The following is a 72089-nucleotide window of genomic DNA, read 5'->3' on the forward strand; positions in this document are numbered from 1 at the left end:
TGGCTCCTCTTCCCAGGCTTCTCTGGCTATATCCAATATGCCCCAGGGGTGGCGCCCCTATAGTAGTTGGAGAGAAACCTGTGAAGGCTTGTGGGACTTCCCAGATGGGAAACATGAGATAAGGCAATAGGGTATCCCAGTCTTTCCCATCCTGGCTCACCACTTTCCTGATCATGGCCTTGAGGGTCCTATTGAACCTCTCCACAAGGCTGTCTGTCTGTGGATGGTATAAAGAGGTCCGTAGGGCTTGTACATGGAGCAATGAACAGAGATCTTTCATCAACTTGGACACGAAAGGTGTCCCTTGATCAGTCAGTATCTCCTTGGGTAGCCCAACCCAGGAAAAGATCTGTAGTAGCTCCTTAGCTATTGTCTTGGAAGCTGTGTAGCATAAGGGAATGGTTTCTGGGTACTGGGTTGCATAGTCTAGTACAACCAGAACATGTTGGTGGCCCCGAGCTGTCTTCTCTAGGGGCCCAATCAGATCCATGGCTATGCGTTAAAATGGTACCTTTATTATTGGAAGAGGTATCAAAGGGGCCCGCAAGTGTGGGCGAGGGCTATGTAGCTGACACTGTGGACAAGAGGTGCAGTATCGCCTGACATCTTCATGTACTCCTGGCCAGAAGAACCTCCGCAGGATCCTGGCCTGGGTTTTCTCTACCCCTAGGTGTCCTCCAAACAGGAGACTATGGTTGAGGCTCAATATGGCTTTTTGATGTTTTTGTGACACCAGAAGTTGATGTATTTCCTGCTCCTGCATTTGCACCACACGGTACAGGAGAGCTTTCTTCACTATAAAGTAGGGTCCTGGACCCCGGACCTTCCCCTCCACTGGTGTCCCATCTATCTCAGCCACCTCTTTCCTGACGTTATCATATCTAGGGTCCTCTGCCTGATCCCTCCCGAGAGTCTCTGTCCCAGGACTAACATGCCTGAGCTCCCAAGGGCCAGCTTCTGTTTCTTCCAACGGCTCATCACCATTATGGCTGGGGCCAGCCTCCGGCTCACTTTCCATGTTGGTAGTTTCTCTGATGGCTGCTCATGTCCATCTGCCTACTAGCGCGGTCTTCCGGCCCTGGGTCAGGATCCGGGTTCCCAAGGCCTTCGCAGCCTTCCTTTCTTTTTTTGTCTTCCGGGCCTTTTGGGGGGCTGAGAATAGCTCCTGAGAAAACTCTGAAAACATTGGTGGTTGATGTTCCCCCAACGACGAGTCGCTGCCAGCTGCAGCGGCACAGGAGGCGGCGAACAGAGTGGCTAACAGGGGAGTTTCAGTGGGAGTGCTGTTGGAGGAGCAGGTTTTTGTGGTTTTTGTAGTTTGTGGTGTTTGTGTGTGAGTGTGTGTGTGTGCAGGCTGCTAGGGGCTGTGTGCTGGGAGCGAGGCTGAGCCCTGAGTTGGGGGCGGGGCTTACCTGATTAGGGGTCCTATATAAGGAGCCAGGCACAGTCAGCTGCAGCGGCACAGGAGGCGGCGAACAGAGCGGCTAACAGGGGAGTTTCAGTGGGAGTTTCCAGGGGGAGGTTACAGGGGAGACCAAGGCAGAGGAACCAGGAGGGCAGACCAGGGAAGAGGCAGGGGTCTGCGAGCAGCCCAACCCTTGTTGGTGGCCTGCAGTGTGGTGTGAGGCGTGGATTGCCAGGCACAGAGTTGGAGCGCTACGATGGAGGCGGAGGTAGCAGGTGCAGACACACTGAGGATGACCGGATGCGGTAGCTGCGGCATGTACATGGTCCTAGAGGGAGCACCTGAAAGGAGTTTCATCTGCATGAAGTGCCGCCTGATAGAGCTGCTGGAGGAAAAGGTCAGAGGACTGGAGATGCAAGTGGACACTCTGGCTGAGTTTAGAAGGCGATTTGAGCAGTTGATGGAACACAGACATGATGAGGCACAGGGGACAAGCTCAGACGAGCGGATAGAAGCAGGACCAAAGGACTCTGAGGAGGGGCTGCTGGGTGAGGAAAGTGGACGGTGGAAGCATGTGACTAGGAGAACCAGGCAGAGGAAAAGACGGGCCAGCGATGGAGTTGGGAAATGAAGATGGTGCACAGCAGGCTGCTGAAGGACAAAGGGCGAGGAAGAAGAGGCGAGCAGCTAGTCCTGCAGAAGGAGGGGAGGAGTCGATGGAGGCGATACCAAGTGTGAGCCCTAGGAGGACTGTAAGGGCGAATACAAATCGAAAGGAATTGCGACCACCTGCTGTGGGGGATAGACCGCAGAATCGCACTGTCGCCAGGAAAAGGCAAGTTTACGTGATTGGAGACTCTTTACTGAGAAGAGTGGATAGGCCTGTAACTAGACCTGATCGGGAGAACAGAAGGGTGTGCTGTCTGCCAGGGGCTAAGATACAGGATGTGGACCTGAGGCTGAATACGATCTTAGCGGGAGCGGGAAAGAATCCGTTGATTATCCTTCATGTGGGAACAAATGATACGGCTAGTTACTCACTGGACTGCATCAAGGAGGACTATGCCAGACTGGGGAAGAGGCTCAAAGACATCGAGGCTCAGGTGATCTTCAGTGGGATTCTGCCGGTTCCTAGAGCGGGGCGACGAAGGAGTGACAAGATTATGGCGATCAACAGATGGCTTAGGGAGTGGTGTTATAAGGAGGGCTTTGGGATGTACGGTCACTGGGAAGCGTTTACGGATAGACGACTGTTCGCTCAGGATGGACTTCATCTAAGCAAGGAGGGAAATAGAATTCTAGGATGGAGGCTCGCCGACCTCATCAAGAGAGCTTTAAACTAGGAAGTTGGGGGAGATGGTTGGGAGATGTTCGGGAGATCTCCACGCCGGACTGTAACCTGGAGAGGAAAGTAAACAAAGTGAGAGGGGATACCCTTGTGGTCCCAAGATTTGATCCAAGGAGGAATAGTGGAGAAACCAGAGTAACGGGTGATGCTGGTGGTAAAAGGTCTCTGCACGACGGGGGAAAGAATGTCACTGATGCCAAACGCCGAAAATTAAAAGGTCTGTACACTAATGCGAGGAGTCTAGGTAACAAGATGGAGGAACTGGAGTTACTAGTGCAGGAAGTGAAACCGGATATTATAGGGATAACTGAAACCTGGTGGAATAGTACTCATGACTGGAGCATGGGTATTGAAGGCTATGTGCTGTTTAGGAAAGACAGAAAGAAAGGCAAAGGTGGTGGAGTAGCCTTGTACATCAATGATGACATTAACTGTAGCGAAATAAGAAGCGATGGAATGGATAAGACAGAGTCTGTCTGGGCGAAAATCACATTGGGTAAAAAACCAACTAGAGCTTCCCCTGAGATAGTGCTTGGCGTGTGCTACAGACCGCCGGGATCTGATTGGGATATGGATAGAGACCTCTTTAATGTCTTTAATGAAGTAAACAGAAAGGGGAAATGTGTGATTATGGGGGACTTCAACTTCCCGGACATAGACTGGAGGACGAGTACTTGCAAGAATAATAGGGGTCAGATTTTTCTGGATGTGATAGCGGATGGATTTCTTCATCAAGTAGTTGAAGTACCTATGAGAGGAGATGCCATTTTAGATTTGGTGTTGGTGAGCAGTGAGGACCTCGTGGAAGAAATGGTGGTAGGGGACAACCTTGGTTCGAGTGATCATGAGCTGATTCAGTTCAAACTAGATGGAAGGATAAACAAATGTAGATCTGGGATTAGGGTTTTTGACTTCTCGAGGGCTAATTTTAAAGAGTTAAGGAAATTAGTTAGGGAAGTGGATTGGACGGAGGAATTAGTGGATTTGAATGCAGAGGAGGCCTGGAATTACTTTAAGTCGCAGCTGCGGAGACTGTCGGAAGCCTGCATCCCGAGAAAGGGGAAAAAAACCATGGGCAGGAGTCGTAGGCCAAACTGGATGAGCAAACAACTCAGAGAGGGGATTAGACAAAAGCAGACGGCTTACAGGGAGTGGAAGAAAGGCAGGATCAGTAAGGAAAGCTACCTTGGTGAGGTCAGAACATGTAGGGATAAAGTAAGAAAGGCTAAAAGCCATGTAGAGTTGGACCTTGCAAAGGGAATTAAAACCAATAGTAAAAGGTTCTACAGCCACATAAATAAGAAGAAAACAAAGAAAGAAGAAGTGGGGCCGCTATACACTGAGGATGGAATGGAAATTAAGGATAACCTAGGCATGGCCCAACATCTAAACAAGTACTTTGCTTCAGTTTTTAATAAGACTAGTGAACCTTGCGATGATGGAGGGATGATAAACGGGAATGTGGATATGGAAGTGGATATTACCGCAACTGAGGTAGAGGCCGTACTTGAACAGCTCGATGGGACGAAGTCGGAGGGCCCGGACAATCTCCATCCGAGGATATTAAAGGAACTGGCGCGTGAAATTGCGAGCCCGTTAGCGAAAATTTTTAAGCAATCGGTAAACTCGGGGGTTGTGCCGTATGATTGGAGGATTGCTAATGTAGTTCCTATTTTTAAGAAAGGGAATAAAAGTGATCCGGGTAATTATAGGCCTGTTAGCTTGACATCTGTAGTATGCAAGGTCTTGGAAAAAATTTTAAGGGAGAAAGTAGTCAAGGACATAGAGGTCAATGGTAATTGGGACGAATTGCAACACGGATTTAGTAAAGGTAGATCGTGCCAAACCAATCTGATCTCCTTCTTTGAGAAGGTGACGGATTACTTAGGTAAAGGAAATGCGGTAGATATAATTTACCTAGATTTCAGTAAGGCGTTCGACACGGTTCCGCACGGGGAACTGTTAGTCAAATTGGAAAAGATGGGAATGAATATGAAAGTTGTAAGTTGGATAAGGAACTGGTTAAAGGGGAGACTCCAGAGGGTCGTATTGAAAGGTGAATTGTCAGGCTGGAAGGAGGTCACTAGTGGAGTCCCTCAAGGATCGGTTTTGGGACCGATCTTATTTAACCTTTTTATTACTGACCTTGGCACAAAGAGCGGGAATGTGCTAATAAAGTTTGCGGATGACACGAAGCTGGGGGGTATTGCTAACACGGAGAAGGACAGGGATACTATTCAGGAAGATCTGAACCACCTTGTAAACTGGAGTAATAGAAATAGGATGAAATACAATAGTGAAAAGTGCAAGGTTATGCATTTAGGAATTAATAATAAGAATTTTGGATATACGTTGGGGGCGCATCAGTTGGAAGCGACGGAGGAGGAGAAGGACCTTGGGGTGCTGGTTGATAGCAGGATGACTATGAGTCGCCAATGTGATACGGCTGTTAAAAAAGCAAATGCGATTTTGGGATGCATCAGGCGGGGTATTTCCTGCAAGGATAAGGAGGTGTTAGTACCGTTATACAAGGCGTTGGTGAGACCCCATCTGGAATACTGTGTGCAGTTCTGGTGTCCCATGTTCAAGAAGGATGAATTCAAACTGGAACAGGTTCAGAGACGGGCTACAAGGATGATCCGAGGAATGGAAAAACTGCCTTATGAAAGGAGACTCAAAGAGCTTGGCTTGTTTAGCCTGGCCAAAAGAAGGCTGCGGGGGGATATGCTTGCTCTATATAAATATATCAGGGGGGTTAACGTTAGGGAGGGAGAGGAATTATTTAAGTTTAGTACTAATGTAGGCACGAGGACGAATGGGTATAAACTGGATATTAGGAAGTTTAGACTTGAAATTAGACGAAGGTTTCTAACCATTAGGGGAGTGAAGTTCTGGAACAGCCTTCCGAGGGAAGTAGTGGGGGCAAAAGACTTTCCTGGCTTTAAGACAAAGCTTGATAAGTATATGGAGGGGATGTTATGATAGGATTGTTAATTTGGGCAATTGATCTTGGATTACCACCAGATAGGTCTGCTCAATGATCTGCGGGGAGATGTTGGATGGCATGGGAACTGAGTTACTGCAGAGAATTCCTTCTTGGGTGCTGGCTGGTGACTCTTGCCCACATGCTCAGGGTTTAGCTGATCACCATATTTGGGGTCGGGAAGGAATTTTCCTCCAGGGCGGATTGGCAGGGGCCCTGGAGGTTTTTCGCCTTCCCCTGCAGCGTGGGGCACGGGTCGCTTGCTGGTGGTTTCTCTGCAGCTTGAGGTCTTCAAACCAATTTTGAAGATTTCAATAACTCCATCCTGGGATAGGGGTTGTTATAAAATTGGATGGGTGGGGTTCTGTGGCCTGCCTTGTGCAGGAGGTCAGACTAGATGATCAGATTGGTCCCTTCTGACCTATGAGTCTATGAGTCTATGAGGGTCCCCATCTCCCTCCAGCCTCTCTGGGGGGAATAAATTATCAAACCCTGGATAGTCCCTCCCAATGACTACAGGATATGGGAGTTTAGGAACTACACCCACTGTCACCTCAATGGGGTTCCCCTGAACCTCTGTTTCCACTGGGATGGTGGGGTAATGGCTCACAGCCCCATGCACGCATGCCACTGCTACTCGTTTGGCTTGTAGCAGCTGGCTACTTTTTACCAGTTTACCCAATATAAGGGTGATAGCACTCCCCGAGTCCACAAGCACTGTAGTCTCTACTCCATTTATCTTCACCGGCCTGGTGTAGTTATGCGGGGCTAATGCAACGCCCGCAAGGTGGATAAGGGAGCATGGGACTTCCCAGTCCCCCAAGTTGCATTGCATAGGCTCCTCGGTGCTGGGAAACTATGCTACCATGTGTCCCCACTCCTCACATGCATAACACCTATAATTGTTTCTAATCATTCCCCTATCATGTCGGTTAGGGGGTTTAGTCTCAGGGTTTCCCCCACTCAAACCAAACCCTTCCTTCTGGGGTCTCCGCTGGTTTTTGGCCCCCCTCTTCCTCCACCTAGGACTCCCCAGGGGTTTGGCTGCCTCACCTTCCAGGGTTGGGGTTGGGTGTTTGCTACGAAAGGGGCTTTCCTTGGGTAGTCAGGTCAATTCCCTGGCTGTCATATGTCTTTCTACCAGTGTGATCATCTCCTTGTAGGTGGACGGATCGTTCTGGCCTACCCATTTGCGAAGATCTGGTGACAGTGCCCTCATTTATCGATCAATGACCAGAACCTCTAGTATCTCTTCCGGATTCCAGGACTCTGTTTGCAACCACTTTCGTGCAAGATGGATGAGCTCATACAATTGGGACCGTGGGGTTTTGTCTTCCTGGTACCTCCACTCATGGTACCGCTGGGCCCGCACTGCAGTCGTAACCCCAGATCTGGCCAGGATCTCTGCTTTCAGCTGGGGGTAGTCTGCTGAAGCCTCTTCAGACAGATCATAGTAGGCCTTCTGGGCCTCCTCACACAGGAATGGGGCAAGGATGCCAGACCACTGATCTCTAGGCCAGGCCCCCTTAGGGCTGTTCTCTCAAAGGCCAGAAGGTGTGCCTCTATATCATCCTCCCGCGTCATTTTCTGCAGCCAATGGCTGGCCCATATGAGCAGCATCCCATCATGGCCACGGTTCAGCTCTGTAAGGATCTTTACCTGGTTTACCAGTTCCCGCAACATAGCTCGGTCTTGAGAAGCCTGGTTCATCAGCAGGCGATTAGTCTCTTGCTGCAGCCGCACTGCCTCCTGTTGGGCAGCTGCCTGGACACGGGTAGCCTCCTGCTGCGACGCTGTGGCTTGTATCAGTGCCCGCACTACGTCATCCATTGTGGTGAAAAAAAAATAAACCCTCTCCTTTTTTTTTTTTTTAAATCACCCTCCTTTTTTCTGCCGTGCTGTGCACACCAAATATCCCACCTCTAACACCAGTTGTGACAAAGTTCCTCCTCAACCTTGGTGAGTCCTGCGCTTATTGGTGGATTTGTTCACCTCAGTGATCTTCCCCTCTTGTGGAACCCACAGACTGGGTCAGCTCCTCCTGTGTCTGATCAGGAGTTGGGAGGTCTGGGGGGGAACTCGGGCCTGCCCTCTACTCTGGGTTCCAGCGCAGGGCCCTGTGGATCACAGCTGTCTATAGTGCCTCCTGTAACAGCTGCATGACAGCTACAACTCCCTGGGCTACTTCCCGATGGCCTCCTCCAAACACCTTCTTTATCCTCACCACAGGTCCTTCCTCCTGGTGTCTGATAATGCTTGTACTCCTCAGTCCTCCAGCAGTACACACTCTCACTCACACTCTCACTCTCACTCTCACTCTCACTCTCACTCTCAGCTCCTTGCCCTCTTGCTCCCAGCTCCTCACACACACTCCTTCTCCTCTGGCTCCTCCCTGCCTGACTGGAGTGAGCTCCTTTTTAAACCTAGGTGCCCTGATTAGCCTGCCTTGATTGGCTGCAGGTGTTATAATTAAAGTAGCTATCTCTACTGCCTTCTAGAAAGATCTTAATTGGCCTCAGGTGCCTTGATTAACCTGGAGCAACTGCCATTTGGTTAGCAGGGTCCTAGGGATTTGTTTAGCCTGGGGCTAACAAATCTGTTTCTCAGTACTTTACTGTAGCCATCTGGCCTTGCCCCATCACAGTACTAAATAGGAATTTATATATTTTGGTTCCAAAGGTCTTGCTTTTGTCTGATGTGGAATGAAAACAATTTTAAAAAGCTCAAAATTTTATTGAAAATAATTTATTGTTTTCCAGCCTGTGATGGGTGTTGATTACTGATTACTCTCGCCCCTTGCTCCACCAATATGGCCACCAGGTGCCCGTTATCTACCGGGTAATGAGCGTTGGGGTAGGGCGGAGGTTCGATCACTGGATGCCCTGGGGGGGGTGTCAAGTGCCCACGGGTAGCGACGGAGAGCACGCAAGCAATCACTCTTAGTGTTTAAGAGAATAAGGGTTTATTAAATGAATCACAGATAATGACAAGGGAGAACACGATCAGTTACATCTGGGGCTTACAACACACTACCAAAGCAAATAATACAAATACTGCAATTACAAATAAAAGCTGGCCCTGGTATTTTTCTAAATCCCAATAGTTATCTAAATCATTCCAGGGGTTAGTAGAAGTAATATTGGTGCTATTAGTAATCATAAGTGCAGCAACTAATTTCCCTAAATAAATTGTGAGGCTTAACTGATCCCCCTTGCTTTCAAGAGTTCCTGGTCAACGGGTTTCCCCTAGCAGGAATCTTGGGGCGGCTGGAATCAGTCTTTGCCTCTTATCTACCAGTACAGAATACTTAACAGCTAATTATACTTACACATACAAACCACAAAAGTTTCATTACGGCCGGCAACCGGTTAGGCTTCAGGAAACGCGTGAGCCGGGAGAGCCTGCAGGGTGATCAGGCCTGGATACGGTTTCGACAGGAATTCGGGGGCTCTCCGCCCGTCCCCGGGAGGGGACCGGCAATATATAGTAAATTTGTCGTCATAGTTTGTGATAAGCCAATTGGGGGGTCGCGAGTGGCATATGCCCATACAAGGGAGGCAGACGGGCCCCAACATCTCTACCCAGGAAGCAACCGTCGCGAGGGGAACTGTGTCTCTTCAGGCTGGCTGACCACAAGGCTGCTTTTCCTGTTGCAAGTTCTGCTTTCAGAGCAGCTACGTGACCAGTGGCAGTTCTGAGGGCTGGGGGAAAAATCCGTTGGGGGGTGGAGGCCGGAGCACCCGTAGTCTGGCCCTGGGGCCCCACTTGGGGGTCTAACAATGGGTTCCCCTCCCCTTTGGGGTGCTGCCTGGAACTGGGGTACCACTAAACCCCACCCCCCAGTCCACCAGCCTGGGCTCCCACTCACCCTGTAATGCTGTAGCAAGCTGCAGACACACTTCTGGTCTTAAAATTTCACCAGCACACAGATAGGGACATACCCAGCTGTAATAACATGCAGACAGGCTTTCTGACTAGCTCCTGCATGGGAAGGCTGTACTGCTAGGGCACTAACCAGCTTCACAGGTGCACACCCTCTCTGGAGGGTAGACCCAAAATTATACCATCTTGCACTGCACAGAGAACTATACAGTGAAAGTTCATGAAATTTGCCCCCTCCATCAATGTGGAGGAAGATATGCAACAGCTTTCTGTCCCCAGTTTTGGTTTCCAGACATTGGTTTTAGATAAAACAAAACCAAGTTTTTTAACTACCAAAGGAAGATTTTAAGTGATTATAAGGGATAGCAAATAGATCAAAATAGATTACCTATCAAATAAAACAGAAATGTAATCTACGCTTAATCTACTAAAGAAATCACATATAAGTACAGTAGCAAATTCTCACCCTATTTGTTGGTTAGTTTGTTAATTGGCAGTTTGCAGAGATTCTTGAGGGCTAGCTGCAGTTGCTTGCAGCTTAAAGCCCCAAGTATACCTTTCACAGGCTAGAAATCCCTCTAGCCTGGATTCAACCCTTCTCCCTCAGTTCAGTCCTTGTTACTTAGGTGTTTCCAAATGTCTCCTTTGCATGGAGTGTCAGTGAAGAAGAACAACAATGATGTCATTCCCCTGCCTTAAATAGCTTTTGCATATGAAGGGAACCCTTTGTCTCCACAGTTAGTTCTCATGCCTTTCAGCGGAAAAACACTAGTATTCTATGATAGCAGCAAAGAATCCTGTGGCACCTTATAGACTAACAGACGTTTTGGAGCATGAGCTTTCGTGGATGAATACCCACTTCTTCAGATGCATGTGGTGGAAATTTCCAGGGGCAGGTATATATATGCTAGCAAGCAAGCTAGAGATAACGAGGTCAGTTCAATCAGGGAGGATGAGGCCCTGTTCTAGCAGTTGAGGTGTGAAAACCAAGAGAGGAGAAACTGGTTCTGTAGTTGGCAAGCCATTCACAGGTGGTTCCTCAGTTTTTTTGATAGAGTATAGCATAATCTCTCACTGTGGTCCGTGTAGTATGTAGATAGCAGTGGATTTTTTACCTTTAGTCCATTTGGTATGATGTCCATTCATTTGCATTTGGAAAGGAAGATGATATCTGTCTGTATTTGTGCAAGTTTCTTAATGAGATTGATGGATTTCCACTCTATACGGCTAAATGCAGTGCCTTGCATGGTGTCAAGTATCAGAGGGGTAGCCGTGTTACTCTGGATCTTACCGCCTCTTCATCTTCACTTCCTGCCGGTCTAGCCGCTGTGTGCACTCCACCTGATCAGCATCCTATACAGCAAACAGGAAATCATCAAAAAAGAGCTCTCCAACCTGGAGACTCTCATTAATAACCAAACTTCTATACAAACGGATTTCACTAGAATAAGACAGGAGATCTATATTACTCACTTCACCTCTCTACAAAGGAAAAAGGACTGTAAGCTGTCTAAACTCCTACCTGCCACATGGGGCCACAACCGTGGTACCCCTAACCCACCCAGCAATATCGTCAATCTTTCCAACTACACACTCAGCCCAGAAGAAAAGTCTGTCCTATCTCGGGGACTCTCTTTCTGCCCTGCCACCCCCACCAACATGATACAGTTCTGTGGCGATCTGGAAGCCTACTTTCGCCGTCTCCGACTCAAAGACTACTTCCAGGACAACACTGAACAGTGCACTGATACACAGGTGCCCTCCCACCAACAGCACAAGAAGAAGAACTCCACATGGACTCCTCCTGAGGGTCGAAATGACAGTCTGGACCTATACATTGAATGCTTCCGCTGGCGTGCACAGGCAGAAATCGTGGAACAACAACATCGCTTGCCTCACAACCTAAGTCGTGCAGAACGTAATGCCATCCACAGCCTCAGAAACCACCCTGACATTATCATCAAAGAGGCTGATAAAGGAGGTGCCGTTGTCATCATGAACAGGTCTGACTACCAAAAGGAGGCCGCCAGACAACTCTCCAATACCAAATTCTACAGGCCACTTCCCTCAGATCCCACTGAGGAATACACTAAGAAACTACAGCATCTACTCAGGACACTCCCTACACTAACACCAGAAGAAATCAACATACCCCTAGAGCCCCAACCAGGGTTATTCTATCTACTATCCAAGATCCACAAACCCGGAAATCCTGGACGCCCCATCATCTCGGGCATTGGCACTCTCACTGAAGGACTGTCTGGATATATGGACTCTCTACTCAGACCCTATGCCACCAGCACTCCCAGCTATCTCCGTGACACCACTGATTTCCTGAGGAAACTACAATGCATTGGTCACCTCCCAGAAAACACCATCCTAGCCACCATGGATGTAGAGGCTCTCTACACAAACATCCCACACACAGATGGAATACAAGCTGTCAGGAACACTATCCCTGACGATGCCACAGCACAACTGGCTGCTGAGCTCTGTGCCCCACTCAGATCACTGCCCCCTGCTCCCAATTTTAGCTCAAGCTTATATTACAGCTCCACACTGGAAATAAAGGAAAGGTACATCTCTGCCATCAAGATTCTGGAAGGCATTTATGCCTAAATCAAACACAAGTTTCCTGGAGATCTGGGCAACTACATCATAATGCCAAAAGATGTAGCATATAACCCTATGTGGGCGGATCTATGAGGTAGTGTGGGGGGCAAGGTATGGCCCTATATCATCACTGGTACCTTTGTGGAGCTTAGCACAGCAGTACAAGGAGTGATTTTTTTTTTCTCTAGACCCCGCACAGGATGTGCGTGGAGGGATGGAGGTATCTTTTGCATTTCTGTTGTCTTGCATGTTCCCTAGTCTGTGTGGGTTCTTCATATGAGCCAATGGTCATCAGAAAGACCCTGAATCTGTCTGGGGCCAAGACTAGGAGAGAAGTGATGCAACATTGGGTAATGAGTTGGCTTTTGGAAATGGCTGAGCACAACAAACTAATGTGAGAGGTGGTTTCTGAAAATCAGAATGGTGGCTGAGCATGTAGCTTGAGGCGGCATCCACAGATATAGTGGAGGGTAAATTTTCTAAATTCCCATGAGGCCTACTCTTACTTTTGAAAATTCCTGCAGCTCCCAATGCATCCAAGGCTAAGTGCTCACATTTCCTGTTACATGCTCAAACTGTCTCCTTTCAATATGTGCCTGTATCCACCTAGAGACGCTGAACTGCCGGTCTCTCAGAAATCTGCACCTTGAAAACAGCCCAGCAGCAGACTAGAGGAATTGAGACAATGACCTCACTAAGGCCTGTCCCCTGTCATCAGACCAGTGAGCTCTCAAGACTTTTTCCTAATTGTCAGCTGATCATGCAAGACACACTGAGCCAGTAAATTTACAAAAGTCTTCAGAGAAACCTACCAAGTTCATAATGGCCTTTCCATTGACATAAAGTCTAGATGCTAGCTGGTACTGAACAAGGAGTCCTCCAAAGGCCAAGACCTGACATCATTCTAGGAAGCTAGAGGTGCTGTTTCATTTACCTCTCAAGACCTACAATTTCATATAAACAAAGAACACTAGAGTAGCTGAGACAAAGATATCGCAGCTGAAGCCAGTTTTGCTGAGGCTGTGAACTACTCACGAAGGCGTGAGCCTTTACCTCACCCTAGCAAACTCAGATGCTGCTGCTGAGAAGAGAACACCAATGCTGGGACCATGAGTGAGGAGGAACTTCTGTTTGAGGAATCAAAAGGGTATTTGGGGATAGGGTAGCAAGGGAGAACTAATGGACTGTGCAAGAAGGGAGAGAATCAATACACTTTAGTGGAAAATAATGACATGAAAGTAGTGGAGCAGTAATGGATTTGGATGAACTAACAATTTCAAGGGGGAGCTTGGGCTGGATAGCATGTGGAGTTTTATTTCTCTGAAATACAAGTCTTCTCCTTCAAGCTCATTTTTCCCCTCCAGCTTGATTTGGATGTAAACCATCATGTCTTTATGTCAAAAAGCCTAGTGTATAAAATTGAATAGGGATGAATCCAAATAGAGTTCTGTACAAATCAAATAGGATTCTTAAGAAATTAGTCTCAAACCCAATAGAACATATAGAGAAAGATTTTTTTAATCACATTTTTAAACCAGCTTAGATAAAATATTAAAATGTATATCTTGTTTGAAATATATGTTGGTAAGCCCTTTGACTGAAAAGGTGGATTTAAATTTGTACAGTGCTTAGTACTGTAGGATCCAAGTCTATGATTGGTTCTGTATGTGCTACTGCAATTCAAATAATAAATATATGTGGAAACTCTATCTTCCATACATTGTAAATAAACCCTCCTACTCTGGCAGGGAAAAACAAGTATGAACCTTTGGGTGGTGGCTGTCACATGAGTCAGGTTTTATTCATTCACTACTCAAAAGGTCCCTATAACAAGTCCACTGTTCTGATATGCTAAACAAAATCTGGATAATTCTAGGACTATCTCTGTGTTTCTAAGACATATAGTAATGGGGTAATTTTGCTACTTCCTAAGTCTTCTGAAAAGACTTAGCACTGCAGTTTTTGTAAAGTTATCATCAGAGGCCCTAAAACTCAGGGCTCATTAATCAATTTGAAGTGTAAGAATATAAACTGTGGGTATCATCAACAGACCAATGGATCAGAAAAGGAAGATGTAGATGTGACTTTACTTTAAAATAAAATCTGTATTTTCAATTGGAAATTAATATTTGCATTGCTTTATTAAAGTCAGTCTCATCAGTCTTAAAATGGCACAGGAATTAGCTTCTGACGTGATCACAGCTTTCAAAGACCTTTTCTCATATTTTAATACTTGAAGTTGAAAGGGATTTTTTTCATCAGAAGTTCTGATCAAATTTCCCCTTAAACAATGTGTTATGGGAATAGTTAGGAAACTAAAAAATTTCCTTCTGAAAAGCTGATGTTCTTAAATGATGTCTTAATGAGCCAGTTTGTGACAATTTTCCATCCTCCATGCCATGGAGTGACTTTTGTTGTTGCATCTCCAGTCAATTATGGATGTTTACCAAAGCCAACAGTAAACATACTCTGGAGACCAAGGATTTTAAAAGCTCCATTAGTGGATTGATTTAAAAGCAGAATGTTTCCTTTACCATCTCATTGAGGTTAAAATCTGTATTACTATTCCTTCAGCTCAATGCTAACTCTCTTCAATGAGTAGTTGGAACAGAATAGCTGTAAGTGAAATTGTATAAATGAAGGAATTTATTCATAGGCAGGGGGAGTCAGACTGAAGACAGGGTAACCCTGCTATCTGGAATTCACATTACTCATAGTTAAAACACCGGTGTCTATAATTTGTTGTAAACCCTGAAACATACAGTATAACATAGTATGGGTATTATGCCTGAATTCAATACAAAAATTTGCCTCACACTTTTATAATTAATAATTCAATTCAGTGATTTTTTTCAGGGAGAAAAAGATTTTGCATTGATTTTGCAAAGCTGGTTCAATGCAATCTTTAATTTTTGGAATTCTCAGAAAGTGATCATTACATAAAATGCCAAATGTAAGCGGCCATGACTTAACACTTGTTTCAAGACCGTTGGCATGTAGTATCATAATTTTCAAAAATTACCTCTAACACTGTGATGTTAGTGGCAGAGGGTAATAATCCTGTTTGTATAAATTCACTTACATGCACAGGGGCCTCTTATTTTGTAATCACAGTCAATTGTACATGTGTATTTGTTGTACAACTACCTCATTTTGGGAAGCACACCAATAAAGCAGGTAGCTTGATGTTAGGTGCCTTCCATTTGTGCCCACAATAGATAGTTCCTGGAAAATTACTTGCGCAAGAATACATGTCAAGTTTAAGCCCTTCTGAAAGCATGTCCCTTAGTACAAATGGAATACCTCCTTCAAAAATGGAACAGAAGACTATTAATTGTCATCATTCACAATTATTTTTCTTCTGTTTATTGATACACAGTGGCAGACTTCTTTCCAGACAGTTTTCTTACACTGTAGTCTATTCTCCTATCAACTGTATTAACAACTTTACCCTAAACTCAAATTACACAGGGCATATGAAAGCTATGGTTGTTCATATGTACATGTGTTGCAGAACGCAAGTAGCACTTCAAGATGTGTTCTATATATTGCACAGTCCATTTAGTACTTGATTCATGTATTTTCATTTCTATCTCTGAAGTGTAATAACTCTTTTAGGGAGGAATGAAATCCAGCCCTGGACAGATCCAGACATGAGCTAGCAGGAAATAAGCTAACGTCAGCAGAAATAAATGGTTGTTTTGTGTTATGGATTTGACTTGTCATTGATTGGTAAATCTCCTCTTCTGAATCCTATCCTCGGCTCTCAGATGCATCATGGATGGATATGACAGTTTCTTGTCAGAGTACTACTTGTCATCTAATGCCAATTTGTTGCTGGGAGAATGTCATCTCTTTTGACATTTAATGAGGAAGTTTATATTTTTTCTGACCAAAAAGGTGAACCTAGAAGGTGCGGTTGAGCCCAAAGAGGGGTGCCTCATGTGCATAACTGTAATGTAAGCATCTTGCCACTATTTGGAGAGGTTGAAATCCTGATTTTAAGTTGGCACATCCCGTTTCTTTTTGGAAAATGCAGTGAGTCCCAGTGCTGCTTGGTTCAAGACTGTGTATAGCGTCTTTTATTAGATAGTGTATATAGAAAATGTAGGCAGCATGTAACCGTGGCACAATGTACTGTATGTTGAACACTTGAATAAAAGGAGGGCTATTGTTCATTGAAGACACAAAAACACAGGCTCTTTATAACGCACATGACCAGCACTTGACCTATGAAACATCAATAAATGCAGATTGGACAATCCCATTTTCTTTTCGTGCCTTTCATCTGACGATCAGCACCAACCCAGTCGGGTTTACAGTAGCTATTTCATGGAGGCACAGAAAGGATAAGTGCTTTACTATGGTCTCTCAGTGACTCACTGTTGGAAATAGAATTTAGAAGCCCAGACTCCTGGATCCTCTACTTTAAAGCCCAATCCAAAGCCAACTGAAATCAATGACAGGGTTTCAACTGACTTCAACAGGCTTTGGACCAGGCCTCTTATCAGCAACCACATGCTTTCTATTCCTTCCTCAATCCCCAAATCAAATGTAATACAGATATAGCTAAGCTATAATTAAACTTCATATTACAGTTGGTTAATGTTGAAAATCCTTTCTATAGTTATTTTGAGCAGAAGTTTGGTCAAAGTTCCTTTTTCATATTTCACACTAAAAAAAAATCAGTTTAAAATCTACGTTAAAGATACAAGTCATGTGTAGAACTCTAAAGAAATAGGGACCTGTCTGTGACAGTCTTGGAGTTGCTCTGTAATTTATAAAAACAAGAAGAAGTTTGGTGCCACCTTAAAGACTAAATGGACACAAATCAGACATCCAGAATGGTAACATACAAAAGCCAGTAGGAGAACATTTCAATCTCCCTGGACACTCAATAACAGATTTAAAAGTAGCCATTCTTCAACAAAAAAACTCCTTCAAAAACAGACTTCAAAGAGAAATTGCAGAACTACAATTAATTTGCAAACTTAACACCATCAATTTGGGTTTGAATAAGGACTGGAGTGGCTGGCTCACTACAAAAGCAATTTTCCCTCTCTTGTTATTGACACCTCCTCATCAGTTATTGGGAGTGGACCACATCCACTCTGACTAAATTGGCCTTCAGCACGGGTTCTGGAGATATATATTGTCATCAAATTTGAAATAGTTGTGTGTAAGTATAAAGGCACAGAGCTCAGCAGCCAGTTGTGCTGTGGCATCATCAGGGATGGTGTTCTTGACAGCTTGTATTCCATCTGTGTGTGGGATGTTTGTGTAGAGAGCCTCTACATCCATGGTGGCTAGGAACACCATGGATGTAGAACATCCCACACACAGATGGAATACAAGCTGTCAAGAACACCATCCCTGATGATGCCACAGCACAACTGGCTGCTGAGCTCTGTGCCTTTATACTTACACACAACTATTTCAAATTTGATGACAATATATATCTCCAGATCAGTGGCACTGCTATGGGCACCCGCATGGCCCCACAATATGCCAATATCTTCATGGCCGACCTGGAACAACGCTTCCTCAGCTCTCGTCCACTCACACCCCTTCTCTATCTACGCTACATTGATGACATCTTCATCATCTGGACCCATGGGAAGGAGACTCTGGAAAAATTCCACCATGATTTCAACAGCTTCCACCCCACCATCAACCTCAGCCTGGACCAATCTACACGGGAGATCCACTTTCTTGACACCACGGTGCAAATAAGTGATGGTCACATTAACACCACCCTATATCGAAAACCCACCGACCGCTATGCCTACCTTCATGCCTCCAGCTTCCATCCCGGGCACATCACACGATCCATTGTCTACAGCCAAGCACTGAGGTACAACCGCATCTGCTCTAACCCCTCAGACAGAGACCAACACCTACAAAATCTCCACCAAGCATTCTCAAAACTACAATACCCGCATGAGGAAATAAGGAAACAGATCAACAGAGCCAGACGTGTACCCAGAAGCCTCCTACTGCAAGACAAACCCAAGAGAGAAACCAACAGGACTCCACTGGCCATCACATACAGCCCCCAGCTAAAACCCCTCCAACGCATCATCAAGGATCTACAACCCATCCTGGACAATGATCCCACACTTTCACAGGCCTTGGGTGGCAGGCCAATCCTTGCCCACAGACAACCTGCCAACCTGAAACATATTCTCACCAGTAACTGCACACCACACCATAATAACTCTAGCTCAGGAACCAATCCATGCAACAAACCTCGATGCCAACTCTGCCCACATATCTACACCAGCGACACCATCACAGGACCTAACCAGATCAGCCACACCATCACTGGTTCATTCACCTGCACATCCACCAATGTAATATACGCCATCATATGCCAGCAATGCCCCTCTGCTATGTACATCGGCCAAACTGGACAGTCTCTACGGAAAAGGATAAATGGACACAAATCAGACATTAGGAATGGCAATATACAAAAACCTGTAGGAGAGCACTTCAACCTCCCTGGCCACACTATAGCAGACCTTAAGGTGGCCATCCTGCAGCAAAAAAACTTCAGGACCAGACTTCAAAGAGAAACTGCTGAGCTTCAGTTCATCTGCAAATTTGACACCATCAGCTCAGGATTGAACAAAGACTGTGAATGGCTTGCCAATTACAGAACCAGTTTCTCCTCTCTTGGTTTTCACACCTCAACTGCTAGAACAGGGCCTCATCCTCCCTGATTGAACTGACCTCGTTATCTCTAGCTTGCTTGCTAGCACACATATATATACCTGCCCCTGGATATTTCCATTACATGCATCTGAGGAAGTGGGTATTCACCCACGAAAGCTCATGCTCCAAAACGTCTGTTAGTCTATAAGGTGCCACAGGATTCTTTGCTGCTTTTACAGATCCAGACTAACACGGCTACCCTCTGATACTTGAAAGGAACAATAGTACTCTGGCTGAATAAAAATGTTCTCTCTCTTTCCAGGGGAGGTAGTTGCTGGGGAGATGTTTGGGAAAACCAGGCTGACACAGGCTGTGGTGTGTGAAGAAGCCTGGCCTGATCTGGCCACCATCACAGGATGGTAGAGCTTTAACTAGGAGAAACATACTAGTATAGATTGTTTGTTGTTTTAAAATACTTCTCTCTAAATGCTTTGTTCCTACACATAAAACAAACAATACTTTGTATACAGTTGTATACACCACTGGTAACAGACTCCTGAAGGGAAGAAATGGAAGTACTGAAACCTGCTAGGTAAGCACGATTGATATAAAAGATATTGTAGCCCAGGGCCTGATGTAAGAGCAGGAATACTGTGAAATTCCACCACAGGGAAGGTAAAGGCATTAGACCTGGCACCTGAGCGGGAGCCCTCAGAGACCCCAGAAGGGAGCAGAGGTGCAGATAGTCTTGTAACTGTAACACTGCTTAGATGTGTAATTTCACTAGGAATTACTATAAGAATCCTAGATATTGGTAACCCTTTACATAATACAGTTACAATAATTGCTAAATAATAATCCTTCCCTGAGTCATGTTCACTAAATAACCTAAGAATGCCTGGGAAAACTCAGAATTTAAAACAAGATTCCCATTTTAATTCAGATCAGGTCAACAGAAAAAATCAATTGTTTTCTGTAAAGAAAGAAAGAAAAATAAAAAGAACTTTTCTATCTCATTAAATGTGAAACACAAGGGTGTACACTGAACAAATGTTTTGGATAATGTGGCCTCTCTAATACATTTTATAATTCCTGCAAGCCATTGCCATAATTAGATTTCACTAGCTTTTATAAAATACAGTTAACCAATTCCATTGAATGACTTGTTTTGACTTCAGGAGCCTTGTCCTTTTGTTCTGCAGATGGGGAAACTGTTTAAGTTAAGTGCTTGTCCAAGACCACAGGGAGATTCTATGTTTGAACTGGGATCAGAACTCTGGAATTTCTGGCTCTCAGATCTGCCATCAGACCATTAGATTGCAGCTTTCTCTCAACTAAAAATATAGTGCCATGAGATTTTCTTTTTTAAACTCTATACACATACAGTAGTAGTCACTTTCCACATCAATTGTCAAAACTGGAAGATTGTCTTTGCAGCCAAAATGAGCACATAAAAGCGAAAAAGTACTTGCTATAGTATAAAAAATGGAGGCATACATACTGGGCAAGATAAATTATTTAAAAAGATAGTGGTAGGACAGGAAGGCATTTTAGTCCTGAGTGATTAAAAACGTGGATAATGCCAAGATGTGCAGGAGGACAGGCCATGTTGTTCCTATTAAGAGTTGTAATTCCATTATCTTTTCTTTTAGTTCCATCATTTTAGAAAGTGACAGGTATTATCACTAGCATTAGTCAGATGACTATCTACATGTTTCACACAATTCCTTAGACAGTAATGCATTAGAAATAATCATGTTCATTTTCCCATGGTTATAAATGGAGAGCAGAAAATGAAGAGGAATGAAAGCGTGCTTCAGTGCCATTGCAAGTTATATACATCATATGATACAAATGGCACACATGTATTGTCTCTTTGCTGTTTATGGTTAAAAAGTAGAACTAGTTTCCAAAAAGGAATATGTAAATCATCAAATATGACTCTGGCAAAGAATATAATCACTAGTTTGAATTCTTTCTTTGCATATAATGGATTCAGGGTATTATTAAAGGGTTACAGCTGCAGCATGTGCTCAGAGCACTGCTTGATGATAGCAAGCTGTTATAATCCAGTCAGTTAAGTGTCATTCGAAAATGTATCAAAAACAGGATAGACTGATTTTTATTTGTCTCTCTATGCATCATAGTGCAGTACTCACTGGGGCTGGCCAGAAAACAAGAATTCTGTTTCTCTCTCTCTCTCTCTCTCACTCTCTCTCTCTCTCTCACACACACAGATTTCCAAATTTACTTTTGTTCCACATTGGAATGAAAGCAAGTCCTTTAGAAAATTTTCATTAAAAAAGCATGAATGAGACCAAGCCACTTGAGAACAGCAATTGCCTGTTGGTCAGGGCACTCATCTGGGATGCAAGAGATGCAGCTTCCCTGCTCTGCCTCATTCAGATCAGAGACACATCACATGGGCTGTGTCTTCTACATCCCAAGCGAGTATCCTGACCCACTCATGGACTGGACTTTTGAAGGGATAGGAAGCAGGTGAGAGGTGTTCCCCCTCCTCCTTCTTCCCAAATTCCATTCTGGACGTTAGGGTTGGTATACACTGAAAAGTTAGGTTGACCTAGAAATGTTGCTCAGGGGTGTGAAAAATCCACACTCCCAAGTGATGTAGTCAAGTCACCCTAAATCTTCGTGTAGACAGTGCTAGGTTCATAGAAAATTCTTCCCTCTACCTAGTTGCCACCTCTCGGGAACATGGATTATCTACAGTGATGGGAGAACCTTTCCCATTGCTGTAGCGTCTACACTGAAACACTACAATGATGCAGCTGCAGCTGTACTGCTTTAGCATTTTAAATGTAAACATAGCCCTAGAACTCTTCCCAATGACATATTGTTGAAACATTCTTTTCGGTAAAAAGTTACAGTTTTGACAAATTGGCATTTTCTGACAAAAGTGTAGTCAAAATTTTCCCAGTGAGCTCTAGTGCTCACTGTAGATGAAGGACTCCACTCTTTTAATTATACATCTCTGGTTTCATATAGCCAGAATATCTTGAAATGTTTACCGACAGCAAAATAGATTTCAAGGTTCAAACTTCAACAATGGGGGACATAGGCCTATTAAAATAGCATATATGTCAGAGTAGACCAAACTGCATGAATATGTATTACACACACCACATTAATGTGTATGGGCATTAATATTATATACATTATATCACCTATAGATGTTGAGTAGTTGTGTTAAGTGACTTGCATTATGCTTTCCACAGAATGCTGTTCTGATCCTGCTGAAGTATATATCCCACAATGCTTTGCAAAGCTGAATTCAGCTCTTGTCACAAGCAAATACAAGCCTAACAGAGAGAAGATACATTAATCCAGTGTCCTGGTACAGGTAAAGAGTGTTTGCCAGCCCATTGTGTCTGGAATGTGGTATCAGAAAACAAAACAAAACAAAAAGATAGGAAACAAATGTGTTGATATAGAAAAATAAGACAAAAGGCTGATTGGTGGGTTAAGTCCCAGCTGATGTTTAGAATGTTCTCTCACTTGTAAACAACCATTATATATATATGAATACATATTTTCAGAGCAAAATTGAATACTGTGAGACTGTGATCTCCAGATCAGATCAGTAAAATATTTACTTTCTGTAATTGTACTGCTTTGTCTTTGACTAATAAATTTGAATAAGCTGATCTTTTGAATAATTTCAATTTTGAATCAAAAGTGTAGTCAATCAATTGGCTATAACTATTAGTTAAAAGGCTTCAGTTAATGACTTGGCTTGATTAAAAAGAATGAAACTGGCTTTAATTCACACATATCTGAACTATCTGCAAATTGCACACAGAGCATGCACATTAGAACATTTCCTGCCATGTAAAGATGGGCAGGTGAACAAGGGCCTGTTGTGGTAACTAGGCCGACATTTGCTCTAATTTTGAGCTCAACAGTTACAAGTATGTGAAAGTTATAGTAACAAATAACTTATAGCAACAAATATGGATGGAAAAAGATAGGAAAAAGAAGCAGATTAAATTAGTCTAAACAAAAAGGCCTACTGGTATAACTCTGGACTGTGTTAAGTTCATGCCTGGTAAACAGGAAAATGTGGGTCTGAAAATTAATGTGCCAAAATAAGTGTGTTGGATATTAGGCCTAATTGGTGAAAAAAATAATGGAGGAATAGCCTATTCTGCCTATCACTCCCATTGTGGGTACTTAAGGAAAGAGACCTTGGGGGAAAAATAAGAAAAGATTGAAGCTGCTGAAGCAAACATCATGGTTGCTACCCCTTCCATCTCCTGGGACCCTGAAATGTCTTTGTCCTAACTTTGAGAGATGCCCTGACCAAAACAGGCTAGAGAGAGGAATCCAGATGACTGTGACAGTCTATATTGTTATGGTCACCACTTTTATGAAATTATGATAAATGTTGTACAAAGTATGCCGTGTGAGGTATCATTGGAAAAGTCAGTCTGCTGAGTATTACTATCTATTAACATGTCCATTATCATTGTATATGGAGTTATGAGATTTTGCTTAATGTTTATTACTGAAACATGTTGTGAATCAGGGGAATGCTCACAGACTAACTCTTTAGAAATAACAAAGAACTATAAATAAAAGATTGGCATGTCATCCCCAGAGACACCTCAAGCTACATGTATACAGAAAGTGCAAACAAGAATTTGCAATTCATATGAAGGACTGAGTGCAGACCACATAGGCAAGGGGGCTGCTTGACCCTATGACACATCAAGGACTTTTCCAGTAAAAAGGATCAAGATATTAAAAGGGAGAACAAAGCCCCCTGGCCATCTCTTCTCTCCCACCTATACTGAAGGCAAGAAGATCATCTGGAACACAGAAATATCATTGAACTGAAGGGAGTAATCCTAACTGGAAAACTTTCCAGTTAGCAGAGACTGCTGTGGGCTTTTGGGTAAGCAAAACCTTATTGCTTCAAATTTGACTTAGATTGTGTAAGGTTAACTTTTATTTCTGTTTGCAACCAATTCTGACCTTCTATGCTTATAGCACTTATAATCACTTAAAACTACTTATACCACTTATAATCACTTAAAATCTTTCTGTAGTTAATAGACTTATTTTAATATTTTATCTAAACCAGTGTGTTTTTTACTTAAGTGGTTGGGATATCTCAAGTTAACAACAGCTGGTGCATATTCATTTTCTTTGATAAAATAATGGACTTTATAAGCCTGTATTGCTTAGTAAATAACTGAGCAGTACAAGATAGTACATTTCTGGGGTGCGAAGCTGGGACTAGGGATATATGGGTGTCGCCCTATATGTAATTCAAGAGTTGCTGGACATAGCACTCTGGAAGTTGTCTGGGGGTGACTTGCTTGCTGGGGGCTGGGGTGAGCGGGCAGAGTGGCAGCTCACACAGCAAAGCAGGGCATAGTGCACACCAGACTGAAAAGTTAAGAGGGCACAAAGATCCAGCAATACAAATTGTACCCTGGGGCATGTAAGGATGACATTGCCATCCTAGCAGCTCCAGCTGAATCCCAAACATCACCTAAGATGAAATGGGGCTTTAATAACAGCAGTATCAATAACTCCAGCTCATCTCAACTAATTGCTTCTCTTTCCCCATTCCCACCCCAAAGACAGCTATTACCATCTTTGATGTCATCTAGAGACTGTCAAACAAGGGGGGGTTCCTTCTAAAAACTCTCTCCAGCTAAAGGGAAAGGGAACAAAAAATATTGTAAAAATTAAAGACTCGTTTAATACCTTTACATTTCAAATGCTTTAACTGTTTTTCCTTCTTTTCTGAATATTTATTATAATATTAAAAGGCTTTTTAAGGGTGTATTTGCCATGGTACTAAGCACTCCGAGGTTTCTGTATACCAACCCCAGACCTTGTTTAATACTGTTTAATGTTGGACAGTGACTAGGTTATGTTAACACCTTTGGCCCATATATTCCATCTAAATTAATACAACTGGTCCCATATTGCAAAGAGAAGTACATGGAAGGACTGAATGTATACATGGAACCCCATTGACTTCAGCTTCATTTTGCAACTAATTAGTTAAATAACCCGTCAGGAACATACATTTTGGGTTACATGATTATATAAGTTCTGATGATAATCAATGTGAAGATATAGGCCATATAGGGGCAGAGAGATAAATTTACATGCTCCATGAGTTTAGCAAGTCTGTTATATCCAGGCTCTTGCTCCCATCATGTTTTTCCTCTTTCTCTTTTAAACAAGTCCCCAAGAGAATTAAATTTAAAAAATGATACTGCAACATTAAAGTTCAAGTCAAGCATTCAATTGCTAGAAAATTCCAGCAAATTAAGGTTGCTCCTGCAATGCTTTAAATTGTTCTTTCCCTTGTTAAGTTAAAAAAACCCAAACCACCATATATTCCTCTTTGTTGTTAATGCATACAGTACTATAAATGCACTGTGGTTGAGATAACATTGCCTCTGTAGTCTTCATTGGCTACTTTCTTATTGACTTTCGAGGGCTTGACTTTCAAGATCTTAACCATTAATACAATTTTATTTGTGTATTTAATAGTGCTTATTTTTTAAGACTGCGCATTTAGCACCAGATATTTGAACAATGAAGCTGTGAACTGCATGCACAAAAACACCTATTTGCATGCACTATTACTGCAAATGCATGTGCATTTGAAGTGCTTGGAGCATAGTTATTCACGGCTGCCCATCCCAAATTTCTTTCTCTTACTGCTGTTGTTTGGTACTCTGGAAGCTGGTAAACCACTCTTAAGGGATTACCAGATTCTATCTTGTCTTATTCATAGATTCTATGACTGGAAGGGACCTCGAGAGGTCATCGAGTCCAGTCCCCTGCTGTCACGGTAGGACCAAATACTGTCTAGACCATCCCGGATAGACATTTATCTAATCTACTCTTAAATATCTCCAGAGATGGAGATTCCACAACCTCCCTTGGCAATTTATTCCAGTGTTTAACCATCTTGACAGTTAGGAACTTTTTCCTAATGTCCAACCTAAACCTCTCTTGCTGCAGTTTAAGCCCATTGCTTCTTGTTCTATCCTTACAGGCTAAGGTGAACAAATTTTCTCCCTCCTCCTTATGATACCCTTTTAGATACCTGAAAACTGCAATCATGTCCCCTCTTTGTCTTTTCTTTTCCAAATTAAACAAACCCAATTCTTTCAGCCTTCCTTCATAGGTTACGTTCTCTAGACCTTTAATCATTCTTGTTGCTCTTCTCTGGACCCTCTCCATTTTCTCCACATCTTTCTTGAAATGCAGTGCCCAGAACTGGACACAATACTCCAGTTAAGGCCTAACCAGTGCAGGGTAGAGCGGAAGAATGACTTCTTGTGTCTTGCTCACAACACACCTGTTAATGCATCCCAGAATCATGTTTGCTTTTTTTGCAAAAGCATCATACTGTTGACTCATATTTAGCTTGTGGTGTACTATAACCCCTAGATCCCTTTCTGCCGTGCTCCTTCCTAGAGAGTCTCTTCCCATTCTGTATTTGTGAAACTGATTGTTTCTTCCTAAGTGGACCTCTTTGCATTTGTCTTTGTTAAACTTAATCCTGTTTACTTCAGACCATTTCTCCAATTTGTCCAGATCATTTTGAATTATGACCCTATCCTCCAAAGCAGTTGCAATCCCTCCCAGTTTGGTATCATCTGCAACCTTAATAAGCATACTTTCTATGCCAATATCTAAGTCGTTGATGAAGATATTGAATAGATCCGGTCCCAAAAAACAGAACAGGCTGACTCTAGTCCCTTAGAAGGTTTCCCTGAGCTCTCAGTGGTTCCAGACTAGTGCTGATAGAGAAGTAACTTCATAAATACCAGAATAACCTTGCTGATGGCATATGTTGGTTATATTGTATCATCTCAAGTGTGAATTGAAGTTTATATTTAACAATGGCATAATTTATTTTTTCTACAATGCAGTTTTCTGCTGAGATAATGGGAAACCTTTCTTTTTGGATTTAGTTGGTTAAGTATTATATTATGGCATAGTCTTCCTCTAAAGCATCAGCATGTACCATAAATTGCTAATCAAAGTTGAAGTTAGCTAATACTGGACTTTACTCAGGGCTTATCTGAAATGTCAGAATGTGTGCTTGGCACTCCTATGTCCATATTGCCTTCTTCAGCATCAGGTATATGTGGAGGCTGTAGAACAGGCTGGCTATGGTACTATAATGGGCATGCATCACCATAGTAATTACTAATCCCATTAACTAATCTTGTTTCTTAGCTTTGGAAATAGGCTAATTTTCACTCATGTCCATCTTCAAAATCTCAGCACTCTGGTCATGTTACTGTCAGACCTCTAAGGCCTGGTCCACAATACAGCGTTAAATCGATTTAAACAGTGTTAAATCGATTTAACGCTGTACCCGTCCACACTACAAGGCACTTTAAATCGATTTTAAGGGCTCTTAAAATCAATTTCTGTACTCCTCCCCAACGAGAGGAGTAAGCCTAAAATCGATATTACTATATCGATTTAGGGTTAGTGTGGACAGAAATCGAAGTTATTGGTCTCATTCTTTTACTGAGCTACCCAGAGTGCACCGCTCCGGAAATCGATGGTAGCCTAGGACCATGGACGCACACCATCGAATTAATGTGCCCTAGTGTGGATGCGTAAAATCGATTTTATAAAACCAGTTTTACAAAAACCGGTTTTAATAATTTTGATTTTATGCTGTAGTGTAGATGTGGCCTAAGAAATACTGTATCTATTTCTTTATATAATTTAGTTCTCTTCCAATAAAAACAACAGTGATCAAAAAACTAAACAATAAAAGATGAAGATTATTAGAAATGCTATATTTTCTTTCTGTAGTATATCTGTTACCAGATCTCCAGAGCTTCTGTCTCCATTTTTAAATATATGCATGTTGATTATTGTTTCATATTTAGGGCCTGATTTTGTCAACTGTGTGTACACAATTGCACGTTTAATTTGTATCTAATTATTGTGATTGGACATGCAAATTGGGTTACTGTGTGCTCCAATGTATAGACACACATCTAACTGTCTACCTGTGTGCAATCATCTTATGTATATTTGCAATGCAGGAACTGCAGGTACTAATTAGATGAGTCATTGAGCAAATCAGTCCACTATAGTTCTAGGTTACTGAGTGCATACTGCAAAACACCCAAGAAAGGAAGTTTTTAGATGCTGGATACTAATGACTTTTATATAAGGAATGCATGAATAGGAGCTGAGAGAATGTATGATAAAACAAACTACAAACTTTGAAAAGCTAGGAGCGCAGGGCACGTCTTGTAGTGCAAATTTGCTCGGCATCAAAATCCAGATTTTCTTTTAAAGTTGCAAAGGTTTCTCTCCTCCTGATACACCTGATTCTCTTTCTGAGGCACTAATAAGGATAAATAACTTGCCCATGATTTTTTTTTAATTTAGCTAGCCTGAATACACAGAAGTTTGTAGCATTAAACCACCTAAACAGCATCAATTCCCAAGAAGGAGGACCTTACAGAATTATGGGTACAATACTGTGATTGCACAGTTACAAAAACAACATGCACAACTATAATATTCGTGATTAAATATATTTCCAAGGTTATGTCAATCTAAACTAATCTGGGGTTTCAGTTCATTATCCTCCAATTTTATCTGGAAGAATCCTGTTTCATAAAAAAATGCGAGCATTCAGCATTTGGTTTTATTTTTTATAGGGATGAAACTGAGACCTTTCAAAATTGCTCTCAAAAGAGCACAGAGAAACACCATATAATAGCCAGCATTAATCAGGGCACTTACCTGAGATAGGCAAGTCTCAGGTTCAAGTCCCTTTCTTACTTGATTCAGAATGGAGACTTGTACCAGAGTATCTTGCATCCCAGGGGAGTGGCCAAAGCACTGAGTTATTAGCTATTATGTGGGTGTTAACTCTTCCTCTCTCTCATTTTGACCAGAAACCTTTCTGATGAAAGTTTTGTCAAAACTGATATATTGCTGCAAAAAGTTTTGGTTTTGATGAATCGGTATTTTCAAACAAAAATGTTTTGAAAAATTCCTTATCAACTCTAGAGGAGCTGCAAGGACTAAGTAATGAGTTTCTAGATGCAGTCTGACTGAGAATTCATAAGGAATTTAAGATCCTTAAGAACCTGTGTTTTGGAATAAAAATGCCTCTGCCATGAACAGATTTGTCTTTGGGATAGCAAGAACTGATCATTTGCTAAAACTGAGAAGCACTGGAAACTGTGTGTGTGTGCATGCGCGTGTTTGCACACATGAGGAGTTTGTGATACCTGCACTTGACCTGGTGCATTTTGAGATAAATATCAATCAGGAACTCTTTGAAGCATTAATGGAAAATGAAATAAAAATAAAAGAGCTAACACTGAAGACGGTAGCATGCCTGCAGATTTGCCATATATATAAAAAAGGACATGTATGTACTACAAGACAAACAAACCAAGGAGAACCACGTTAGAAATAGGCTGCAGTGGTTACAGTGCCAGATGGTACCGACTGATAGCCTAGCAACCTATTATTATAAGGATAAAAAAATCCTAAATTGTCAATTAACTATCTATCTGTGATCCAGAGGAGTTAATTCCCATTTAGTGTTTATATGGAAGTGTTAGGGGCTTTCCCTTCACCCTTCCCTGGTTCTTGTCAGGCAGACAGAAAGCAGAAGACTAGAAGTACAAAGTGCAGGCAATGCAATGTTTATTGGGTTTAGTCAAGCACAGGGCCACCCAAAGGATTCAGAGGGCCTGGGGCAAAGCAATTTTGGGGGCCCCATCCATAAAAAAAATTGCAATACTATACAATACTATATTCTCGTGGGGGTCCCTGCGGGGCCTGGGGCAAATTGCCCTACTTGCTCCCCACCCCCACGGGCAGCCTTGGAAAAAATAAACCTTCCACATCTCGGCAGAAACCCAGTTTTGAGAAAACTTCTTTATAAGGTATCACTGGTTCTCAGCATCAGCTAGTGCTAAAAGGCACTAAAGCTCATTAAAAGGGTTGGACAAATATTTTCCGTCAAAACTTTTTTTGGATTGAAAACTAGGGGGTTTTAAAAAGCAGAAAAAAATCATGGACAATGTCTGCTTTCCTTCAAAATTTGTTGTGTTTTTTTTTAATTGAAAAGCTGAAATTAGTTTGCCAAAACCTGAATATGGTCTGGGGTTTCAGAAGTGTGTGGCCAAATATTTGCTGCTTGCTGTGTTTGATTGTTTAAAGAAAGAATAAAAAAATTCTGCTTAAAAAAATCCAAAACTTGTAACCACTTCAGCTTGTGACCAAACATCTGAGCCTATCCAGTCAGAGATTTTTCCAGGTTTCTCATACTCTGCTGGCTTCCTTGACTCACATCTGTCTCCATAAATTTGGGGTCACTTAGGTTAGAACATAAGAACAGCCATGCTGGGTCAAACCAAGGGCCCATCCAGCCCAGTATCCTGTCTACCGACAATGGCCAATGCCAAGTGCCCCAGAAGAAGTGAACCTAATAGGTAATGATCAAGTGGTCTCTCTTCTGCCATCCATCTCCACCCTCTGACAAACAGAGGCTAGGGACACCATTCCTTACCCATCCTGGCTAATAGCCATTAATGGACTTAACCTCCATGCATTTATCTGTTTCCTAGAGACTGGCTTCAGGGGGTCCCTCACAAACTGGAGACGGTTACTGTGGGTTTGTCTTTAGTATAGCTTATGTACATACTCCATGAACTGAGCATTTGAGCTTGTTCCAGAATCTGGGATGAACCTATATTGTGAAAACTGAAATGCTCAAAATAGCACATGCATGTGAATGGACACAGGGTGCTAAAATTAAAATAACCCAGGGGTTCTCAAACTAGGGATCGGGACACCTCAGGGGGTCACAAGGTTATTACTGGGCATCGCAAGCTGTCAGCCTCCTCCTCAAACCCTGCTTTGCCTCCAGCATTTATAATAGTGTTAAATATATAAAAAAGTGTTTTCAATTTATAAGGGGAGGGTCACACTCAGAGGTTTGCTATGTGAAAGGGGTCACCAGTACAAAAGTTTGAGAACCATTGAATTAGACTATAATTTGGCATTTGAGAAGTGAAAGGGATGGTAGCCCTAATGGAAAAGCTAACAGCTTGGCTCTCCTGCAAGCCTCAAACTGCTGAATGAGCTTTAGGGTAAGGAAGGCTGTGCCTCCCAAACAGCCTGGCCGTGCCCCTTATCCGACCCCCACTCACTTCCTGCCCCCCGACTACCCGCCCCCCTCAGAATCCCCAACCCATCCTGCTCCTTTTCCCCTCACTATCCCCCAGACGCCCTCCCCAACCACTGCCCTGGGACCCCACCCCTGCTCCCTGTCCCAACTGCCCCAACCTCTATCCACCCCCCACTCCACACTGAGTCCTGACAGACCCCCAGAACTCCCACGATCCAACCCCTCCCATTCCCTGTTCCCTGACTGCCCCCCAACCTCTGCCCCCTCCCTGTCCCTTGACTGTCCCCGGGACTCCCTGCCCCTTCTCCAACTCCCCTGGCCTTGGCCCCTCACCCCCGAGTCCCCCTTCACCTGGAGCCTTTGTGCGCCGCATCCAGGAGTGTCCCTGAACAGTGGTGCAGCATGGCTCCGGCAGAGCCTGAGCTCCTCCTGCTCAGAGCCACATGGTAAGAGGGCGAGGCTGCGAACTCCAGTGGGGCCTGAGCTCCCTCTGCTTGGCCTGGAGCTTGCAGCTCTGACCCCTTACCACGCAGCTCTGAGTGGAGAGGAACTCAGGCCCCGCCAGAGCCCCACTGCAGCTGTTTAGCGATGCTCCTGGATGCGCTGAGGCTCCGGGAGAGGGGCAGAGGCGGGGTCAGGCCGAGGCCGGGGAGGGATCCTCAGCCATTCTTGTGGGGGCCCCTGCGGAGCCCTGGGCTCGGGGCAAATTGCCCCACTTCCCTCCCCCCGGGTGGCCCTAGTCAAGGAAGCATAGCTCTGCATGCCATCAGAGACTTTTCCCAACATCCCAGTTTCCTCTTCCTTATCAGGCAAGACTATACCTAGAGTGCATGACCTTGATCCCACCCCTTACAACTTATGGCCATGTTCCATTTTGGAGAGTCTTGCATCTGGGGTCTTTGGTACCACCTCTTTTGTATCCCACGGGATCAGGGGTGAGCTGGAGCCAGTTCGCACTGGTTCGCAGGAACCTGTTAAATTTTGAAGCGATTTTAGAACTGCTTGTTAATTGGCTTCCCTGTGAGGGAAGCTTTGATGGGCTCCAGCTGGGAAGCATGTAATTCCTCCTCCTGGTCGCCGGGGGTTGCTGTGCTGCGAGAGCCATGTGGGCTGCATCCTGGCCCTGTTGCTGCTGCTGCTCCTGCTCCTTGGAGCTCTGGCACTGGGGCTGCTGCTGCTGCATGGTGGGTTCCCGGCTGCTCGGGCTGCTCCCAATCACTCTCCCCAGCCCCTGCCCACAGCCAGCCCCTGCCCACAACCAGCCCCTGTCTGCACCCCTCGCCCACAGCCAGCCCCTGCCTTCAGCCAGCCCTTGTCTGCAGCCAGCCTCTGCCACACCCCCTGCCCACAGCCAGCCCCTGTCTGCACCCCCTGCCGATAGCCAACCACTGTCTGCAGCCAGCCTCTGCCACACCTCCTGCCCACAGCCAGCCCCTGCCACTCCCCCTGCTCGCAGCTAGCCCCTGCCACCCCCCCCTGCCCGCAGGCAGCACCTGCCACACCCCCTGCCCACAACCAGCCACTGTCTGCAGCCAGCCCCTGCCACCCCCCCTGCCCGCAGCCAGCCCCTGTCACACCCCTTTCCCACAGCCACCCTCTACCCGCAGGCAGCACCTGCCACACACCCTGCCCACAGCCAGCCCATGCCCACATCAGCCCCTGTCTGCACCCTCTGCCCACAGCCAACCCCTGCCCACAACCAGCCCATCTGCACCCCCTGCCCACAGCCAATCACTGTCTGCAGCCAGCCCCTGCCACAACCCCCGCTCACAGCCAGCCCCTGCCCACTGCCAGCCCCTGTCTTTACCCCCTGCCCACAGCCAGCCATTGTCGCAGCCAGCCCGTGTCACACTCCTTGCCTCCAGCTAGCCCTGCCCCACACCCCTGTCTGCAGCCAGCCCCATGTCCACTGGTACCCTGCAGTTCTCAGGGCAGTAACCTTGCACACCTGCTTCAATGAGGGGGGTCAGGGAGCAGCTGGGACGCACACATGTGCACACCCTAGGGTGATCAGACAGCAAGTGTGAAAAATCAGAACAGGGGTTGGGGGGTGATCGGAGCCTATATAAGAAAAAGACCCAAAAATTGAGACTATCCCTATAAAATTGGGACAACTGGTCACCCTAGCTCACCCCAAGGGAGTGGCGGGAACCCACACATGTAAAATTGAGCTCATTTCTAGTTCAGGCCCATCTTTTTAAAAAAGAACTTTAGGTAGGGTTAACATACATCCATATTTTCCCGGAAATGTCAGGCTTCTGGGTTCTTAAATCGCTGTCCGGGCGGAATTTTTAAAATTTAATAATTCTTCCTGGGAAAATATGGACATATGGTAACCCTATTGGTACAAAAAATAAATACTGTGGCACATCCCTTAAATCAGAACTTTTTATAGGGAACCGGTTGTTAAGATCTTAGCAGCTCATCACTGCATGGGAGAGGTAAGGCGTGAGCCTGTCCTTTGGTCAGGGACAGGCATTTCTTTGGCTTTTAGTGTTTCTTGTACCTTCCCATCTCCCTTGCCCCTCCTGACTGTTGGCTTAACCTTATCTGGGGAGAGGAATTGAGGCCGGACTGTCCTTCAAGAGTATCCTCTATATTAAATTCCCACTCTGCTCAGCAACACTTTAACTCTATCTCTTATCTCTGTTTCCCTGATCTGCCTGTGGACAGATGACTCCATTCTTTGCTCTTGAGCCGGTGTCTTTGTTCATAAGTATTAGTAAGAATATAAAAATATCAAAAGTCAAATGGGCAAACACGACCCAAAATTCTAGCTCAGGCAAATATACAGGCCTGAATACTACATTATCATCACTAACAACCTTAACAAGAAGCAATACTGTTTCTGCTGGAATAAATACAAAACAAAAGCTTTATTTTATTTGCATAATACTCCTTTCCCCCCAAAAGAGGTAACTCCGCCCCATCCCCATTCTGATTGCCCTTAGTTTTGCTTTGAGCAATGAAAAAGGAAGGGAAGAAGTGAGGAAAGTAAAGGGGAGGGGCTACCACCCAACTGTATTGTTTTCTAAGTAGAAGCGAATCTCACAGTGCAAGTCACAGTGGGAAATGGAAGAATGTGGTCAGCAGCACTGAAAGCAAAGTCTGGAAACAACACGGGTGGATTTATTGAAAGAAAGAAAATAAAATGTAAACAAATGCGTCTAAATTTTGTCCAAACAGGATTGCACCATGTGTAAGTTGAAGTCAAAGGAGATCCACGGACATAAGTCAATGAATAATGCCCTAACCCACCCCCCATATTTAAAATTCACTGTAAAGTGTTGAAAGTTATCAACCTTACTGGAGCTTTTTTTTTTTCACTGTAATAGCTTTGGTTGGGTTTTGTGTCTGTTACATTATTAGAATGGAGTTAGTTAAGCTACATCTGTTTACAATGGTATTGCCAGTGGTAATTAGAGGTTGTTACTTGCACTAAAACAACAAATACACTATTAAGACAATTAACTACATGGTAGTTGATCAAAAACTGCACAAGTGAGAGTTAGCCAGGAAATTCATGTATCTAGGCCAACGTGGTTAAAAAAATGTTTACAGAAAGCTTTTTGCAAAGAACAACTGGGCTATTCTCAAGCACATTTGTTTTTTGCAATTGCAACTGTTTGTTAGTCAATCACCTCCTAGGAATGCCTAGCAGAACATCAACATGAAAACCAGACAGTGCACATACCCCAGAGAAAGCTTTGTCTCTTTAGAGAAAAGTCTTACATAACTTTTCTGTCAGCTTCACATTCAGAGAGCAAAATTTTGGTTTAATTTTGTTTGGCTGGTGAAAAAAATCTTCCATTATTAGGAATGGTTTCATTTGGAATTTCCTTGGATAGTACTGTCTCACACTGCACTGATGTTAAAGTTTCAGAGTAGCAGCCATGTTAGTCCGTATCCGCAAAAAGAACAGGAGTACTTGTGGCATCTTAGAGACTAGCAAATGTATTTGAGTATAAGCTTTCGTGGGCTACAGCCCTCTTCATCAGCTGCATAGACTGGAACATACAGCAAGAAGATATTCATACATACAGAGAACATGAAAAGGTGGAAGTAGCCATACCAACTGTAAGAGGCCAGTTAAATGTTAAAGTGTTCATCTTATCCAAATGCTAAGCTGCAAGCAAAAATAATGGTACAGGTACTCATTGCTATTGTGAATGTCACAGTAGCTGATAATAGTTTTCCAGGGTCTCTTTTATGCCCTGTAAGTTTTGTGCTTATTATGATGTTGATTGCAGACATGCAGCCAGGACTCATGGATGTAATTTCATTCCATATAAGGGAGAGAATGAAAAGAAACATGACCAAGGGATGTAGAAGAGAATGTAACTACCCTTTGCATAGGCCTAGGTGATATATGGTTTTAAAAGTTGGCCCGTTTCATTAACTTTATTGCCCTTTAGAAGCAATCCACTCTTCTCTCATGCATACCTTGCTGATGTGTAATTTAAACTAGTCATTCTTTGTTAACTCATGGATGTTCTTTTGTTAACTCATAAATATTCCATGGGTAGTACTAATTTATGCTCCTTATTCCCCTAGGACCAGATTCTACTACCCTTATTCACACTATGTAATACTTTACTCTGACAAAGGTTCAACCTAAGGTAGGTGAGAGTGGCAGTATCTGATCTCTAATTATTATGCTGTCATTTTAGGATACCTGGGGTTAAATTCTGCCCTTCATTTGTATTACAGTGGCACCTGAAGACCCCCACTGAGATCAAAGCCCGTTTTGGGTGAGGCACTGTACAAACTCATAGCTAGGCACAGTGCTCCTGCCTCAGAAGAGCTTAACTTCTATAGGTGGGATTTCAGAAGCCTTCAGCGTTCTCCTCTAATTCATTTAAATGGTAGGTGAGTCAGGCCAATGCTAAGCACTTTTGAAAGTCCCACCCCAAGTAAGAGAAGGCAGACAAAACATGGGAGAATGGGAATACACAATACTTCCTTTTTCCAGATGTGGAACTAAGGCCCAGAGAGGCTCAGTGCTTGTCTACACTAGAAGGTTGTACAGGTATAGTTAAGAGGTGAAACCCCCACTAGCACATACACAGGTCTATCAATATAGAAGTTTTTTATACCTTTATAGCTATTCCCATATAGGAATGGCTCTAATTATACTAGTATAATGCATCTTTATAGCAGTATAACTGCATCAACACTAGGGTGTTTCTTGGCATAACTGTATTGGTTTAAAAAAAAATCACACCCATTACCAAAATAATTATATGGGTAAAACATTTAAAATCATAGTGAAAGTTTCTGACACAGGGTATGTCTACATCTACAATTTTGCAGCGCTGGTTGTTACAGCTGTATTAGTACAGCTGTATAGGGCCAGCGCTGCAGAGTGGCCACACTTACAGCAACCAGCGCTGCAAGTGGTGTTAGATGTGGCCACACTGCAGCGCTGTTGGGCGGCTTCAAGGGGGGTTCGGGGAACGCGAGAGCAAACCGGGGAAGGAGACCAACTTCGCCGTGGTTTGCTCTCTCGTTCCCCGAACCCCCCTGCAAACCGCAGGGAAGGAGACCTGCTTGCACGGGGGTTCGGGAAACGCGAGAGCAAACCAGGGAAGGAGACCAACTTTGCCGCGGTTTGCTCTCGCGTTCCCCGAACCCCCCTGCAAACCGCAGGGAAGGAGACCTGCTTGCTCGGGGATTTGGGGAATGTGAGAGCAAACCGGGGAAGGAGACCAACTTCGCCGCGGTTTGCTCTCGCGTTCCCTGAACCGCCCTGCAAACCGCAGGGAAGGAGACCTGCTTGCTCGGGGATTCGGGGAACGTGAGAGCAAACCGCAGGGAAGGAGACCTGCTTGCTCGGGGGTTCGGGGAACGCGAGAGCAAACCGGGGAAGGAGACCTGCTTGATTACCAGAGGCTTCCTCAGGTATGCTGGGATACCTGCTTATTCCACGGAGGTCAAGAAAAGCGCTGGTAAGTGTCTACACTTGATTACCAGCACTGGATCACCAGCGCTGGATCCTCTACACCCGAGACAAAACGGGAGTACGGCCAGCGCTGCAAACAGGGAGTTGCAGCGCTGGTGATGCCCTGCAGATGTGTACACCTCCTAAGTTGCAGCGCTGTAACCCCCTCACCAGCGTTGCAACTTTGTGATGTAGACAAGCCCTCAGCCAAGAACTGAATCCACATCTTCTACATCCCAGTTCAGGGCTTTAAATCACTGGGCCAAGCTTCGTCCCCTGCCTTTGTTTCCACAAAAAAAATCGTTTTACTGGGCTTATGTGATGTAAATGAGGGCAGAATTTCCTCCTCCTTTCAGGCCTTATTTTAATGTATTGCATGGATATGTGGAACTCCTACTCTGTTCTTTCGGTTACAGTTCTTGCTGCTCCTTTTTGCTGTTCTCTGCCTTTCAGCATTTGCCATTTTTTAATCTCAATGCCTTTGTACATATATTCCGCTGCTTTTCCACTTATCCCCCTCATCTACTACATTTATTTGTTACCTATACAGTGACTTCTTCCCTACAATAAATCTCAGTATATGTGTTGTGTGTTATTGACTCTTCTCTTTTTTTTCTCATGGGTTCTTCTGTCTCTTTTTCATTTCCTGTACAGTTCACATCCCATTCTGTCATAGCAGAGCTTTGTCTTGTGATTGCTCATTTTCAGCCCACTGATTTTACTCATAAAATTATTTTTCCATCCCGCCTTTTAAAGGGATATTCACACATATTTTCATTTTGCGTTATTACTGTTCTTGTATCTGTGCAGATTATGTTTTGAGAGCAATCTAACTTCTCCTATTATCTTTCATAGATACTCAAATATTTCTCTTCAGCTGAGCTTGTGCCTTTGCGTCTTTCAATTTTATAGTAAGATGGTTCTTAAGTTCTAAGGTAGTATTTGGAGCTCAGAAGCATACTGCAATTTGTGGGACACTCAATATTTCAGCTGAATCAGGCTGACTGTGCCGCAGTACCATCAAGTCAGACAATGTTCCCATGGGAAGAGAGAAGATAGTCTTTTGTACAAGATGGGGCAGAGGAGTAGGATCCAGAAAACCATAAGTTGAAATCTATTTTTTTCTACTCATTGCTTCTTATACTTTGTGCACTTTATGGGTCTTATTACTATTCTCCCATTCCTCCTCCCCCTTTTTGAAAATATCCACACAACTAAATTAACTGAAATTGCACCAGGTCACTTCAAGCAAAGCTGGGAATATGACAGACCCAAGTCTCAAGAACACAGCCTTTCAGTTTGCATATACCAAATGTATGTGCCTGACTGCCTGTCTGTAACTGCTGTTTTAACAACCCGATCAAACACTCCTCCTAGTGCCATGAACACAGTCCAGGAATCTTGATCCACAACTTTCTACTATTATTGAGCAAATAGTTGTGTGATACTTCCCCCCCCAACCCGGCAATTTGTATCAGATCATGTTCTAGTTATTAGTACACAGAGAGGATAAAAGTCCATTCTGGGTATCTGAAGTTCCAGGTTACTAAACCCAGCTGAAGTCCCATGTGGAGGGTCTTTATATTTGCACAGAATGGAATTTAATGTTCCAGTTTTCTTTATGGGAAAAAAATGTATTTAGTGAGAAAATATACTTTCCCTAAAACAGTTACATGTAAATGCAGCTAACAGCAGAGTTTCTGTGGTAGTAGAGCCTGACAGGAGAGTGATGATTTTGTGTTCTGAGAGTGTAATGATTTGGTCTAGCTACATGGCTTGATTCAGTGTTTGCTGATATCCCACAGTGAGGGAGAAGTGCTGACCTCATTGGCTAGGTTTAAAAACCAGTCACTGGCAATCAGTGGAGCAGTGAACAGCTAGCAGTGTAGTTTCTGTAGGAATCTGGGGAGTATTTTCCCCCTGTTTTTTATTTCCCATAGGAATAGGGTCTAGGAAGAGAAGACCATGATGATTACTGAAGCAGCACTAGAAGTGACCCAAGGAGGAGAGGAGACAAAAGATATAATCAGATTCCCCCAGAAGGTTCAGGAAGTACATCATGCTTGAATGAGTATCTTATGGAAGCTATATAAGCATGAAATATCACCTTATAGAGCTCATGGCAGAGAAGATCCAAGGATTAGAGATGTAGCTGGAGATGATGATGGACTTCAGATGGGAATTTGAAAATATAAAGAAGGAGAGGAGGTTTTACAGACAACTCAAGATTTGCAGAAACATGCTAAATAAAAGGAGCTGGAGGGTGGACTGCTAGAAAAGGAGGGGGACGTAGGAATAAATGAGAATTGCTAAAAGTCAAGATGAATTAGCTCTTGTCCAGGAAACTAAAATAAATAAATATTTTTTAGTTACATAATTAAAAATAGAATAAGGAAGGATAAGGTTGGCCTGTCACGCAGTGTAGATGGGATGGAAATTCAAGATAATCTAGTTATAGCCCAAAACCGAAACCAATACTTTGCCTTGGTTTTCAGTGGGGATGATAATATGGAATGTGTGCATGACAGCAGTATGGCTGATAGAAATGAGTGTTTAGAAATGGAAAATACCACTTCTCAAGTGGAAGAAAACGTAAACAGCTCAATGCGCTCAAACTGGGGGAGGAGGGTCTGGATAATTTTCATCCCAGAATACTAAAAGAACTGGAAAATGAAATTGCTAACCCAGTAGCAAGAATTTTTAATAAATCTGTCTATTCAGGGGTAGTACCCTAAGACTGGAGAATAGTTAACATTGTACCTATATTATAGAAATGGAAAAAGAGGTGGTCCAAGCAATTACAGACCTGTTAGTCTAACCTCAGTAGTATGCCAGGCTTAGAATGAATTGTGGAGAAAAGAATAATTAAATTCCTGGAGTAAATGATAAAGAGGGTGTAATGAAACACAGGTTTGCCAAAGGTAGATCATGCCAGATTAACCTGGTTTCCTTCTTTGAGAAAATTATTGATTTTTAGATAAGGAAAATGAACTAGATCTAAGATACTTAGACTTCAATAAAACATTCAAGAAGGCACCACTTGGGAAACTATTAGAGAAGTTGGGGATCAGTACAAGAATTGTAAGGAACTAGCTAAAGAGGTGGAGGTAACGGGTTGTGCTGAAAGGTGAATTATCAGACCAGAGAGAGGTTACTAGTGGAGTTCCTCAAGAATTGGTCTCAGGACCAATCTTAGTCAATATTTTTATTAATAAACTTGGAACAAAAATAAGAGTGTGCTAATAAAAATTGCTGATGACAACAAGCTGGGATGCATCATCGATAAAGAGGAGGATTCAAATGTTATTCAAGAAGATCTGAATGACCTTGAAGATTGAATTTCATCCCATTTCTGTCATTCCGTAGTACAACATAACAAGAATTTCTGCTACAAGATGGAAGTTCAGCAGTTGGAAGCCACAGACGAGGAGAGAGAGCAGAGCGTATGGGTTGATTACAAGATGACTGTGAGCCAACAATATGAAATTGCTGTGAAAAAGGCAAATGTGATTCTATGATATATGAGGCAAGGCATTTCCAATAGAGAGAGAAAATATTAATGGCACTGTACAAGACTTCACTCAGAATACTACGCACCATTCTGGTCTCTCAGGAAAGATGAATTCAAAGTGGAACAAGTACAGAGGAGAGTTACTGGGATGATCAGGGGAATGGAGGAGCTATCTTGTGAGAGGCAACTGGAAGAGCTTAGCATTTTTAGTCTAGGAAAAAGAAGATTGAGAAGAGATTTGAGTGCTCTTTATAAATATATGGGAGGGGATAAATACTGGAGAGAGTGAACAGCTATTTAAGCTAAAGGACAATGTTAGCACAAGAACAAATGGATTTGAACTTGTCATGAGCAAATTCAGGGTGGAAATTAGAAGAAGGTTTGTAACCATCAGAGGCATGAGGTTCTGAAACAGCCTCTCAAATAGGAGTTGAAGGGCAAACAATTTAATTACTTTTAAGAGAGAGCGGGACACATTTATGAGTGCAGTTGTATAATGGGGTTGGATATGATGGTAGAGGCCAAGGCTAAGCAGTCCTGGGGCTTACTTCCAGTTTGTTTTAAAAGGTCACGTTTCAGTGCTTCAGCCAGCCACCTGCTGGGGTCAGGAAAGATTTCACCACTGCCACCCCCAGGTATTTTTATCTCCTTCCTCTGAAGCATTAGTGATAACCCAGCAGGAGATGGGACATTGGCCAGGGATTTGAGGTGGCACCGAGCAGTCTCTCTCTCAGGTGCTTGGCTGGCTGGATCTTGTTCACATGCTCATGGTGTAACTGATTACCAAATGTGGGTTTGGGAAGGAAATTTCCCCCAGATCAGATTGGCAATGCCCTTGGGGTTTTTTCACCTTCCTCTAGAGCATGTGAGTGTGGTTCACTTATCTGGATTATCTGGGTGTATCTCACTTAATTATTTTCCCGCCATTGCAAAGTCTTTTGCCATCCATGCACCTTGGTCCCTCCTCTTCTCTGACTGTGACACATACTGATTTAGTCACCAAAGCGCTGTAATACTTTGGTCTGATTTTGACTGTTCGATTTAGTGTGTAGATGCTAAGTGGTGTTGGTACCCAGTGACATCTGGGAGGACAGGCTGGATGAACTGGTAGTCCATTCTTGACTTAAACCCTATGACAATACTAGACCACTAGGGAAATTTCTCATATTAATTTTTTTATATTTTTTCCATTCTCTCTATGTGAATTAATAGAAAAATATCATGATTTCCAGGAGGTTAAAATGATTTTCCTCAATTTGTATGGCTGTTAATCAGACATTAGAGCCTAGTGGGTAAAATAGTTTTCACTCATATTTAAAAGGTGTGATGCTGCACCACATATTCTTCATAGTGATATTATTATATGATTGTAGCATAATCATGATGTATTTTGTACAAGATAAGTCATGTGATGTGTCATTGGAAAAGTTATGATTTGCTGAATATGATTATCCTATTTGTATGCATGTATTGCTTTTGTATCTGAAGTTATAAATACTGACTATGTATCTGTACTTCAAATGTAGTAACACTTTGGTAATGCCCACTAGACAAGATGGTTTCAGTCTAGATTGGGACTAGGTTGGGAAGGGCCTGTTCATGGCAATGAGCCAATATGGAAAACCATAGTTTTTAGGAGAAGCTTATCTCCTACCTGGTGAGCCTTCCTCAGAATGCTACAGACAGCCTGTGAGTGATGGCTCCTATGACTCTACGAGGACATGTGACCAGGCCACATGATGCTGGACTCCATCTTGGGATGTCAGTTATTTTTCCACAGACTGGTCTGGGAACTAAGTTTTAGAACAAAGGGTTTCCATCATATGCAACAGTTATACAAGGTAGGGAGTGACATCATCTGTGGTTCTTCACTCCTCACACAAGAAGACTCCTAAAAACACCTGAGGAATAAAGACTGAACTGCAGGAAGTTCTGGATCCAGGATTGTCATAAACAGATAGCTAAGGGTTAATGTCTCTTTCACCTGGAGCACCTGACCAGAGGACCAATCAGGAAACAGGATTTTTTCAACTTTGGGTGGAGGGAATTGTGTGTCTGAGGTCTTTGTTTTCTGGCTGCCTGCTTTCTCTGAGCTTTGGAGAAGTAGTTCTGTTTTCTAATCTTCTGTTTCTAAGTGTAAGGACAAAGAGATCAGATAGTAAGTTATATGGTTTCTTTTCTTTGGTATTTGCATGAATATAAGTGCTGGAGTGCTTTGATTTGTATTCTTTTTGAATAAGGCTGTTTATTCAATATTCTTTTAAGAAATTGCCCTGTATTGTGTCATCTTAATACAGAGAGACTATTTGTATGTATTTTTCTTTCTTTTTTTATATATAAAGCTTTCTTTTAAGACCTGTTGGAGTTTTTCTTTGCTTCAGGGAAATTGAGTCTGTACTCACCAGGGAATTAGTGGGAGGAAGAAATCAGGGGAGATCTGTGTGTGTTGAAGTGGCTAGCCTGATTTTGCATTCCCTCTGGGTGAAGAGGAAAGTACTTTTTGTTCCAGGACTGGGAACAGAGAGGGGGAGTCACTCTGTTTGGATTCACAGAGCTTGTGTCTGTGTATCTCTCCAGGAGCACCTGGAGGGGGGAAGGGAAAAAGGATTATTTCCCTTTGTTGTGAGACTCAAGGGATTTGGGTCTTGGGGTCCCCAGGTAAGGTTTTTCAGGGGGACCAGAGTGCCCCAAAACACTCTAATTTTTTGGGTGGTGGCAGCAAGTACCAGGTCCAAGCTGGTAACCAAGCTTGGAGGTTTTCATGCTAACCCCCATATTTTGGACGCTAAGGTCCAAATCTGGGAATAAGGTTATGATAAGGCTAAAGGGATTTCTAGCCTGTGCATGAACCTGTACAGCAACCTCTAAAGAATAGGCAGCTTGCTCCTTAAGAATCTGCAAGCTGCTTGTATCATCTCTTAGGGTGAGAATCTGCTAATTCATATCCAATCTATCTAGTATATTGAACTTTGTGTTTTTGTTTTATTTGCTAGGTAATCTGCTTTGATCTGTTTGCTATCCCTTCTAATCACTTTAAATCTATTTTTGTAGTTAATAAACTTGTTTTTGTTTTAATCTAAACCAGTGAGCTTTGACTGGAGTGCTTGGGGAAAATTGCTGCTTGTTTACCACGAGTGTGCATAGTTCTCTTCACACTGAGAGGAAGGTGGGCATGATATTAAACCCATATATTGGCCAGATTTCACCAAGGCAGGCAGTACTGCTCTGGGGTCCCAGGCTGGGAAGCTGGTGATTAGAGAGTCTGCCCTGTGCATAACTGCAGCTGGGTGTGTCTCTACCTGTATGAATGCTGGTGAAAGTGCAGGCTGGAGGGCTTTGTATCTTGTCACAGCGGTACAGTGAGAGGGAACCCAGGCTAGTGGGTCAGGGAGCTCAGTTGTACCCCAGTTCCAGGTGGCAACCCAGGGGAACCCATCACAGAAAGTTTTAAACTTGAAATCACATTGGGTTTGTTTTTATGTAATTGTTTGCATCTTTTCTTCTCTGTTCAAATGGATCACTGCATTGCCAACATTTAATTATCTTTATAATCCTCACATACTCTGCATTTAATGAAAATACTTAATTTTTTGTAGAGGAAAATTCCAATAAACAGTATTGAATCTAATTGTCATAATAATTTAACTGCATATAGATATTGGTATGGATTAATCCCATATTTATGTTGCTTTAATTGCAAAATATGGCAACATTATAAATGGTGAAAATTGGGATTGGGAGAGCAATGAAGGCAGATTGAGTCCTAAATGTTCCTTAACTGGACCATTGTGAAACTTTGTCCTGTATTGTTTGCGAACACATACACTCTCTCTCTCTCTCTCTCCAATGCAAATGATCCATCTACCAGGGAGACGCTGCAGTACTTTCTGTCCCCTGCATAGGGTGCCCTCTATAGGGACAGTATGGCTCTATGTTAAAACATTTTGCATTTTTTAATTTGTCAAAAACAAGGATTTTTAATCCACATCGATGTAACATTTTGGTCACTCGGGGGGGAGGGAGGCAGCTGTAAATTTGTGGAAACTAAAAAAAGCTAAAAATAATTTGAAATGGCAAAAGGTTAATCAATAATATGCAAATGTTCCATGATGGAGAAAAGCTGGAGAAACTTCTGACATGAATTAAAGGATAAGAATTAAGATGTCAAAAGGTTAATTAATGTGTGCTTAAGTGTTATACAGTATAATTGATCAGCTCTGTAACTTGATGAGCATTTTTTCCTAATATTGAATAAGCAAATGAGATGGTATTAAATGGAACTTACTTGGAGAGTAATTTAATGGTGAAACATTGAGACAGTCTGTTGATTAATTCTTTGATTATTGATTAACTTGGGGTTTCAATGGCAAACGTATAACAATGGGGACCCCACCCTTCCTTTCTAAATTCTTGGATTAAAGGAGGATTATCGTTACAATCCAGTGGAATTTTAAAATACAAAAATAAGGAAAAGAACAAGCTATTGTTTGCCAAATATGATGAATGAGATCACATTGAAAACATTCATTTCCATTGAAAGGCTAGAAACAAGTATACCTAAACTTAGACTCAGAGACTTTAAGGTCAGAAGATTATTGTGATAATCTAGTCTGACCTCTTGTACATTACAGGCCAAAAAACTTCACCCACCAACTCCTGAAATAGACCCCAAACCTCTGGGTAGGTTACTGAAGTCCTCAAATCATGGTTTAAAGACTTCAAGTTACAGAGAATTCACCATTTACAGTATTAGATATGGGCCTGAACCAAAATTCTGATCTCAAGATCTTTACCATTTCATTCAGGGCCCATCTCTAAAGATATCCCATGGATGTATTAACATTAGGGGAACTAAACAACTTTTAATTGTCCTGACTCCTGTATAGTAAGCTTAATGACTTATAAGCTGCATTAATAGTTTCTTCCTTTTATTCTCTTTTATTATTTTTTTAAAGAAAGAAAAAGTTGGAAAAGGAACCTGTTCCCTGCTTACTAATGTTAGCACTGAAATGGCCCACTCAAGGATTGAATATCATATTTGCTTTATCAAAGTGGATGGGATAGCATAGCTGCCAATGACCTGTTTCACCAAGAGAGCTCTGGGGTTTAGCATCTCCAGGAATCTATGGTCCAGGTCAGTATTCACAGCACAGGCATATGTGGCAGCGCTGTGCTCCAAGCACAGCATCACACCTCCTGGATTGCCAACTGCCACCTAGTCCACTCGCTGCTGCTCTGAGCATCAGCAACTCCCAGCTGTATTTATTTTTATTCCCCTCTTAGCAGCCTCTTAGCTGGGCTCAGCAGAAAAGCAGCTGCCAATTACAGCACCATGCAGGCAAAGAGGATGTTAGTTCCTGCCAAGGGGGAGGGAGTAGGGGAAGTGAGATGCTAGCCATAGAAACCACTCAGAAAATACACAAAGGATGGAGATTGTCCCTAACTATGCATAAGTGCTGAAAGTAGGGGTGCTGCAACACCCCCTGGCTTGAAGTGGTTTCCATTATATATAGGATTTATAGTTTGTTCAATGGCTCTCAGCCCCCCCACTATACAAATTGTTCCAGCACCCCTGCTAACCATGCACAAGGTTACAGTTCCAAGTGACAGTTCGATGCTTTGCATACAAGTGGAATAAAATACGTATTTACACACAGTGCTTGACAGCTGCACAGACTTAGCTGTAGTTTGCTTAAATACAGCATTTTCTTTCCTCTCTTAGCCCTTAGAAATGTATGAGGAAGACAAAGCTACTGCTGGCCGTCTCCATAGTGACACCCTGACAGTATTCTGAGAAAACATTTATACTTCAGCACCTAATGGATTTGCCTCCTGAACAAAACCACTCAATAAGGAAAGTGCCAGGAATAGAAAAGTCATTCATTATAGTGCACAGCTTATTGTGATCTGCTTTGGCCTAGATTGTGATAAGTGATTTTGCATAGTGTTCTGAAATGGTGAAGAAATAGATTTTTTTCCCCACATTTGTTTAGCTTGCTGAATTCAGAGATCATTCAAGTTCAGATCTTGATTTAAATGCCACAAAAGAGCACCTCATTTCTCTTTTACTTCAGCAAATGAGTATTTTGCTTGGCATTAGAATTAAACTTGGTTTAAAAGTGTAACCATTTACTTATGGAAATAGTTGTCATTTCAGTTAAAAAAAAAGGGGGTTATATTTCAGAAAGTATAGGACTCTACATTTCTGGTCATTGCTGGTGTAGAGCCTTCAAGTCAGAGCTCTGAGTTTGCGCCCTCTAAAAGTAGCATCTCATCCAAGCAGCCTTTAATGTTTCACCTCTTTAAGTTCACAAACAAGCAAAAAGTGCATCACATTTAGGTGCCCTGATTGAGACGCATGTTTATCCTCCCATATAGTATCCTCCACTGATGTGATGTATTCTATTTATGGTCAACAGGCCAGTTCAATATCTGAACAAGTGAATAAAGCTCATCTAGTGAAATTATGATGGAATTGAAGCAATACAGCAGAGACTTTTTGTTTTTAGTTTTTCCAAATCACCAGTTCGTGACATTTTAACTGGGTTTCATATGTTTCAAGTCTACAGAATCACTGAATGGATATTTGATCATCTTGAGAAAGGTTACTAATTCTTTATTTGCAAGAATTTTCATGTAGTTAGGAATAGAGCTATGTGATTCACTGATTTTTTTGGTTTACTGGCAGATCTGTAAAAAATACCAAAAGAATAATTTTGGTTCTGGTAGAACCAAATATGAAGTTTTTTAGAATTGTTGGCAAATTGAAAAACTCCAATTTGAAGAACTGAAGATTTTGTTTGACAGCACCCCCCCCCGAGTGACCAAAATGTTACATCGATGTGGATGAAAAATGGAGTAAATACCAGATTTGCCATTTTAGAAAGATTTCTGTCATTTTGATCAAAATTACATGAAAAGGCAGAACTTGCATGATTTTGGCAAGTTCCAAGGTACAAGTAGGAATTTCTTCTTCCAGTCTCCTGGTTTTCAGTTCAATTTCCAGGACTGGTCTATGCCCAGCTCACTCAATCCACTCAGAAAATTAAGGGGAGAAGACTATCTCTAAACATCCATTTTTGTCTCAATGATAATAAAGAAAAAAGAAAAGAAAAGAACAATTAATCATCAAAAAATACATGAGAAACGAAACCTCTTGTTCTTGGGATATAACAGTGTGATGATTTTCCAATGTATTTTCTACGAAAGAGTTAAGAAAACAAAACAACTCTGCCCAAAAAACCCAAACCCCCAAAACCTACAAAATTTGAACAGACTCCAGACAATGAATGTAACTTTAGTGCAGTGTTATCTACAAAGCTAAAGAAAAATGGAGCATTTTGATTCTAAATTTCAACAGCAGAAGCCTTGATTTTGTAGATTCTTTTTCAGTGTAAAGCATTCAGTTGTCCAGTGACAAAAATCAATAACCTGAGCCATTGCCCTGGAGGCAGAAGATAAGGGTTACATACAATCTAATCTTCAGATAAAAGGTGATTTTGCCAGCGATAAAGTACAACATAAGTTTTGGTTATACACCTAATGCTCATGACCATGGTTTCTACTGTAATTAATTACTATAAATCACTGTAATACCCTTTTAAAAGAAGCAGAATCTGAATGTTTCTGTTTGTTCAAATTATTTCTATTCACTCCCAGTTCTGAATATGGATGAATGTTATTTATTTGCACCAGCTTGGGTCCAAAGTCTCAAAAATGCAAATTCTAAAGTATGCATGTGCTTTTGTGGTCCCTGTCTTGTACATGACACATCTAATGAGTGTGAGTGAAGTCAGAAGATTTGCCTCTCCATGTGTTATTTGCCCATGCATGACTTGCCTGCACACTTTGGATGTTGGCAGATATGCAGGTCCAGGTGCACCAAAGTATGCTTGAGATGTCTTGAGAGAAAACTGTGTAAGGGTTTTCCGTTACCTCTAACATTCATCTTGGCCTGTGCTGCCTACTTTAGAAATATTTGCATTTATTAGCATATACATTTGAAGTATAAACAGGTTCAATGTTATACAATACAAGATTATTGAGATTTTGTTTCAAGTTATAATAATTATTTTAATTTATAAAATGTTGCATTTAGATATTAGAGTTTTCTATTTTTCCTGTCTAATTTTTAAAGAGTGATTTAAAAATACGATTCCCCTTTAAGAATAGAATCATCAGTCAAATGTAAGAGCTAGAAATAGCCACAGCAAAACATATAAATAGCTGCAATGCCTGTCAGCATGATGAGACTCCTCTGAACAAACATCAGAATAAATACACAAATTTAAATTGAGCAATCCAGTACCACTCCTCTGCCATTTTGAATAGAATGCAATCATCTCTGCACCCAAGTGTCACTAAAAGTGAGTGTGACTCAGATTCTTTACTGCATTGCCAAGAAAGCTGTTCGTTTCATCAATAAGTAACTATTGGGCTTTGATGTACCATTTTGTGAAAGCTAAAGTAGAAATCAATGTGGATTTCAATCCAGCATGGTATTCACTAGACATAGAAGCAAAGGACCATGTCTCACCTTCTGAACTGAAAGCACAGAACATAGTGTCACTGACAGAACAGAGCCAGGTCCTCACTTTGTGGACCACATCAATTCCAACTTTCATTCTGAGAATGAAAGAAAACAGACCTTCTTTAGGCCTTTGAAAACAAACTCATCAAATCCAAGTTATGAAAGAAAACTATAAAACAATGACTTGTGCATATCAGTATTCTACATAAATGGATAAGACTTAAGATATGCCTGTCCTTTTATCTTCTCAGGTTGTGAGGGATGATAAAGTACAGTCCAGAGAAAACCAATAAAGGTAACACTCATTAAGCATTAGAGATTCATTGATCAGCCTGCATCTGAAGATTAGGAGAAATAGCATAATTATTTTATTCACGAGTGAAACCTAATGCAGGTTACATTGAACAAGTAGAACATTACTAAATCCTACGGACTACTCTGTCCATTTGGCTGAGTTGGTTCCAGCCTAACTCCCCACATTCCACGTTTCCACTTGCGTCCCGTCTGTTGACTAATATATGCTGGCTAGCATATGTACATAACATATTAATAGTATGTATTATCCATTTATATTAGAATACATTAAGCACAAACAGCATCAAGCACAAATATTACGGCAGTGATATAGCATAAATTGGCCTATAATTTTCATAAAACCCTGTTCTCGTATACTCAGTATCATAACCCCTTGCATTCACTGAGGTAAGTTTTGGCTTGAGCAAACAAGGAAGCTGTCAAGATCAGGACAGATCTTTATTATAGCAAAAGAAAAGGAGTTAATTTCATAAATTGGTAGTGGAATGTCCCAAAGGAAGAGGACAAGACATATGATTGTTCTATCCTAGTACAGACCTAGGGAGTGCCTTCATGCCCTTCGGTTCCTGAAACATGTGTTCAGAACAAGGGATAAGGGGTACACCATATCAGTAAAAACAAAGTAGAAAGTTGATTGGTTAAATCTAGTTTCAGATGATGTACACCAAATTTTTTACTTGTAAACAGGTAGAACCTATTTAATAAGGCATTAGGGTTGTAACTTTGGGAGCACACCTGCGTTAAGGTGAACATCATGACATTGTACGAGATGGCCTTCTTCCTGTACTATAGTATTATTGGCTTATAGCAATAAACCTGACTGACATTGGTCATTTGGTCACAATATATTTTGTAACAAACCAAAGTGTTGTCAAAGCAATTGACTATACTATTTATCAACACATCCATAATTGTCCTTCCAGGGAACATGGACCTGCTGATTCCAGTTCCACTGATCATGATACATCATCCCCATTTTACAAATATTTTAACATTACAAATAAATGATTGATACTCAGACGCTCACCCTGTTTTTCTTCAACCAGATGTTGCTAGCACATAGCCGAGATGGGATCTCATCTTTACCATAGACTCAGCTGGTTACACAGTATTTGAAATAGTTTGGTTTTCTCAATAGGCTATCACACCAGGAATGACCTCTCTGTCTTCCTGTCATCTTTCTCTGAATCTAGCAAACTCTCTGTGAAGTCTATTCCTTTCCCGTGGGGTGTACCTCCAGATGGTTCTCCATCTCTCTATTCCATGGATATCTCTGCAGGCTCTCCCTGGGTATTGTGTCTGCTGGCTCGTAAATATCTCCTGTTCAGATCAGTTGCCCCCTTGCATAGTCATCTCATATGACCTGGTTGCCAATGCACCTCCCATGACCTCTTTAGTCAACTCCTTCTGGTGTCTGTGTAATGGCCTGATCCTCACAGGAGTCCCTGTCTCCAAGGCTGATAGGCCCTTGGCTGAATTGTGATATTATAGTGCCTGCTTTCTCTGATTGTTGGCCATCTCCTTTCAATGGTATCTCCATCCTGCTGGCTGCAATAGGTCTCCCCTCACTGGGTTTTGGTCCTTCATAACATCAGTGCCTACTCTGAACTGTTTTGCACACCTGTGATGGGGTATTCCTCTGTGCCAAAAATGTTAGCCAGGTTTCTGAACAAGAAATAACAGCCATATGTAACAATCTCTTAGCTGTTTTCACAGCTGATTTCCACCTAACCTTTACTTTGTCAGTATGCTGTGGTGGAGATGAGAGGTGTGGTGGTCAAACTCTGATTTGTGTGCAAATTCTTTGATTTCTTCAGACAAATTGGGGTCCATTGTCAATGAATAATGCATCTGGGCCTTCAGTTTGCCAATCACTGACTTGCTCCTTGTATTAGGCAGGTGCTGATCTCCCTGTAATTTGAATACTAGCCCACTGTAAACAAGTACCGCTTTGACTTGGAACTAAATATGTCTGCTCCTACCTTTCCAAAGGCTGGATGTGAAACACATGTGATAACAGTGTCTTTCTACCAGCAGCTTTCACATGAGCAGCAGGTATCCCATCCTTTTATCAAGGAGTGGAGTTGTGTATTCACTTTCAGCCAGTAAACACATTCTAGAGCCTGTTTAAGAAAGCTGTCAATGTCTAGGTGTGAAGCATGTATTTTTTTTCACATGACATCTTTATGTAATGAGGCAGGGATAAATGCTTTCTGCCCTTGAAATATGATTCCATCCTCCATATTCAGCTCAACTTTAATTTGAAAATATGGTTCTGCTCCTACAGATACTTGGTTTTTGTTTCCTGACCGCCCTGCAGTAGTATCTCTCTCTCTTGACTGCTTGTAGTTGGATGTCATTTTCCACAGCCTCTCTGATTTCCATCAGCTTTGTTATAGAAATGGGAGATAGTGCACTATGTTAATGTATTCAGTATCCTGATCCCTTCTCCAACTTGCTTATGCTGGGTATATATGACCTGTTCAGGGTGTCAGCTGACACCAGTAATCGTCCTGGCCAAGATCTGATGTCTACCTGGGTGTACATCAACATGTGCTGCAATCTCTTTGGAGCACAAAAAGGGGCTTTGCCATGATTGTTACTAGGGGTTTATGGGTCTAACTGCACTATTGGTGGGTGGCCAAAGTTGTACTGATGGAATAACTACACTCAACATACCACAGCAAGAAGCCCTTTTTCTCACTGAGTGTATCCCTGCTCAGTTTCTGATAGGATTGTCCTGGTATAAGCAATCAGTTTCTCCTGGTATTGTCTCTTGTTGCTTTCCTGTCCTGTGAGACTGAACCTGATATGCTCTCAGACTAAAGGAGAGAGTCAGAATGTCACCCTGTCTGATGTGAGCTCCCCCTTGTACCTAGGTACAAGTCTCACTGAATCTTTCTGAGACCTTCCTCTGCTTTTGCACACACTGCTAAAATAGTTCGAGTTGCCACATTCCTTGCAATGCTGTCCTACTGTGGGGAACTTCTTTAGCTTCTCATGCTGTTTCCCATGGTAAATGCATCTCATGGTGGGTATGGAACCCTGGCCACCCTCTCTCCTTTGTACTTCGGGAGTGTTGCATAACCTAGGGCTTTCAACGTGTCTCTTGCGGCTTCTGCTCCAAGTCCCATGTCTAAGCATCTGCTAATGCAAGATCACCTTCCCGAAGCAGTTGCTCCCACAGGGGGTGATCCCAAGTGCCACAAACTATTCTGTCCCAAGCCACAAAGACTGTCAAGTCCTTAAATTGCATGTAGCAGCCATTGTGCATAAGGCAGTAATATAGGGGTCTATCCCCTCCCCTTCAGATTGGTCTTTAGCAAAGAATTTGTGTTACTCCACAGTTTTGTTCTGCTTCAGGGAACAATATTCCCCCATGGCTCCTATGACTGCTGTGAGGCTTGAAGTAGTGATAAACTGCTTTCTGCTTTGTTCCCCAATAAGGCACAATAACAGTTTTACTTTCCTGCTGTTGTCGTCTTGGTGCATGGCCAAGTCTATGTAAACAAACTCTGCTTTCACTGGGTCCATCACTGGGTTAAGATTGTGCCTCCAAAATCCAGAACTCCAGGAGGCTTCATACTGAGTTCCATGGCTCATACTACCACCTACTGCACGGCAGAGAACTCACTGCTCAGATGCTCCCACCATGTTTCACTCACTCTGAATGAAGTTGAATGCAGATTAAGTTGAACAAGTAGAACTTTATTAAACCCTGTGGACTGCTCTGTTCATGTGGCTGAGTTGTTTCCAACCTAAATCTCAGGTCTTCTTTGTTTCCATTGGCATACTGTCAATATTAGTCTCTCCAGGGAACAATAGCCCTCTGACTTGACTTTAATTCTACTGTTCAGACTAACTTCTTATAATTTTGGATATTGGATAGTACTAGTTCATACAAACCCTTTCTTTCTGTTTAAATGTTCTGGGATCAAATAGTCACCGATCAAAAAGAAAAGTTAAAAGATTTTTTATCTGTTAATGTAAAGAGTACAATATTATAGATAGCACTATATACTTGAAAGCTCTTAATCTCTGCTTTAACTCTCGTTTTGAAGAAATATATATATATAAAATGCTGCTTAGATACATATAAAAGTACTTTTTAAAATTAGGTAATCAACATTTCCCGTTCACAAAAAATACTATTATATTTGACAACTTAATCACATTATAAATCTTAAATAGCAATGCTTAATCTTATCCCTAGAATATGGTACTTCCAGGGATGAGAAGTAGAAAGAATAGGAACGGACATTTCCATTAACTTTTTTAAAAACAGAGTCCTGATTTGTTAAATGTATATATCATCATTGTAAATGAGAATAATTTTACAGGGAAAAACAGTCCTGCTGTCATAAACAGATTGTTAAGGGTTAATAGAACAGGAGTACTTCATGTCTCTTTTGACAGTAAAGGGTTAACAAGTTCAGTGAGCCTGGCTGTCACCTGACCAGAGGACCAATCAGGGGGCAGGATACTTTCAAATCTTGAGGGAGGGAAGTCTGTGTGTGTGCTGTTAGTGTTTGGTGGTTGTTCACTCTGGGGGCTCAGAGGGACCAGACATGCAACCAGGTTTCTCTCCAATCTCTCTGATACAGTGTTTTATATGTCCAGAATAGTGAGTACTAGGTAGATAAGGCGAATTAGGCTTATGTTTGTTTTCTTTATTTTCAAATGTGTATTTGGCTGGAAGGAGTTCAAATTTGTATTTTGCTGAGAGGGCTTTAATTTGTACTTATATACTTAGGCTGGGAGGGTATTCCCAGTGTCTATAGCTGAAAGACCCTGTAATATATTCCATCTTAAATTTACAAAGATAATTTTTACTGTTTTTCTTTCTTTAATTAAAAGGTTTTCTTTTTTAAGAACCTGATTTTTTTTTATTTTGGTGTGAGATCCCAGGGGATGGGGTCTGGATTCACCAGGGAATTGGTGGGGAGAAAGGAGGGAAGGGGGAGAGAAAGGTTAATTTCTCTCTGTGTTAGGATTACTTTCTCTCTCAGGGAGAGTCTGGGAGGGGGAGAGAGAAGTAGGGGGGAAAGTGGATTTTCCTCTCTGTTTTAAGATTCAAGGAGTTTGAATCACAGTGATCTTCCAGGGGTAACCCAGGGAGGGGAAGCCTGGGAGAGGCAATGGTGAGGGAAAGGGTTTACTTTCCTTGTGTTAAGTTCCAGAAGGACTGGGCCTTGGCGGTCCCCAGGCAAGGTTTTAGGGGGACCAGAGTGTACCAGGCACTGGAATTCCTGGTTGGTGGCAGTGCTACAAGTACTAAACTGGTAATTGAGCTTAGAGGAATTCATGCTGGTACCCCATCTTTTGGACGCTAAGGTTCAGAGTGGGAAATTATACCATGACACTTGCCTATGCTGAATTTTGAGAAAACTCAGACTTTATCCCCTACTTTTGTGATAGTGGGATATAAGGATAAGAGGGCATGAGGAATCCTTCCTTTCCTCTACCCTTCATATGTCTTAAGATAGGATATTAAAAGTGTTTCACATACTTGAAATACATCATGTAAACAAGGCAAGTTGTACCTTAGCATGTGCTAGGTAGTTGAGTAGAAGCCTAGGCTACATCTTAGTTAACCTAGGCTAGCCATCATATGCTAACCCTCCATCTTTTATCCTAATCTAGACATACCCTCTAAACGCAGCTGTGCAGAAGGCAGCCATAATTTGGCTGACATGCTGTGAAGCATAGCATAGATTTGGAAGAGTTGCCAACTAGTGCTCTAGCAGTGACAGTGCTCTCATACAAAACAGATCTGGGTAGGTCAAAGCATGGCTGAGGAGAGAGAAATGGTGATTAAATCAGATACTCATAAAATACCACTTAGACTCAGACTTTAAGGTCAGAAGGAACTATTATCATCTTCTAGTCTGACCTGCACAACGCAGTCCACAGAATCTCACCCATCCACTCTTGTAACAAACCCCGGACCTATGTCTGAGTTATTGAAATCCTCAACTTGTGGTTTAAAGACTTCAAAGTGCAGAGAATCCTCCAGCAAGTGACCCATGCCCCACGCTGCAGAGGAAGGTGAAAAAAACCCAGGACCTCTGCCAATCCTCCCTGGAGGAAAATTCCTTCCCGACCCCAAATATGGTGATCAGCTAAACCCTGCGCATGTGGGCAAGACTTACCAGCCAGACACCCAGGAAAGAATTCTCTGTAGTAACTCAGATCCCACCCTGTCTAGTGTCCCATCACAGGCCATTAGGCATATTTACCGCTAATAGTCAAAGATCAATTAATTGCCAAAATTAGGCTATCCTATCATACCATCCCTTCTATAAAATTATCAAGCTTAGTCTTGGAGCCAGATATGTCTTTTGCCTCCACTGCTCCACTTGGATGGCTGTTCCAGAACTTCACTCCTCTGATGATTAGAAACCTTTGTCTAATTACAAGTCTAAACTTCCTGATGGCCAGTTTATATCCATTTGTTCTTTTGTCCACATTGGTACTGAGCTTAAATAATTCCTCTCCCTCCCTGGTATTTATTCCTCTGATATATTTATAAAGAGCAATCATATCTCCCCTCAGCCTTCCTTTGGTTGGGCTAAACAAACCAAGCTCTTTGAGTCTTGTACCGAAGTGACGACTCACTGGTGTGGCGCCTCCTGCTGGTTGTCATAAGGATAATAGAATGGCCATACCTGGTCAGACCAAAGATCCATCTAGCCCAGTATTCTGTCTACCGACTGGCCAATGCTAGGTGCCGCAGAGGGCGTGAACTAACAGGCAATGATCAAGTGATCTCTCTCCTGCCATCCATCTCCACCCTCTGACAAACAGAGGCTAGGGACACCATTCCTTACCCATCCTAGCTAATAGCCATTTATGGACTTAATCACCATGAATTTATCTAATTCTCTTTTAAACGCTGTTATAGTCCTAGCCTTCATAACCTCCTCAGGTAAGGAGTTCCACAAGCTGGCTGTGCGCTGTGTGAAGAACTTCCTTTTATTTGTTTTAAACCTGCTGCCTATTAATTTCATTTGTTGACCCCTAGTTCTTGTATTATGGGAATAAGTAAATAACTTTTTCTTATCCACTCTATCATATCCCCCCCTTAGTATCCTCTTCTCCAATCTGAAGAGTCCTAGCCTCTTTAATCTTTCCTCATATGGGACCCTCTCCAAACCCCTAATCATTTTAGTGCCCTTTTCTGAACCTTTTCTAGTGCCAGTATATCTTTTTTGAGATAAGGAGACCTCAGCTGTACACAGTATTCGAGATGTGGGCGTACCATCGACTTATATAAGGGCAATAATATATTCTCAGTCTTATTCTCTATCCTCTTTTTAATGATTCCTAACATCCTGTTTGCTTTTTTGACCGCCTCTGTGCAATGCGTGGACATCTTCAGAGTACTATCCACGATAACGCCAAGATCTTTTTCCTGATTCGTTGTACCAAAATTAGCCCCCATCATATTGTATGTATAGTTGGGGTTATTTTTTCCAATGTGCATTACTTTACATTTATCCACATTAAATTTCATTTGCCATTTTGTTGCCCAATCACTTAGTTTTGTGACAAGTATCAGAGGGGTAGCCGTGTTAGTCTGGATCTGTAAAAGCAGCAAAGAATCCTGTGGCACCTTATAGACTAACAGATGTTTTGGAGCATGAGCTTTTGTGGGTGAATACCCACTTCCTCAGATGCATGTAATCAGAGACCAACACCTACAAAATCTCCACCAAGCATTCTCAAAACTACAATACCCGCATGAGGAAATAAGGAAACAGATCAACAGAGCCAGACGTGTACCCAGAAGCCTCCTACTGCAAGACAAACCCAAGAAAGAAACCAACAGGACTCCACTGGCCATCACATACAGCCCCCAGCTAAAACCCCTCCAACGCATCATCAAGGATCTACAACCCATCCTGGACAATGATCCCACACTTTCACAAGCCTTGGGTGGCAGGCCAGTCCTCGCCCACAGACAACCTGCCAACCTGAAACATATTCTCACCAGTAATTGCACACCGCACCATAATAACTCTAGCTCAGGAACCAATCCATGCAACAAACCTCGATGCCAATTCTGCCCACATATCTACACCAGCGACACCATCACAGGACCTAACCAGATCAGCCACACCATCACTGGTTCATTCACCTGCACATCCACCAATGTAATATACGCCATCATATGCCAGCAATGCCCCTCTGCTATGTACATCGGCCAAACTGGACAGTCTCTACGGAAAAGGATAAATGGACACAAATCAGACATTGGGAATGGCAATATACAAAAACCTGTAGGAGAGCACTTCAACCTCCCTGGCCACACTATAGCAGACCTTAAGGTGGCCATCCTGCAGCAAAAAAACTTCAGGACCAGACTTCAAAAAGAAACTGCTGAGCTTCAGTTCATCTGCAAATTTGACACCATCAGCTCAGGATTAAACAAAGACTGTGAATGGCTTGCCAACTACAGAACCAGTTTCTCCTCTCTTGGTTTTCACACCTCAACTGCTAGAACAGGGCCTCATCCTCCCTGATTGAACTGACCTCATTATCTCTAGCTTGCTTGCTAGCATATATATACCTGTCCCTGGAAATTTCCACTACATGCATCTGAGGAAGTGGGTATTCACCCACGAAAGCTCATGCTCCAAAACGTCTGTTAATCTATAAGGTGCCACAGGATTCTTTGCTTAGTTTTGTGAGATCTTTTTGAAGTTATTCACAGTCTGCTTTAGTCTTAACTATCCTGAGCAGTTTAGTATCATCTGCAAACTTTGCCACCTCACTGTTTATTTATTTCTCCAGATCTTTTATGAATAAATTGAATAGGATTGGTCTGAGGATTGGCCCTTGGGGAACACCACAAGTTACCCCTCTCCATTCTGAGAATTTACCATTAATTCCTACCCTTTGTTCCCTGTCTTTTAACCAGTTCTCAATCCATGAAAGGACCTTCCCTTTTATCCCATGACAGCTCAATTTATGTAAGAGCCTTTGGTGAGGGACCTTTTCTGGAAATCTAAGTACAATATGTGGACAAAGGGGTTCCAGTGGACATGTTTGTCGACCCCTTCAAAGAACTCTAATAGATTAGTAAGACACGCTTTCCCTTTACAGAAACCACGTTGACTATTGCTCAACAGTTTATGTTTTTCTGTGTGTCTAACAATTTTATTTTTAACTATTGTCCAGTGATTTAGCTCTTTTCAGCCAGGACCGCCCTCTGCCAGCTCGCCTGTCATTGGACCCGTGTCCCTCCTGGACCCCGATGCCCTTCTAGATGAGGGTTCTGCCCCCTGGCAGTACCTCCTTAGTCTGGGTCTCACCTCCCCAGGGAACCCACACCCTCATCCCTCCCTTGCCTCAGTGGCAACTGTCAGTCATTGTCTAGCCCCTGCTCCCTGGGGCAGACTGAAGTCTGTACCACTCATCATCAGCAAGAAGGGTTGGACCAGCTGCCTCTGCCTAGGTCTAGGCTGCCCCTCTGGAGCCCTAATACCCTTTTGTGGGCCCTCACCTTGGCCTGCAGCCTGGGGCTCTGCTAGGCTGGAGCTCCCCAGCTCCCTCTGCTCTTCCCCAGCACTGCTCTGCACTAAGTACCCTCCTCAGTTTCCCAGGCAGCCAGGTCCTCCCCTCTCCATGTAGCTAGGGAGAGTGTGTCTTGGCTTCTGGCCCCAGCCCTCTTATAAGGGCCAGCTGGGCCCTCATTAAGCCAGCCACAGCTGTGGATGCTTTCCAATCAGTTCAGCCTTTCCCCTGCCACAGCCCTTTCCCAGGGCTCTTTTAAGCCCTTCCAGGCAGGAGTTGGGTAACCACCCCGCTACAAGTCTCCTTTCATAAAACAGGTTTTCCATTCCTCGGATCATCCTAGCAGCCCTTCTCTGTATCTGTTCCAATTTGAATTCATCCTTCTTAAACATGGGAGACCAAAACTGCACACAATATTCCAGATAAGGTCTCACCAGTGCCTTATATAACAGAACTAACACCTCCTTATCTCTACTAGAAATACCTTGACTGATGCATTCCAAGACTTCATTCGCTTTTTTCACAGCCATATCACATTGGTGGCTCTTAGTCATCCTGTGATCAACCAATACTCCTATGTCCTTCTCCTCTGTGTACTTCCAAGTGATGTGTCCCCAGTTTATACCAAAAAATCTAAATGAATGACCTTGCATTTTCACTATTAAATTTCATCCTATTACTATTACTCCTGTTTACAAAGTCATCCAGATCTTCCTGTAGGATATCCCAGTCCCTCTCTGTATTGGCAATACCTCCCAACTTCATGTCATTCACAAACTTTATTAGCACGTTCCTACTTTTTGTGCCAAAGTAAGTAATAAAAAGTTTAAATAAGATTGGTCCCAAAACAGATCCCTGAGAAACTCCACTAGTAACCTCCTTCCAGCCTGATGGTTCACCTTTCAGTATGACCTGTTGTAGTCTCCCTTTTAACCAGTTCCTTATCCACTTTTCAATTTTCATATTGATCCCCATCTTTTCCAATTTAGCTAATAATTTCCCATGTGGAACCGTATCAAATGCCTTACTGAAATGAAGGTAAATTAAATCCACTGTGTTTCCTTTGTCTAAAAAATCTGTTACCTTCTCAAAGAAGGAGATCAGGTTGGTTTGGCATAATCTACCTTTTGTAAAGCCATATTGTATTTTGATCCAATTACCATTGACCTCAATGTCCTTAACTATTTTCTCCTTCAATTTTTTTCCCAAGACCTTGCATACTACAGATGTCAAACTGACAGGCCTGTAGTTACCCAGATCACTTTTTTTTCCTTTCTTAAAAATAGGAACTGTTAGCAATTCTCCAGTCATATGGTATGACCCCTGAGTTTACAGATTAATTAAAAAATTCTTGCTAATGGGCTTGCAATTTCATGTGCCAGTTCCTTTAATATTCTTGGATGAAGATTATCTGGTGCCCCCAATTTAGTCCCATTAAGCTGTTTGAGTTTGGCTTCTACCTCAGATGTGGTAATATCCATCTCCATATCCTCATTCCCATTTGTAATCCTACCATTATCCCTAAGCTCCTCATTAGCCTCATTAAAGACTGAGGCAAAGTATTTGTTTAGATATTGGGCCATGCCTAGATTATCCTTAACCTCCACTCCATCCTCTTTGTTTAGCAGTCCCACTTCTTTCTTTGTTTTCTTATTTATATGGCTGTAGAACCTTTTACTGTTGGTTTTAATTCCCTTTGCAAGGTCCAACTCTAAATGGCTTTTGGCCTCTCTCACTTTATCTCTAAATGTTCAGACCTCAATAAGGTAGCTTTCCTTGCTGATCCCTCCCATCTTCCATTCCTTGTAGGCTACTTTTTCTTAATCATCTCTTTGAGATGCTTGCTCATCCAGCTTGGTCTACAACCCCTGCCTATGAGGTTTTTTTCCCTCTTTTCTTAGGATGCAGGCTTCTGATAGTTTCTGCAACCTTGACTTGAAAAAAATCCAGGCCTCCTCCACCTTTAGACCCACAAGTTCTTTATTCCAATCCACTTTCCTAACTAATGTGCTTAATTTTTTTAAGTTAGCCCTTTTGAAATCAAAAACCCTAGTCACAGATCTATTTTTGTTTATCCTTTCATTTAGTTTGATCTGAATTAACTCATGATCACTCGAACCAAGGTTGTCTCCTACAATCATTTCTTCTATGAGGTCCTCACTACTCACGAAAACCAAATCTAAAATGGCATCCCCTCTTGTTGGTTCAGCAACTACTTGGTGAAGGAATCCATCAGCTATCACATCCAGGAAAATCTGAGCCCTATTATTACTGCTAGCACTTGTCCTCCAGTCTATATCTGGGAAGTTAAATTCTCCCATGATCACACAATTCCCATTAGTATGTACTTCATTAAACACATTAAAGTAGTCTCTATCCATATCCAAATTGTATCCCGGCGGTCTATAACACACCCCAAGCACTATCCCAGGGGACGCTCTAGTAGCTTTCTTTCCCAATGTGATTTTTGCCCACAGAGACTCTGTCTTATCCATTCCATCACTTCTTATTTCTTTACAGTCTACTTCATCATTGATATACAATGCTATTCCACCACCTTTGCCTTTATTTCTGTCTTTCCTAAATAGCACATAACCTTCAATACCTGTACTCCAGTCATGACTACTGTTCCACCATGTTTCTGTTATCTCTACAATATCTGGTTTCACTTCCTGCACCAATAGCTCTAGTTCCTCCATCTTGATGAGAATAGCCCATGTTTTTATGAGGCAGTATATATATCAATGTCGGGCATGGTGGCGTGTGCCTGTAATCTCAGCTGCTTGGGGGGCTGAGACTGGTGTATCACTCAGGAGTTCTGGGCTGTGGTGCACGATTCTGATTGGGTGTCCAGTGCCACTGACAGCTGGTCAGTGGGTGGCTGAAGGACTGGCTAGAACACCATGAATGACATATTGTGATCTGCGCTCTCTTTGTGAAGGCTGGTGGACTGATCAATTAAGGGGATATATATATATCAACCACAGTTTATTAAAAAGCATATAGCTAAAACAAGTATCATTTAAACAAAAATACAGTTTCAACCTTAGAACATGCTACTAAGGGCTTGTCTACATGGAGAGGAAATGTGCTCCAGGAGGATCTGATCTCTAAAATGCATGAATGTGCTGAGTGTCAATTCATCCATGTAGACCCTGCTGGTGCTCACTAACGATTCCCTCAAGAGCTTTAACGTGGTATTGTTTCAAACAGCTCTATGTTAAAGCCCACCAGCAGGGTCTGCACGGGCCAATTAATGTGCAACATGTTCATGCACTTCAGAAGTCCCACCTTTGTAGAGCACATTACTCCACCATGTAGACAAGCCCTCAGATAAACAACATTTAAGAGGTGATTTAGAAAACAACAACAATAACAAAAACTTGCAGTAAGTCTGACCCAGGTACTGATTGGTTTTGATCAAGTTTCTATAGATCTTTCTCAGCCACCATAAATCTAATTATATGTAGGGTCTTCAAATCTGCTCAAAATGTACAGAATAAGTAAATTGCCTCTTTCTATGGGAGAGGCTGTGATCACAAAAAGGATGAAATATTGAACCTCAGCTACTGTCAGTAGAGGTATTTGTTTTGAAGTTCATGCAAATTTCTACAGTGAACATTTCACTAAAAATCCAAACTCCATTGAGAAAAGTCCTGCACAGAACTCTTGAGATCACCACAGTTTACATATTGGGTTCAAATCTGGCTCAGCTTGATCCTTTATATGTACTATCACTGCACGGATAGCAATTTTTTGTGTTTTGTTTTACTTCATTACACCATTGTGTTAATGGTTTCAATAAGCAGAGATGAGGTGCCCGGATACAGTGGTCTAGAGAACTGGAGTATGAAGAAGACTGGAGCTTAATCACACCCCAGTTTGAGTAAAACCAGAATTTCTACAAGGACTTATCAGAAACCAGTTTCCGAGATGGCTGTATATGCAAGCCAGACTCTTGTCTCCTGTACATGCTCTTGGGATTTTTATGTCTATGCTAATACACATGCTGATCATTCCAGGAAAATCCAAGACAACTTGCCCTACCATAGAACCAGTGTATGCAGAGTTCAAATTTGACAGTGCACCTCACATACTAATTTCAGCTAAACTGTGCAAATTCAAACACCTATCTTTCAAAAATGTTGAGCAACCTACAGCATGCACAGACTTCAGATAGAAACCAGCTGAGTTTTCAATACATTTGAAAATCATGCCACTTATTTAAGCACTCCAATTATGGACTTAGAGGTAAACTTTAATCACATATTTCTGACAATTTTGATTTGAGGGCCTGATTCTGACTTCAGTGATACACCTATTGAAATCTTCCTTCTTTGAAGGAATACACTTAACAAAAAGATTACTACTACTAAAGGTGTTTATTTCAGACATTGTTATTGACATACTTATGGGTAAGACAAGCTGTTGTTTGTATCCTCATGACCATATAGATAAGAAAGTCAACTACTTACTATATTTCAGTCAATGTCTTAGGAGAGAGTTGATTAAAATGAAGGGAAAGCCCTGTATTTTATGATATTTTAAAATAGTAGAACCTCATTTGAAATACTAAATACACTGGCACTACACATTACCATGTTTATTCAAGATCAGCTGGTCAACTAAACACTTATTCAATCTAGATTTTGACTTGCCTGTCACTGAGGTTGCATACCTTAAAATGTTGAGTTCAAGTCAAAGTTTTTAAACTTGGGTGCCTAAAGTTAGAAATCTACCCCTAGGGTGAGGCACAGTTTGAAAAACTGGGTCTTAATAATAAGAGTTAGGTGAGGTCCAGAAACTATTTGTGACATAATCAGATTCCAAATGAAGGATGTAGCTAAACTGAAACCAATGAGTATGAATTGCCATTTGCTTAAAAATCACTGGGAGAATTTGACTTTTTATGTCTGTTACCCAAGAAGAAAATCAGGATCACCATGAAATTCTTCAGCTGAGATATCAATGGGAGAGGATTATTTGTTTTTAATTAATCAAACAGGCCTGGGGTCAAATTTTGTTTCTGGAAGAAGATCCATATTTTTGAGCCAAATCATAGAGCTGGGTTGAAATCCTGTTGCCTTTTTAATGTTCTTTGCAAACTTCATATAAATTGCATGAAATTTGTCATTAATTTGCTATTTTTCAGTACATAAAAAAGGAAAGTACAGTTTTAAGATCTGGAAAGAAGAGATATGTTTTCATAAGGGGGAGAGATAGCTTAGTGGTTTGAGCATTAGCCTGCTAAACCCAGCCTTGTGAGTTCAACTCTTGAAGGGACTATTTGGAGATTTAGTTGGGGATCAGTCCCGCTCCGAACCTAAATTAATTTAGCAGCACCAAAAAATAAGGGCTTTTCCCATCCATACTTGGACAGTAAACTAGCTATAAAATCAATAGCATAAGATGACAATTGGTCAGATTATCAAAGTTTGGCAGATTCAAATATTCTGTGTACTTATCTGTGTGAAATACCAGCTGTGTGCATGGAAAGTAGACATTTGAATGTGCACATGGGCAGGTAGATACATGCCTGACCTTGAAAATCTACATTTTAATTGTTAAGTGCCTACTCAAAAAATGCTTTTTACTGACGCTTAATATGTAATGGTCCTGGACACCCCTCATGCAGAGGAAAGCTCACCAGTCCTGGAGGTAGGTCAGGCTGCCATGTAACATAGAACAGAGCTCCTCCTTCTATGGTTGTGGCCTCTTAAGGTTGATAAGGGTGAGTGATGCACACAAATGAGATCTGTATGCCTTCCACTGGCTCTGTATGGATCCTGACTCCTGCCCACTCAGGAACCTTGGGAACTATTATTGCCCGATATTGTAGCAGTGGCAGCAGCTCCTGCAGAGTAACCTGTGTATGTGAGTCCATGGTTGGAACTCAAGGTGATCTCCCCAAAACAAGTGTTTGTGGGTGAATGGCTGGCTGTTGCTTGAGACTCAGCAGCTCTTCCTCCACTATCTTTTCTGGGGACGCTCTGTGGGTCCTGTGTCAGCTAGCACCAGGGTGCAAGGGGGCCTACTAAATCCACTCACTGTCTCCCCGGCCATCAGTCAAGCAAGGAACCTCGACCTTCCACATGCAGGAACAAATGGCGAGTCACTTTCTCCCTCAGCATCATTGGACCTATCCAGTAGCACATTATGAACTTCTTTCCTGCTAAATGAGCAGTACTGGCCTCCCTTTATTTGTGGGGGCAGAGCCAAGACTCTGATCATACCCTGTCCCTCCCCTTACATTTTCTTCCTGTACTGGTGCAAATACCATGGACAGTCCCTACTTTTCTTCCTCACATCTGCAGTGGAAACCCAGGGAACAGGGGCTAGTTGGTGACTGGCAGTAGCCTATGACCTGGGAAGTCACACAGGGACATGGGGACTCCGGCACCCACATATGGATGCACAGGGAAGTGCCACAATCTGTCTTGATGGTTTATATTCTTCATTAAACTATTAAACATCGGATCAGTAGTCCCATGGCAATGCTAGCAGCTGCACTTACAAATAATATCCCTGTTTGGGTCCTCTATTCAGTGCCATGCTATTTTGCATTTGTTTCACAAATTGTTTTGCAAACATTCAGAGAAAGGAGGACATTTACAAAACTTTCAGTGCTTTTTTTTTGGTATTTTCAATTTTGTTTTCCTCATAGATGGATTCTTTTTTATGTACTGAAAACTGTGAATCACTTTAGTCTTAGCTTCTTTGTCTAGACTGAGAAATGGCTGTCTCGGGTAATGCTGTTCGATAGGCTCCTGGCTGCTGCTCTGAGAAAACCCATTTTATTTCTAGCAATAAACAAAATATGACTCTCAACTCAATAAAAGTAAGCACTAGATTTAAGGTTTAGGTTCTGCATAATCATATATAAATGCATAATTGGCAAATTACATTCTTCTAATTTCCATACACTTCAAATGCATGCTATTGTCTCTTCTGATTAACAGCACATAGCTGTACATTGAGTGCGATGCAACATAGCTCTAGATGAGAGCATTGGAGGTGGACAACAAGATTACAGTTTTAAGTCTGTAAACAAAAGGGGGAATATTTTATCTTCATTTTTCAGTACTCTTTGTAGCTTTTGCAATTTGAATGACCACTGGTGAGCTGTACTTCAAAACTGTATTAAGACTGCAATCTTCAGCCACTGTTCTGTCAAAAAACTATATAGATTTTTTTATATAGGACATTTTTGTTTGTTTTACATGTAATGATAGCACTTCAAAGAAAACTAAGTATTTTTATTGTTGCTTAAAATATATCCACTTGTCATTTAGAAACCTCACTATTGTAGGTTTTTATTATCTAATAGTTCAAATCCCTCCCCCAGTCTTTGTCAGCGTAACGGTGTGGGACTCACCCCCGCTACGCCTCCTGCAGGTGTCCTGGGAATTAGCTCTTTTTCCAGCCTTGGAGTGCCCTCTGCAGGTCAGAGTCCCACTGCTCCTGGGCCCCCTCTGGACTCTGGTGTCCCATTATCTGGTATGTTGCTCCCAGCAGTATCCCCTCACTCTCAGGGTCTCCCCTCCACAGGGAACTCCCACCTCCTATCCCCACCTCACCTCAGTCATAGGCTACTGCCAGTCACCAACTAGCCCCTGTTCCCTGGGGCAGACTGCAGTATAAGCCACTCATCACAGGCAAGGTTGGGTTTGGACCTGCTGCCTCTGCCTAGCCTTGAGCTATCCCCTGCAACTCCAGTACCTGTTTGGCCTTATACTAGGCTGCAGCCTGAGGTGGTTTCCTGGCTGTAGCTCCCCAGCTCCCTTGGCCTTCCCTCAACCCTGCTCCACTCCAGGTACTTTCTCTAGCTCCCCAGGAGCTAGGCCCATCTCCCTCCACAGCTAGAGGAGACTGTGTGTCTACTCCTGGCTTCCCTAGCTTTTATAGGGCCAGCTGAGTCTGTTTGGGGTGTGGCCACAGCTGAGGCTGCCTCCCAATCAGCCCAGCCTAAGGCTCCCAGTCCTAGTCCTCTCCAAGGGCTGGCTTTTAACCCTTTCAAGCTGGGAGTGGGTGACCACTGCGCTACAGTCAGCCATATTTTTTTCATGAAATAAAGAGTAGTTGTTTAGACAATTCTAAAGTATCTGATGCCAGTAAGGTATTTACTTTGTGAAACTCCAAACCAAGCCACAATTTGAAATTCATCCTTTCATAGTTTATAAATATAATTTTAAGAACTAAAATAGATGAAAATGTTGTATGCTGTATATAGAGTATACATACAATGAAATGGGGGGAAAGTATTTCTTATAGTTTTAATCTGTCATTGATCTATACCCTAATGACAAGGAAGTGTGCAACTCTGAAATTCTGGAATCATGGCAAACTCTACCAATAATTAACATATTACATAGCATATATATACACTATTATCATTATTTTAGAAAATAGAAATGCAGGGTGGCTTGACCATGATCATGAAACAAATTAGAGTTTGGGCCAGAAACGAATCCAGTTCTTGCGATTTCTAGGCCTATAGCCTATCCTCTGGGGTGTGCTGCTTCTAATGAAAACATAGGCCAAATATCAGGACAAATATAATGGGTTTTGTTAGATGGGAGAACAGATAACTAGAGCTGGCCAAAATTTTTTGGATGGAACAGTTGGATTGGAAAGTTGAACATTTTCAAAGAAAGCAGACACTTTCTGAAAAAAAAATAATAAAAAACCGCACAGTTTTCTATCAAAAAATCTGATGGAAATGTTGTAACCAACCCTACTAGTTTTTACATGTGCATACCCACTTATGTGTGCAACAATGTATACATCCCCCTCAAAAACAGATCTGCTTATTCTTGAAATCAAAGCTTATCTGCTTATATAATTTAGGATGAACATCATGTTGTTTTTCCACCAATGGCAATGACAATTAATTCTCACAGCCGTAACACTTCATTTTTTGATATCTAAATATTTCTAGTTATGTTTGATAAAGGTCAAGCCTCTGGACCAGCAGGCTTCAGAGCTAACTGTAGCTATGTCACAACTCTGCTTGACTTTCATTGAAGTCGATGTCCTCAAAACCTGCATATCTGATGAGAAATTTAATTTAACACTGATTGTACAAGGACCTGCATTTGTAACAAAAGAGAGATTCTAGATCCATCCCTATGACACTGGGCCTTTCAATGTACCTTTTATGTAAGAAGGGAAACATATTCCTGGCTCCTACTTATTTAAGAAAATAAAGCACAGTCTGGGGGTGTGTCCATCTTTCCCTTTCTTTCTGCCTAAATGGGAAGGCTGGTCCTGAAACCTTATATTAATGGCCCTACTTAACTTGTGATATTGTGGAAATTGCTGAATCTGCAATATTAGGCTTCCACTGCAATTTTGACAGTGGGAGCCCCCACTCTCAGCCCTGGGTGACTAACAGCAGAAAAGTAAGAATGGACTTTATTACTGCAAATAATAAGATCCATTATTACTTTCCCACAACTTGGCTTGTCTGCAACTCACCCACATTTTTTTGGCTATCATTCTGCAATTCAAATAGGGTCTTATTTATATTGTAATATGGAGTCATAGCACAGAAAAATTGAGAACTTCTGATCTAGAGTATTACTGGATGAAGGCCAATCTAGAGAAACTTATATTCATTATTCTTTTTCAACCAGGACTCATTGGCTTTCAGATGAGCCAGTTATGACCCCTTGACCGAGTAGCAGAAAAGCTAGCATGTAAGTCTGTCAAGATTCAGGAAGAATTGTAACTAGGGAATCTAGCATCTGAAAATAAATCTGATAAGGAGGCAGTTAAGATAAGGAGGCAGTTTGATAGGTATGCTAAATTCCCTAACTCTGGTACCTCCAGTGAAACAAATGCAAGGCACATAACTGAATGGCTGGTGGACTTACCATCTGCTACTACTTTGTCTAAAGTCAGTGCCTAGGTGTTAACTATCACAAAGGAATTTTTAAACTTTCAATTCGACACAACATGTAAGAGATTCCTTTTTCTTTCAGTTTGAAATCAATAACTCCATTTCAGTCTCTTTCAGAAAAGCTACCTGAGATCAGACATGCTATCAAAGGATCCTACACAGCACAGTTATCTCATTGCAAATTTTTCACTTTGCCCAGCCTTCTTAGGACTATTGGGAAATGTGTAAAGGAGCTTGAAGACAGAATGAAATCATGATCTGGACAGCCAGTAATGGAGTATCAAGAGGCATCTGCCTGGTTTGTCATTCACTGTACACACTGGTAGTGAGTGAATTATTTAGAAGGTTAATAACAGGTACAGAAATTGACAGCTTGCTCAAGAATTGAAAAAGCATTTCTCTCTGATACGTATTTTAATCCTTAAAGGTATTAGCAAGGCCTTCTATACTGATCCCACATCAGGGAGGTGGCCTGACAGAGGCCAGGCTAAAGACAAAGCAGTTTGTTATCACAGGATCTTCTATTTCCCTACAACCAAACAAAAATCTGCAAGGAAGGAAATGTCAGAGACAAAACATCACAAGCTATATCAAGATGCAGGGTGCATTCTTCCATGCAGCTAGTCAAACTTGGCATCGGGTTAGAAAAAAAATCAGAGGAGAACGAAAGATAAGTCCTAATTATAGGGAACTCCAGCAAAATTTTCTGGGTGTAAACTTACTTCCTTCTACTTGCTATCATTTAGAGAGAAAGGTGATAAGATAAACACCATTTCTTGGGGATGTGGAGAAGAAGTGAAAAGCTACAATCAAGTCATAGGAACAACAAGAGGGTACACTGGGGGTTGGGGAATCTGCTCAACGTCTTAGACAATGTGGCTGAGATAACATTGTTTATTAGACCATCTTCTGCTGGTAAGAGAGACAAGCTCTTGAGCCACACAGAGCTCTTCTTCAGGTCTGGGAAAGGTACTCCAAGTATCACAGCTACATGCAAGGTTCAACAAGTTGTTTAGTAGAAGTAGTTGGTATACATTAAAGGGGACCATTCAATGTAGAGTAGTTCTTTAATGATCTGGAAGTCACAATGGAATCCTACACAAAGATGGAAACAGACAAATTGCTAAAGATGAGTACAAAAGAACAGAGCCAAGCAAGCAGGCACAAAATCAAAAAGGTAAGGCACAGAATGAGTTACACCTAGCAAGATACAGAAAAAGCAATAAGAAGAGGTTCTGTAAATACATTAGAAGCAAGAAAAAGATGAAAGAAAGTGTATGCCCACTACTTAGCAAGTAAGGAGAGTTAAAAATGGAGGACACCAAGAAGGCTTCAGTGTTTAATGCCTATTTTCTTCAGTCTCACTAAAAATGTGACTATATGCATAACACAATTATATTAACAATGAGGCAGAAGGTAAGTAAGATAGAATAGAGCAAGAACAGGTTAAAGAATATTTAGATAAATTAGATGTATTCAAGTCAGCAGGGCCTGATGAAATTCTCCCTAGGATACTTAAGGAACTAACTGAAGCAGTCTCGGAATATTAGCTATTATCTTCAGGAACTCATGGAGGATGGGTGGAATCCCAGAGGACTGCAGAAGGGCAAATATAGTACCTATAATTAAAAGGTGGGTGCACAACTGGTTGAAAAACTGTACTCAAAGAATAGTTATCAATGGTTTGCTGCCAAACTAGGAGGGTGAATCTAGTGGGGTCCAACAGGTGTCTTTCCTGGGTCCGGTACTATTCAATATGTTCCTTAAATAACATTGGTCTACAATTTTTGAGAAGTCGTCTGCTTCAGAGATAAAATGTGATATTTATTACGTATTTTGATGTGCTGAATTCAAATATGACAATTAAAACAACTGATTGGCTACTGTTTCTAAGATATTTAAGTTTTTACATTTTATGTCTATGTATATTGTGTAGATAGTAGAGTTTTAATCATAAATTGTAAACCTAGGTCTTTTCATGTGTTTATGGTTGCTTTACATGATAATAGTTCACCTGTCCTGTTTATGTAACACTTTAAAAATCAGCAAAAGGGTTATATCAATAAAATTAATTATGAAACAAAAGGCAAAAAACTATTATGTACATAGTTTAGTCCTATTCAGTGTCTACTCGGCGCTTCTTGGCTTGTCTCTTGTATTCATTAAATGGAGCATCTCTTGTCACTGTCCAGCAATAGTCTGCAAGCATTGATGGGCTCCATTTGCCCTGATAGCCCGCCAGGAGATTCCGCAGCTGTAGTCTGGAGCCCAACAGCTCTGCCTTACTCTTGGGTAGTTCCAAATCCCTGACAAGGTCATTCAGTTCACCTTGTGTTATGAGGTGTAGTTCAGAGGAGGAGGATGGGAGAAAATGTGGATCCTGTGAGATTGATGGTTCAGGACCAGAAGTTTCATCCTCTTCCTCGTCTGACTCAAGTGAGAAGGATTCTGGTGCATCAGGAACCGGCAGTCCTTCTCTGTGGGGTACTGGGCGTATAGCTGATGGAATGTTTGGATAATGCACAGTCCACTTTTTCTTCTCTGACACATCTCTCCCAGCTGGAGGCACCATGCAGAAGTAACAATTGCTGCTATGATCTATTGGCTCTCTCCAAATCATTGGCACTGCAAAAGGCATAGATTTCCTTTTCCTGTTCAATCACTGGCGAAGATTTGTTGCACAAGTGTTGCAGCATATGTGTGGGGCTCACCTCTTGTCCTGATCTCCAATTTTGCAGCCAAAATAAAGGTGATAGGCTTTCTTAACCATAGTGGTTATACTGCGCTTTTGTGATGCAAAAGTCACTTCACCACAAACATAGCAGAAGTTATCTGCACTGTTCACACAAGTACGAGGCATCTCTGCTCACTTTGGCTAAACAGAAATGTGTCCTTTTGCAAAATCAAACATTGACAAATAAGAGAGCACGACACTGTATGATTTCTAGAGCTGATATAGGGCAATTTGTTCAGCAGAGTGATGTAAGCTTCGTTATAATTGCATCATCCATGACTTCTAGGAATAATATGATGCAATTCATATCATGTATGATGCAATACCAGCTTCAGATTGCATCATTCATTGTTTTGCCTCAAAAGCAAGTACTGTCCAAACCCAGTCATAGATTTATTCATAGATCCAGTCAAAGATGTATTTTAGTCATTTCTGGTTTAAATTGAGATCCCTTCCCTTTATAACTCACTTATCCTCCGCCATTCCCAAGTCAAGGGTCGTATATACTGACCCAATAGCATATCTTGAAAACTAGAGCCATTCAACAATTTTAAGCATCATTT

Source organism: Gopherus evgoodei, chromosome 2, assembly GCF_007399415.2.
Source record: "Gopherus evgoodei ecotype Sinaloan lineage chromosome 2, rGopEvg1_v1.p, whole genome shotgun sequence".
Taxonomy (NCBI): Eukaryota; Metazoa; Chordata; order Testudines; family Testudinidae; genus Gopherus; species Gopherus evgoodei.